Source organism: Varanus komodoensis, unplaced genomic scaffold, assembly GCF_004798865.1.
Source record: "Varanus komodoensis strain SLA01 unplaced genomic scaffold, ASM479886v1 scaffold29_1, whole genome shotgun sequence".
Classification (NCBI taxonomy): Eukaryota; Metazoa; Chordata; class Lepidosauria; order Squamata; family Varanidae; genus Varanus; species Varanus komodoensis.
Genome location: NW_025335759.1, coordinates 11,313,856 through 11,382,966, shown reverse-complemented (window position 1 = coordinate 11,382,966; position 69,111 = coordinate 11,313,856). Strand labels below are relative to the sequence as shown.

Sequence of the window (69,111 nt, the reverse complement as noted above, 5' to 3'; positions counted from 1 at the left end):
TCTGCCCACAACAACCCTGTGAGGTAGGTTGTGCTGAGACTCTGTGACTGGCCCAAAGTCCCCCAGTTGGCTCCATGGGACTAGACTGGCTGAATCCCAGTCCCATACTCTTACCCATGATGCCAGACTGGCTGTCTGTGCATGCTTTTAAATACCTTGGTATAAAGGGCCATCTTAATGTGGAGCTGAAAAGCCGAGAAGGGTGGCACCAAGGGGGTCTCCTTGGGGAAATCATTCCATAATTGAGGGGCCACCACTGAGAAAGCCCTCCCCCTTTCCCCCCTCTGAATCTCCCTTGGAGTTGATAGCCAGAGTAAGAAAGAATGTGGAGCATAGTGTCCAGGCAGATTTGTCTGTGTGATGGATGAATGGGATGTGTAGTTGTGTGCCTGTAAATTTATCTTCACCACCCAGATGCAGTGTATTCTGGGGAGTCATGTTTTGGGGCTATTCCATTTTTTTGGAAAAGGAAATTTAAGGACATTTTGATGACATCAGTGCTTGGCTAGAGTGGAAAACTGTCTTTGAAGGAAGCACATCCTCTATCCTTACCAGTTTGCCTTTTTGTAGGTTAGTTACCTTAAATGTGGGATACCTTAGTGACTAGGAGATTGAGCTGGAAAGTCCTCAGGTAAATGTTACTCTCAGTACCAAGCCACTGATCTTCCAGCTGCCATCAGCTCCTATGTGGATCATACCAACTTTCTTTACAAGGTTGTTATAAGGATCACTGTTATAATGGATAGCAATGCTTTGAATGTTATTTGAATGCTAATGTGGTTATTACCATGACTTTCTGGATCAAGATTCCAGTGCTTGATTACTGGAAGTATGACACGAACAGTAAGACTTGAAACAAAATATTCCCCTGTATTCCTATCTGGCACCTTAGCGCTCCAGCCGGCCCTCCCTCTTTCAGGTACTATAAAGTGTAAAGAATTCAAGCAGGGTATTCTTTCATCATATGGAAATGGATGGTGCCAGTGAGGCTCCCACACTAGAATCTCCGAATGGAAATGTTATGCAAGAGAGCATTGTGTTTTCCCATAGTTTCTGCATAAATTGAGGGTTTGCACTTATTTCCCTTTTTCTAGTGAGTTTCTAGCATTCTAAGAACCTCCCAGGATGGCCCGTACCAAGCAGACTGCCCGTAAATCCACCGGTGGGAAGGCACCCCGAAAGCAGCTGGCCACTAAAGCAGCTCGGAAAAGCGCGCCGTCCACTGGTGGAGTAAAGAAACCTCACCGTTACAGGTATGTGGAACGCTCAGATAGCGAAGGCTCGCTTTTCTGGCCAGCACCAGCTCCTTGTTGCGGTTAGCTCACAAAAGCTAATGATAAGACGCTCTCCAGAGTTGTCTGTCAGTAGTGCTGGGGATTTGGGCAACGCTGGCTGTCGCTCAGCTTAACCGCAGTTTCCTTTCGTCTTTGCTGGCCATGCCAGCAAGGGAAATGCAGGGTGGGGGGTCCCTTTTCGGGAGGCTATTTTCTGATCTCTGCTGGAGGGTGGGGAATGCAGACTGTGCTGATGTAATCCCATCCAGGCCTGGCACCGTGGCACTGCGAGAGATCCGGCGGTACCAGAAATCCACGGAGTTGCTGATCCGCAAATTGCCATTCCAGCGCCTGGTCCGCGAAATCGCTCAGGACTTCAAAACAGACCTGCGGTTCCAGAGTGCTGCCATTGGAGCGCTGCAGGTTTGTATCCATGTCCTTTTGCTCTTCCCTACACCTAACCTGCTTTTCCACCCATGGGGTAGACGTGGTTTCAAGGTATTCTGGTAGCAGCAGCTTCCCTCCGGCAGCAGAGCTTCACTTCCTGCTGTTTCTTCCATTCCCTGCTGCGCTGTGGCTTGGGAGATGTAGACGCCGTTTGTCTTCTGTAGCTTTAGGTGCAATTCTATGCACGTTTAGACAGAATAAAGGCCAGCAAGTCCCAGCTTGACCCCGCCTGTCTAAACCTGTCTAGCTAGCCTTTAGCTGTCAAAGTATGATATAATCAGGGCAGACGTGGAGAAATGACAGGAACGCCCTGTGTCTCCCCCCCCCCCCCCAGCTTTGTCTTATTTGGCAGCTGCCATTATTGTTGTTATTAATTTATGCCTGAAAGCATGGGAGTAGCAGTTGTTACCCTGCCATTTCCAAAGCGAAGCTTGCTGCTGCCGCCCAAGAGAACGGGTTGGTGTGTGGCGGCAGAAGCGCCCCCTCCTGGAGGCACTGAGCATGGCAGAGGTGGTCCTACAGTTCTCCCTGGTCCCTTTCATCTCTCCCAGTTGCTGATGAAAGGCAGCCCGTGCCCTTGTCCAGAACTCCGAAACAGGTGGAAGGGGGATTGAACTGCATGTAGATCAGAACAGGCGGGTTACGTACATGAATCAGCCCTCTGTGCAAGACCTGAGCTGTATTAACTTGTCCGGCCGGTCCCCCAAACACACACACAGTGGATGGGGAATACGGTCTGCCTCTTCCTTCTCCTTCCCTCTGTATTTCTGTCTTATAAAACTTCCCTGTAAGCCAGGCCTGCTTTTGACATTTTCTTTCTTTCTTTTGCATTGATCAGGAAGCCAGCGAGGCGTATCTCGTGGGTCTGTTTGAAGACACCAATCTGTGTGCCATTCATGCCAAGCGGGTCACCATCATGCCAAAAGACATACAGCTGGCCCGCCGCATCCGTGGTGAACGGGCTTGAGTTCCTTTCCCCCCTCTTCCACTTACACCCATCCCCAAGCAGCCCCACCCTGCTTGTGCAGTGTACTTAGAATACACTCCAGGTTTTATTTTTATTTTTTCTCCTACTCCTGTTTGTAGTGGCTAGGACATGTGAGGAAATGTTAGATAATCTATCGTAGTACCTCTCCAGGATCAGGAGACTTGATTCCTATTCATCATGTACAAGCAAAAGTGAAAGAAAAACCCTTTGAAATCTGCAAGACTTCTGGATGTTGTTTTTTGTAAAACTTTTTTTTCAGAATCGCAAAAAAAATGAACAAAAAAAACAAGCCCGTCAGGGACACTTTTGAAATATCTGGTTTTATACACAAAACTTAAGTAGATGTAGGCATTTCAATGATAGAGCTTTTGGTCTTCAGTTTGTAAAATATCTGCAAAGAACACTACACACTTTCCTTTTGTTAGTCGAGTCTTTTTTTCTTCGTATTTAGACAAGGAGTGCTTTCTAAATCCTTTTTTTCCTGTTTTCCATTTGTCTTGTGTCTGTGACTGACCTTTGTACCAATAGGGATTCACCCTGAGGCATTAAGGAAAAAAATAAATGTTGAATGACAACATCTTTGCTTCTTTAATGGTGGCTCATGGGAGACTTGACCAGATCTTGATTTTTTTTTTTCACATAGAGCAAGATGTGAATCCTTGTGTCTGAATTGTCAGAACTGAAAGGACAAAATGTACCTGGTTGATGTTAGCATTTGTTTTGCACCTGCTCCATGCTTGCTTGGAGTGGTCATTTACGACAGCCCTGTAAGATAGGTTTGTATTATCTTGCGTGGCGGAGCTGAAGTCAAGAGAAGAGTGGCTTGTGAGAGCAACCTGGTGGATGCATAGAGAAGTTTCTTAGCCTGGCACTTTCTGATGTGGCACCTGTTTTATGTAACCGGCCATTTAGGAGTAACAGGTATAAACCAAATTGCCACTTCTACTGGTGCATTTAGCAGCCAGTCACAGAAAGCTTTTCCTGTCACGCAGATCAGTGGTGAGAAAAGCTTTGCCTGCTAGATTTATGCGTCTTGGCCTTGTGCTGGTGAGGGTCATAACCTTGACCTGAATGTGTGTTCTGCTGATTAGGAGATGAATAAGAGCCTAAAATGAATTGAGGGTATGGTTGCAATGTGTAAGCGACAGATACTATGAAACTCTGGCTAATCAACCTACAGATTTTCTCACCCCATGACTTGAAAATTGTGGATGGTAGATGTTTTCTTAAAAGAGACACTTCTCATGCTGGTGACATGTTCATCTAAAGAGACACAACATTATTGTCGTTTGAGTTTGTTTATTCATATGCGTATGGCTACATATCAGTTTCAGCAGCAAAATCCAAGTGATCCCTGACAGCCTCTGGTACAAACTCTGTTCTCTCTCATATTAGGCTAAGCATTCCTACTTACCGACCTTGAAGCATTATGGATTTAATTAAGATTTAGTTAATAATCATTAACATCATTCACTTTATCAGGAACCTCATCGATTCCTTAAAATAGTAATAGGCCCTAAATTGCTTTCTCATGCCCAATCACACCAGAGATATCTGAAGCATAAGCAGGAGCATTATTCTTGCTTAGGAGCATACACCAGTTTGATTTGTAGGCTGGACTTGGTGGATGGAGTTTGCCACCCTGTGGTTGCTCTCTGCTGACAGAAGAGAACAAGCAAAACCAAAAAGCTATCTGGAAAAAATACACAGCCAAACCGTCTCAAGTTTTTAGGGTGTAAACACCACACTTCAGATTTTTCCTAGAATGATAAAGTAGTTATCTCTGTTGACTCACCCTCATACACTGATGGTATTTCCATAAGTTTTCCTGGGAATTCCATTTTAAAAAGCAAATTCCTAACCCTCTGGGTTGCAAAGTTAACCTTCAGAATGTGCTGTTAAATCAACCTTTTTGGTCAGAAGATAGTTATTGACTACAGTCCACTGAATCAGGTGCAAAATGACTGAGGTAGACACGAAACCACAAAAGCTTATACCATAATATGTTCAGATGTCACAGACTTCCTCCTTGTTTCTTTCCTCCAAGGCAACTCTGTTGTTCACCCAGTGCACAAATCCATCTCTGCTTTCCAACAGTGTACAGCATCTCCGCTCCTTAGTCTCTGAAGCTTTCCCACAACCTCTCTTTGAATTAGTCAAGCTTTAACCACTAGTTGACACTGCTTTCTGCCTGGCCCCAAAAAGCCCAGAGGCACTATTTTCAGAAGAGAAAGCTGCTGCGTCCTCAGGTGCCCATCTGCCTATCAAAATTAACCACCTGTGAGATGCCAGCTCTCTAATCCCTAATTAAGGGAGCTAAAAGAGTGCAGCACTGAACCAGTGTCACAGCGCCACTAAATATGATGTCGGCCTGTCAAGAACTATTGGTCAAAGTAATCTGTGCTTGCAGCCTGGGTCCTGGCGACTGGATTCGGGAGCATCAACATTAATGGCCAAGGCAAACTTGCACTTGCTGGGCAGCCCATATTTTAGCTGTCTTAGCTAACAAAAGGGCAAAGAGGGAGTAAACAGGGAAAATATTTGTTAACACTGTTTGAAAACTCAATGGTAAAAGTCTCTGAGGCAGGTCCTAATGCTATCGAGAGGTAAAAATGTGTTTTTATGCTTTTAAAATATGAGAGCAAATTTGACTGGATTCTAAATGCTGTTTCTGTCTTTTATAAAGAGAATTCTCAGAGAGGCAGTTGTTTAGGTCTTGTTGCAGCACCTTAAAAGATTAGCAAATTTATTCGGTCATAAGCTTCCTTTTCACGCGTCTGATGACGCAGGCATTGTTCATGAGCGCTTGCATCCGCATAACTAGTACTTATTTAATTTGTAGACCACCCAGGAATCTTACGCATAGCTTGTGTGTTTGCTGCTGCTTTTTTAAAGGGCTTGCGGACTGGTTGAGATTGATGCTTTAATGGGCACATCTGCTTTTTAAGGTGCCACAGAGGTCCATTGTTTTAAAGCACATTAAGACTGTGTGTGAAATCGCTTCTGGTCAGCAGAGGGCAGCAGTGCTTTGCTGGGGGGGAAAAGCACCAGCTTGATGGACTTGCTTTCGGGTCGCCAGTCTGGTTTGGTTTAAACTCAAACAGAAACACTCTCTGGTGTAGCTTGTCCCAGCTGGACTGAATAAGCACAGGAACTTCAGAAAGCTGATTTCCTGGGTTCAGTTTGCCTTGCACACTAAACATTGGTGGGTAAAAGAGGATGATAGAGCTGTGTGAGAGACATGAGCTTGTGATGAGAATTCAGGATTTGACCCTAGTAAAGGAGTGGAGTGAAGAGGAGCCCTTCTGGCTGGGTTTCCATGAGCAGCTCTCATAGGAGGGTTGGGATTCAGACAGTCAGCTTCAGCACTGGGACTGCAGTGGATGGTGTTAATAGAATTTTCGTTCCCATTTTGTCTGGTAACTGAAGCTCTCTGGACAGTTTACAACCATTTCCCCTCCATTTGGGGAAAATGCCCGTGCCTAAGGTCTGGAGGGCACAAAATTCTACTTCCAGTTTCAGGCTCCTCGTGTCTTACTTCTGGGCTCAGTTCTCCATCCTGTGAAATGGAAGAGGGATCCCAAGGAGAGAGAACGCATCAGCCTTCTCCAGCCTCGCACCCTCCAGCTGTGCTGGACAGCAGCTACCAGCATGCCCTTGAGTTTGTTCCATACCAGGGGGCTGCCACTAATAAGACCCCGCTGTTGCCTCCAGCCAAGCCTTCTTCAGAACTGGCTCAGGGAAGCAGACCCAGACCGTGGTCCTAATGTTGTGGTTGGGAGCAGTGTTCCATCAGATACTTTGGCCAAGATGTCTAGCACATTCTTTCCTCAGCTGTCAAGCTCCAGGCACCTGATTCTGGGACTGTGTCTCTTCCCTTCCCGGGTGGGAATTACCTCAGTCTTTTTCTTCCACTCCTGATGGGTTTTCCTTTCCTTCCTTTAGTTTCTCATCCTTTCCTTCCATGAGCTGCTTTGCATAATTTAATGCCAAAAAGAGGTGTTGCTATAAGTGTCAGAAAGGCCCTGGCTATATTATGCATTTATATCTGCTTCATTGGTTTTTTTCTTCCAAGAAATGCTGGGAACTAGAAATTTGTGATAAGGAAAGGAGTCTGTCACAGGGAATTGTCAGCCCGCAGCCAGAACTACAGCTCCCAGGAAGATCTGACTGGAACGCATATTTTAAAATGGTTAAAATAGATGCTGGATTTGTAGCACATGATTTGAGCCTATGAATTCATATGAAAGTAATCTGCAGGAGAGGACGCAACTGGCAAGCAGAGGTGGCACACATGAAAACCGTGCCTGGCACTGGGTGACAGTAGATGCCACTTTTGCAAGTGTTCACCTTCTTTCCAAAGAGAATTCTCCCCTTGCATCCAACCGATGTTTCCAGGGAGGGCCAAGCCTGTTTTCTGAAAGAAAACCTTTATGCTTTTATTTTTGGAGGGTGCCATGCAGGGCATCCCCTGCCTGGTTCGTGGGAGAAAGATGTCCTTGACCCCAGAAAACATTCAGGCACAGTCTTCCACCTCTCGGCATCTACCTCCTTCCTCAGCTTGTTTTAATTTCTATAATGGATGGAAGAGGAGCCATGCCAAGTTCTGCCACTAGGAACAGCGCAAGCCATTCAGAAAAATTATCTGAAAGCGAGCGCACTCACATAACCCTACTGAAGATGGCTACCTTTCCCCCCTCTGTTGCTGCTTCAGCGGAACCCCTACGCCCTTTTTACTGGTCCCGCTGCATCTTTACCTGCATCCTGACATGCAGAAATGGAGCCATTGAAACTTTGCCTGCTGTTGAGCGTCAGTGTATGGGGCAAACCTCACAACCAGAATTTATGTGAAGCTTCTTCTGGCATATTTTCCCCATTTCCCTTTTTGGCACACAGCTCGTTGGCCCCAGGTGGAGGTCTGGCAAGTGGGAGTCCGGATGGTTCAACCCCCTCGGGCTGCTTCTTCACCCTCCCAGGCTTTTAGGCAAGGAGCAGAGTTCCAGAATGAGGCACTGCTAGTGTAAGAAGCAGGATAAAATGTGAAGAGCCCAGAATCGGGCTGGCACTGCTACCTGGCATACATGGGCAGGCGTCAGGGCACCTTGGCCCCGGGAAGGCCCACCCCTGATCCCTGCCCTCCCAGCTTTAATTTTTTACCCTGCTTTTGATCGCATCATTCTAGGACACTGGAAACTGAAAGGGTTTCTAGAGCCACTCCATCATTTTGGTAAATCAGTATAAAAGCAGGTAAGTCACAAACCCTCAGAGGTTTTGAGCCTCTGTACAGCAACTTCCTGTTCGAAAGAACAACATGCCTCTCTCCCGGCTTACTTCCAAGCGGTATGAGCTTTAAGGAGGAGGCTTGTCTGGGGGGAGACTTCAATTTGGACAGCAGCCCCTCTTGCATTTGGCCCAGCCCACCGCTGGAGCGGGGCCCCCCAAGAGCTGCTTCGAGGAGGAATTTGGCTCTCGGACTGAAAGAGGTTCCTATCCTGCCAGGGTGGATCCCCCCCCCCCCGTGTGCCCCTCTGCACCTCCCAGGAAAGGAGCACATGACGGCTGGCGAGGGGATGCACGCCCAGCGGCTGGGTCCTGGCTGCACATGTGTTCTCTCCCCGTTTGTGTCCTTGTGCGCGCTTTCTCCCCCTCTGTGGTCCCCCCTCACTGGCGTCCAGTCACATATGGGGGTTCCATCACACCGAAGGGATTAAGGTTAATCAGCCACAAATCCCTGCGTCTAAAAAACAAACTAATCATTGCGATTTCCACACTCTGCACCCAGCTGCTCCCTGGCGGCCTGGCCTCAGAAGCCCGTGGCGTCAGGACGGAGGGCGGCTTGGGGTGCTCCGGGGTTGGGGTGCCTCTGCTTTGGCACCACCCTCCCCTGACTTGCAGGGTCAGTGACCGATGGACATGAAATTGTTCGGAGGTTTTCTCTCCCAGGAAAGGTACCCAAACAAGATCTTACAGAGTCAACCCTTTGAAAAGTTCTATGGGAGATGGCACTCTCCTGGGTCCCAAGGTGGGACGAAAGTGCATTTCCAGACGTTTGGGACTTCGGTTCCCAGCATTCCTGAACATTGGTCGTGCTGGCAGAGGTTTCTGGGAGCCGAGGTGCAAAACGCGGGGAAATTCCCCTGCTCCCTACTATTCCATGGGAATGGATTTGCAGGGAAGCCCCATCCTCTGATTCCCAATCACTAAAGTGGATTAAAATCCCCATTTCACTGGTCGGGATGTTTTGCGAGACCAGGGACCATGAGGGATAAACCTTTCACTGCAGCAATCATAAGTTCAGCAAGGTGATAAAAGATGTTGAGGAGTAACTAATTTGTGTTAAGTGATCCAAAAAGCCAGCTGTGAGGGTGAACTCTCTTGGTCTAATTAGAAAACAAATGCAGGGTGCTGGTTTATGGAAAGAAAGGTGGGGAGGCATGGGGGACCCCTGGCTCCTGCCACCTCCCCAGCTAGCGAGGTTATCCAGAAGGGGAGTACACGTGTCAGAGATGCCTTGGCCTGTTTCGCATGGCCTGGCAGTCCACTCTGGTTTCATTTATCTGCTGGGGGCCCATCCGTTGTACGGCTAATTTCAAGGGTTATTTGAGGTCTCAAATGCCTGATGAGCAACCGACACCGGACATGGACTTGTGCTGGGCTTCCCTGATGGGCAAGCAGCCTCCTTGCATCTCCCGGCCTGGCAGGCCTTGGCAAATGCTTTCCCCGTGGTGCTTGCCTAGAGGCCCAATCCTTGCAACTCGTTTCTGTTTATTTAAATTAACAGCTGTCTTTCAGTGCTGAAAATGTGTGGGTTCCAGGAGGCTGTTGAGCACCCCACCTCTGCCTTGCACTTAGTTTTGGAGGGCTACTCTTCCTCTTCTGGCAACTGTTTTGTGTGCATTTGTAACTCAGGTTGCCAAGGTTGCCTGCCACTGCCTTTGCTCATTCTGCATCTGGGGTGCAAGGGGATGGGGGACGCAGCCCCTTTCCTCCCCATCTGTGCCAGGCCCAGAGCGGCTCTTTGGGGGCAGTAGGAAGAAGCACTGTGGGCAATTTCTGGAGCTCTGCCAGGCAGGGGGACATGAATTTGGGGGAGGAAGGATGGAGGAAATCCAAGGTGTCATTTTGGTGCTGATTTTGAGGGCTATACGAGGCTTGTTTTCCACCACTGAGAAGGTCTGCTTTGACAATAAAAAAGACCCTCTAAGGAGGCGTGTCTTGCGAATTCTTCTGTCCCTGCGTCCCACCAGCCTGCTCTCCTGGGACCGGCAGCAGCCTCCGCGTCCGCCCATGGCACATTTCCGAAGGCATTAGCGGGAGTTTGGAATTCCTGGATGGATTTGTGCACAAGGCGGCTTTGTCCGCGCGGCGCTGCTTGGAGTCCCGCCTGCGGCCACCTTTGGGCCAGCTGTGTGCAGCTCCCTTCCCAACGGTGGTGTCTGTTTGCGAGAGGCCCAGCCTGTGACCGGAGCGCCTCAGGGGCTCTTTTGGGGCCCAAGGACGAATAGCAACTTAACAATCAAGCCAATGTCTGGCATCTTGTTACCATGTGGGAGGGAGGGCTATCTGGCTCCGCTGGGGTTTGTTTATTTAATTATATTTATATCCCACCTTCTTCTTTCCCCCAAGGAGCTCAAAGTGGCTTATATAATTTCCCTCCTGCTCTCAGTCTTCTCACAACAACAGCCCTGTAAGGTAGGTTGGGCAAAATGTCTGTGACAGGCCCAAAGTCACCCAGGGAGCTTGAACTACTGAAGGGAGAGCCAATGTGAAATCGTGGTTCAGAGCGTGGGATGGGGACTCAGGCAATCCGGGTTGGAGTCCCCGCTCAGCCCTGGAGCCAACCGGGTGACCTTGGGCCCCTCGCTGACTCTCAACCCAACCTACCTCACAGGGTTGTTGTGAGGAGAAGAGTGAGAACAGCAGGAAGAGAATGATGTCGGCCACTTTGAGTTCTTTGTAAGGAAAAGGTGGGATATAAATCCAATAAATAAGTGTACAAAACACTTTTAATAAAATTAAAAAGCCTAGGAACAAGTGTCTTTTCAGGGGGATGGCAGGCACCTGAGAGATTGCAAAAGTGAGCGGTTGAGGTTTAATTTGGTTGGCACAGCAAGTCGCCATGACTGGTTACCCCTGGTTGTGTGAACCAGGTTGTATGAACCAGGTTTTTGTCTTGATTAAATGGACAAATACTTGCCACCCGCAGCAAGTAACCCATACATTAAACCTGCCCATTCAAAGATTTCAAGCTGCCATTTGGTTTAAAACACTAAAACAGAGTTACTAAGGCAGAAGCATCAAATAAAGCACTTATTTGCTTTTTGAGTTTTTTAAAGCTGCGTTTGAGTGACTGATTTCGGCACAGTGTGCGGGGTGTCTTCCACAGCAATTGCTCGGATGGGGCAGCCTGCCCGAGCTCACAAGCCCCCTGTACATTAAGGAATGAAAATTGTTTTAATTTAGAAGACAGTCAGTGGATTTGGCAGGCAATGGATTTGTCTGAAGGCAATTGCTCTGTAACACCTCCCTCGTGAAACATTATGGCTGAACGGTGATCTGCCATATTTTTAGGGTGAATGTTGTATTTCTTGCCTTCGGTACCAAAGAGACTCAGAGATGGGTCTTGCCAGCTAGCATTAGTCCTAGCATCCTAATTTTTTTAAGAAGGAAAAAAAAAGCACGCTAAGGAGCTATTAGAAACAAGAGTAATCTAGGTGGGAAGCGATGTGTCCGGGCTAGGTCCCAGAAAAGTGAGGGGGCAGGTCTTGATCCACCCACCTGGGCTGGCCATTCATTTAGGGTTGTCTGGGGACCATCCCTTGGGTGAATGGACAGGTTTTTGGATTCTCTGCCCTCAGGTAGACTCACCTGGATGCCAGACTTACTTTTTAAGGAAATGTCAAGGCCTCCTCTACTCCCTGCTTTACACTCTCTCCTCACTTCGTTTTTCAAAAGTGTGTCCCCAGAAAGCCCCTTTAGAAAGTGGGAGGGAAAGAAGGAAGAAAGGAAGTGCAGGTGAAAATGGAAGGAAGAGGGAGGGAGAGATGCCGAGGATGCATGTGAGTAAAGGCACTTCTGGAGAACTCGACCTCTGTGCCCTTCTCACCAGGAACAGGTAAGCCCTGTTCACATCCTGTTTGGCATGTTCTGGTGCTCACCTGTTGTATTATGGGCTGTTCTGAGGATTCAGGCTCGAATGAATTGCACCTGATGCAACAGATCCGGGGCGACTGAGTTCCTGCAGGTAAAATGCCTCTTTGGGTGGACGGCACCGTCGACCCTCTGCCCTCGGCAGCCCTGCTGCCCAGCCAGCCACCGTCAGCCGTCCTGTTAGAGGTGACCTTTCGAGCATATTAAAACCAAAACGCCCAGCCCTGTGGGGTGCCCTGATCCGGCGAGCTGAAGCGCCCGGCAGCTTTGCCACACTCCGGGCCGGGACGTCAGACACAGCCAGCTGTCTGGTGGATTAGTGTCACTCACTTGCTTGGCCCCCACGGAGTGGGTAGTTTCCTTTCTTCTTTTTGGCTGTCTCCTGGGTGTGCCAGCCATTCCGACTCTCCCCGTTCCCAAGGCTGTCTGGGATACAGCCCAAAGGCGAGGAGCCCCTGGCATGTGTGAATGGCCCTAGCCCAGCCCCACAAGAGCCCCACAGGGCACGAGTCTCTATAGGGGAAGCAGCAGGGCCCCCTGCATGTCTGCCCCACGCCCTGCAAACCCTCCAGCGGGTCCCCTGCTTTCCTTCCCCGGCTGAGTCTCAGCACGAGGCTGTATTGTCGTGAACACCCCCTTAGCTTGCCAGCCTGCGAAATGCGGAAATCTCACCATGGCTTGGTTCAGCAGGTCGTCCTGTCTCCAAGAGACCAGAGTTCAAATCCCGGCTCTGACGAGGGTTGCATGAATGGCCTTGGACGAACGGCTGTCGCTCCTCTGGACGGGCCAACCAGCTCTTGGGTCTCTCAAAGGCCCTGTCTTGGAAGATCAAACACTGTTATGCGTGCCCTGGCAGACATCCCGGGGCAGGAAAGGAACACCTGAATTAGACCTCTCCATTCTATATGCTTCAAATAACATGCAGGCAACGTTTCTCCCTTTTGAATCTCTTCAGTCTTTGAGCTGCAACAGGACCCAAACTAGCTGGAACCTTTCCCTGCCCACCCCATATTCTCTCTCTCTCTCTCTCCCTCTCTCTCTCCCTCCCTCTCTCTCTCAGTGCAGGTAACCTGGTTGCTCTCTTCACTGCCACTTCCCACACAAGTACAAACAGATCCAGGCAATGCTGGCAGAAAGCAATTCTTGTAAAAGCACAGGGGATATTCGAGCCAAGACAAAGGGCCAGGCGGTGTTGGCAAGATGAGGAGCTGTGTTGTCCCCCCGTGTTTGGAGTGGCCATGATGGGGGCAGCCTGCGCGAGGGGTGATGGGGCCAGAGTGTGGTAGGTGGTATCCTGCGCAAAATCAAAGGGTTTTTTCGAGGCCTGAGCATTTCTGGGTATGCTTGTGTGTGCGTTTGCTTTTGGTTACATGTCCTGTCATGTTGATTCTAAATTAAGGGAGAATTTTCCCTTACTTTGGTTAAAGTCCCCGCAAGCAGTGCAATCTAGAGGCAAACCAGGACATATAATTTCTGAAAGGCAGAGGAGTGGCAGAGCGAAAAGGCTTGCGGGGAGCCATCAGCAGGACAAGTAGAGATCTCACTTTCCAGAAAGAGTCTGGTTGCAGGACAAAGCCTTTGGTCCTAAGGGTGCCCAGACAATTGTCTAAAGGGCCATAGGAGTTTTTGATTACAAGGTCTGAGGTCAGAGGCTGTGCTCTGACTTGCAGCATGGGAATTGGAGTGCTGGATCCTCATGGCCAGTGCAGAAGAAGCTACACCAACTACTCTCCGAGGTTGGGGAAGCAACCTTGGAGAGGGGCTGGAAGGGGCAGGGAGAAGACTGGGCAAAACGGCAGAAGGGCTAGTCTAAAGCTGCCCCTGCCTTCCTCTCTCCCTGAGATGCTCCAGTGAGATGGCTGGAAAGGACTGTTTAGCAAAAGTGCAGAGAAGATCTGCAGGAGATCTTTGCCGCTCTTCCCACTCTGCAGGGAAGGAATGTGAGCCTCCATGTTTGCTTATCGATTTATTTTTATTTTATTTCTATACTGCCCAGCACCTGAAGCTCTCTGGGTGGCTTATGACAATACAAAGACTGTAAAAAAAAGATCATAAACATTTTACTATAGAAATTTAGGGTTAGGGTATAGAAATTTAAACACAGCTTTTAATTAGCAACTAAAATGAGTTAATACACATAGTTCTCTTGAGAGAAGCTAACACTGGTCTCCTCCAGGTACCATGTAGAGCCACTAAATACACCTGCAGAAAGCTGGCACCGGGTGGGACTCTGTGGGGAGGCATTTTCACAATCGCGGGGCCGCCACTGAGAAGGCCCTGCTCCTTCATGCTACCAGCTGAACCTCCCTTGGAGGTATATTGGGAGGAAGGGCTCAGCTGTTGAGCATAGTGTCTGGCTAGAATTATGTCCAGGTAGAATTTGGGACTTACTTTCAACTCTGACTTTGAAAGTACCCTGACTTTGGCATATGCTTTTGGGTAGACCGTCCATTTTATCAAATACTTAAAGTGTTTGCCTCAATCAGCCTTAGGTTGGGATGTGATTCAACTTCTGGATTTCTCTGATCTGTCTTAAATAACGGCCCACTGCATGGGATGAAAGATCCCAATCAAGTTTCATTGTAAAGGTAGCAGTTAAGGCTAGTATGGCAAATTGATCCAAGTGTTAAAAAGCCATTGATTTAAAAAATGCTGCAGTTAACATCCGTGTGTTTGTCACTTTTAATATAAGAAGCTGCACATACAAAGCTCCATTGTAGAAGAAACATCTCCACCCATCTTGCCTCATAAGGAAGTCTGCTTCTCCTGCCTTGTATTTCATGCAAATGTACACAAATAGCACCCATTAATTATCTGACATTCGTATGATTAATCCCTTTAGATTTCTTGAAATGGAAAGCCACTCTAATATTTCGTTAATTTGATCAACAGATTTCCTACAGTTGGGAGGAAAATAGGATAAGAATGACTCAAGGAGGAAGTCGCAGGACTGTTGGCTTTCAGCTGTGGTTGGAGGCTGGAAGCAAAGCTGTATCCAATTTGGGAAAAGAAAGGCGTATTTTGAGAATTGGCAGAATTGGTGAGTTGCCCAAATGCTGATTTCATTGTGAACCTCTCTTAGGAGACAATGGGCTTTGTTTGCTTATCATGCAGCCCTGGCCACCCTGGAGGGGGTGGTCCCTAAGTAGCTGGTGAAGCAAACAGTGACTCAACTCAGCTTTGCAGCGATCGAGCTGGATGCTGCTCCCTTTCTGGTAGGAAAGGCAAAACGCGACATCTGGCAGCGCAAGGCGCGGCGGCCTTTGTGCTGCTGTCGCAAGTGAGGGCGGCTTGGACGGGTCTGTGACTTGGTAGAGCCGGTTCTGAGCGGAGCTCATGGGGAGCAGGCGCCACAGCTAGGTTTATGAGTCTAGGGAAATGGTGGCTTTGCTCACCTGTAGCAAGTGGTACGAACAGGGGCTCTTATTTGTCCCCCTCTGCACCAGCCTGCTGCCATTCCCCCCGAGCAGAAACCTGCATGGGCTCATCGGGGCTCTGCTCCTGCCATCGGACACACTGGCGTCCCGGCGCAGGAGACCCCAACTCAAGGAGACCCTTTCAGTGCGGCGGATCCTGTGGCAGGAACTTCGCAGTCGCAGAGGTCCCGTAGCTGGCAAGTTCCTTATCGAGGCAGGACGTGGAATGCCATGGCTTAATGTGGGGAAAGCGTGATATTAAGTGGCAGTGGCCGAAGGAGCGGGAAGGAGCGATGTTGTATTTTGCAATTCTGCCATGCTGCACCACCACCTTGTGACTGTGCGGTGGAACATGCCGGCAAAGAAAGAATCAATCAGTCAATCAATCAATCAATCCTTGAGCAGGGAAGGGGTAAAGAAGATGATCTGAATCCTGCAGACGATTGATCGAGGACTGAAGCCTTGATAAAGCGTTGGCTTGAAAGTCTCCTTGAGACACTGAATTGGGTGTTGTATAATTGCCAAGGATGTCACTTCCAGTCCCAGAGCACTTCAGCCGCACACCCATCCAGGGTGCAGTCCCGTGTGCCTTTAAACAGAATAAAGGCCACATGGCGTGCTGGAAGCTGGGACTTGTAGGACATCATAGGATTGAGCACACTGATGCCTGAATTGCAGCTGTTGTATTCCTAAAGCAGGTTAAAAGCTGTGGAAAGGCTGCCGGTACCCCGGGGGTTCTGGTCCAAGTGGCAGGGTTGGCCCAGATCCCACCGGGGACATGCGTGTCAGGGCAAGCACATCTCCGGAATCCCCTTCTATGTGCAAGAGCTCCGATCCCTCCCCTGTCTAAGGAGCAGCTAAGAGTTGCTCAGAGCCAGGGTCCTAGGCCGGGGGGGGGGGGGCAGGGGAGTGTTAACTCTCTGGCAAAGCTGGCTGAGGTCATTGCTGGGGGATGTGGGTAGGCCGGCCCTGTTTCGAGGACCCTTCCCCTTGTTATAAGAGCCGCTGGGCAGGGGAGAGGCCCTGGAGGAGGATAAACATATGTAGAAAGGCGCTTGGTGTTTTCTTGGTAGTTCAAGGCTGCTGCTTTGGGAAAAATCCCCAAGTTCAGTGTGCACCAGCTTCCAGGAGGTCTTGGGGAAATACCATCTGTAACCCTGAAAGCTGCAGCCAGTGATGGGGACCATGGCAGGACTCAATGGGCCAAAAGTCCAGCACCAGCAACATTGGTAGCTTCCCAATGTCTATCAGCTCAATTTAAAACCACATGCCAGAGTTAACGCAGGAGGAACTCTTTCAAAACATTTCTTCCCCAGACCGTGGGCAACCTTCAGTAGGTCGACACCTGTCTTCGCTTGCCCTCAACCCCAGTCATTCCCTGGAGGAGTTGGCAAGCTCAGGGAGCGAGGAGGGGAATAAAAAATACAATAAAATTAATCATGGCTTTCGGAGTCTGGTCCGGGTAATTTAGGAGTCCAGCCCAGCAGTAAAAGATGTGGCTGGCATGGCTTTCTGGTGGGGAGCAAAGAGCCTGGAGCTAGGAAGATTCTCACCTTGCTCCTTTTTTCGGAGCGCTCAAAAATGAGATGCTGTTGGCAGTGAAGGCCACTTAAGCCAGGAGGAAACTGGAGACGTTATGTCTATTGAGTGAGCGGAGACAACTGGACTAGAAGTGCTATAGGATTGCAAATTGACCAGGACAAAAAGACTCTTCCCCAGAAGTCATGGCATGGCCTTTATTTATTTATATTTCCATTTTTATGCCACCAAATACTTAAAAGTCCCCAGGCAGCTTTTGTGCCTTTCTCAGTAGCAGGAGAAACATTTGCAGACATAGAAAATCACGTTCTCATGTCCACTTCTTCAGCTGCTGCAGGTTTGTTTACTTATAAGATTGATATCCTACGTTCTTAGTTTTGAAAGAATGCAAAGCAGCTGACATCATTCTCCTCTGGCTGCTCTCAATCTTCTCTCCACAACCACAACCCTGTGAGGTAGGCTGGTCTGAGAGTCTGTGACTGGCCCAAAGGCACCCCGTTGGCTCCATGGCTGAGCAGGGTCTAGAACCCGGATCGTCTGAGTCCCAGTCCTGGGCTCTTAACCACTACACCACACTGCCTCTCTTATATCCTGCCTTTCCTTCAAGGAGCCCAAGGTAACAACGATCCTGTGAGGTCGGTCAGCCTCATGTCACAACAGCCTGCAGGTTAAGCAACCAGTGGACTGTCACATGCGAACAGGAGGCTGTGTGTACCCTCGCAATGTTAGCCACTCCAGCCGAGCTGCTTGGGGAACTATGTGTTTTGGATTTAAGTGTGAACAGGTCTGGATGCCACTGGCAGACAGCTGAATATCAGGAAGGGGAGCTGTGGGGCCAGGCCAGGAGTGCTGACTGTTTGGTTTTGGACTCTTCAACAAACAAACAAACAAGGTAAAGACATCAACATTAAAGCTTAATCTGGCATAAGCTTATCAGATGTTATCAGAAACATAAAAAACTAGCTCAAATTGGCAGATTTGGACAGATATACTTTGCTAGGGGATGTAAACTGGTTGTGGAAGAGCATTTACATGCAATATCGATGATCTGTGTTGATGATCCTATCAGGTGAAATTCACAAGAAGTTGTTAGGTGGTTAACACCTGGAGTATTGCAGGATGCCTTGTGGCCAAACCTCTTCGGGTTTGCTGAGTCTTGCCAACCCAGCCATCCAGGGCATGCAGGGGGTGCGCCCCCCCTCAGCACCCACAGCTGCTTCACCTGATGAAAAGCTGTCGCTCGCATGGTTGTGTTCAGAATGTGCATTGGAAATGTAATAGATTAATGATATAAAAGACCAAGTCTGGTATTCAGGATTACTGGTGGCCGTCATCAACAGTCAGGGGGGTCATTTAAGATTTGGGGCAGCAGCCCCCACAAAAAAAGGCTTTAAGGTCTTCTATTAAATGCAGTCAGTCCAGATTAAAATAGCATTCGTTGTGGCTACTTTTATACATCAGGATAATTATTGTGTTATCAAAAGAGGTCAAGCAGCCGGGGACTTCTGCCCGCCCCTCCCCCTCCTCCCTGTATGAGATCAGAAAACAGAATTGGAGAAGGCATGGATTTGAGCCCAAATTAACTGTTTAGAACAAGAGCTTTGCTGGTTGCTTTAGGGCTACCAACCTTGGCCAGCCTCACCCACCAGGAGAAGCCAAAGCGGGCCTCTCTCACTCCCTGACCATCCAAGAGCTGGTGGCCACCCAGGTGAGGAGCCCACGAGAAAATTCACCAAGGGCGGCTTCGTGTGAACCATGTCAGAGGGCGGGCGCAACCCGGCAGTGACTGTGTTTGCACGATCGCACAGTGGAAGGCACACTATGCTGGCTTGGTTCGCTCACCTCTTGGAGGTGCCGACGGTCTCATTGCCTTTCCTACTGCCTGGCTTGCAAGTGTTGTTGAACTTGGGCAGCAGGGCTGAAATAGCCCCAGCCTCGCTGCCCCAATTCACATGACTCGACATGCATGCGACCGAGCGCCTGTGGGTGCCACATGGGTTGTCGTGTTGCGTGGACCATCCTGCAGCATTGGCTGAAAATTTGGGTGTGTCTGAGAAATCACACATGGCCTGAATAATCTAGGGTGCAGTGTCCCCTTGGCCCGAGTCCTCCTGCTAACCCATTCCTGATCCTTATTCTGCTCGGCTGGCCGGCCCCTGCCACGTGCTACAAGCGACCCACTGACAAGCAGTGGAAAGCAGCTTCGAAACCCAAGGCACGGTGCTTCACATTCCTTCATATTTTCCAGTCTGGCGGTGCAAGTTCTCCAGGTCGCTCAGTCCCTGCCCGGTTGCTCCCAGGCTAGAGCAGCAGCCACGGGGCTTGGATTGTCAGGAAAGGGCCCCAGAGACCAGGGAGGCGAACTCAGAGAGAGGAAGGCAAAGCGCTTCGCCGGTAATCCACGTAAATCTCCGGCGCTCCATGGCCCATGTGACTCATCATGAGGGGCCAGACAGAGAACAAAGGAAAGGATTTGAGTCCCTGGCAGAAGGAGGGAATGTTCCTTACATAAATCGGGGTGGAGGCGGCCATTTGCACCCAAGAAACACCCAGGGGGTTGAGATGTGGAGCGAGATTCTGCCCAGGCTCTGGGGCCACCCACAGTCCTAGGACTGTTCGGAGATCAGAACCAGAAAAGGCTGGCTGCAGAGCGGGGCACCGAGCGGCTTAGCCTGGCAGGGAATGGAAGGAAGGAAGGAGGAGGAGAGCGAGACGGCGGAGGGATCCCGTGCCGCGCTGAGACGGACCTGACGGGCTAAGCCCCGGACAGGTTCATGTCCCTGCCTCTTGAAAAGGCTCAATGGCTCTCCTTGGACCAGGCTGTCCCTTTCAGTACGTTTGACATTCCTGGCCTTCCTTGCAGGGTTGTTGTGAAGACAAAGTGGGATCTCATGCGTATGCTCACTCCTGCTACATGACAGCTGGGACAGGCATGTAACCAACAGAAAGAGGAGGCTGAAACCCAATACACTGGAACAGTAGCAAAGATATATGGCCAATGCTGTCCTTTCTAGGAATGACGATCGTACTGAAATATCTGGGTCTCATTCTTGGATGTGGGGCTGGAGGTGTCCTTCTGCGGGCACAGCACCCTAGGAAAAACGCTGCTGGATCAGAGCATCTGGTTTTTTCCATCCAGTCTCGCAGCTTGTTTCCCACCGTCATCCAGCAACTTCCCTTTCCTCAAAGTGCAACCCAGTCCAACCCTGTTTGCCCTGCTGCAGTGGGCAATTCTGTAACAGCTGTGCCAGCTGGGCCCCCCATGGATTTTGGACTCCAGTTCCCAGATTTCCTGACTGGCTGCAACTGATGGGAGGTGAAGACCAAACATCATTGAATTATAGAGTTGGAAGGGGCCATGAAGGCCATCAGGTCCAACCCCTGCTGTTGCAGGTCACCAGTTTACACCATCCCAGTCAGAGGGCTGTCCAGTTTCTTTTTGAACGTCTCTCGTGTGGGAGAGCCCACCGGCTCTGTAGGCAAATGGTTCCACCATCGTATTGCTCTGATGGTGAGGAAACTTTTCCTGGTATCTAGCCTGAATCTGGGTTGTTACAACTTGAACTGATTATTTCGTGCCTTACACTCTGGTATGAGCGAGAAGAGATCTTGACCTTCCTCTTTGTGACAGCCTTTGAGGTCCTTACAGAGGAATCTCGTGTCCCCCCTCAGCCTTCTCTTCTCAAGGCTGAACATGCCCAGTGCCTTCATTGAATCTTGTTGCAAAGTCCCCAAACCTCAGTGGGAATTGGCACAGGATGTGCTCTCCTTATTTGTATCTGGTTTTCTCAAGGGTGGGTGAAAGGAACAGAGGTGTTAATGGAGGACCTGGGAGGGCCTGTTTGTGTATAGAATTAGCCTATCTCAATTTCCCTGCTGATCTGTGTTGATTTTAATTAATGGTGAAGGAGGCCAACACTGGGAAGAGTGTTTGTGGGCAGGCGAGAAGGAAGTGGTCTTAGAGGGAGTCAATTGTTTTTGAGCAGTCCTTCCCAACCTGTTAGACGTCACAGCAAACACAGCCTCAAAGAGCCTTAAAAGCTAACAGATTTGTTCTGGAAAATTTATTCTTGGTCGCTCTTCCAAAAAGTAGTAAACGCATCCTCTTTCTTATCTGGCCTTGCCAGATTTGGCTTCAGAGGAGTGTTTTTGACTGGGTGAAGGTTCAGTATCTTGTCTGGCTTTATTATTGATATTAATTTTAAATTGTTGACTGGCGTTCTCTTTCATGTATTGTCTTCCATGTAGTGGCCCCCTGCTTTGAGCGCCTTTGGCACAAATTGGCCCATAAACATTTGCAATCAAGTCATTCTTCTCATGAGAGGAAATTCCACTGTGAGCAATCAGTGAATGAAGCAAACACAGAGAAGTTGGTTTGCAGCTCTCAGGCCCCAGAGGCCGGACTGCGAATCCCATCCTCCCAACCAGCCAGGCAATGGTGATGGGACCTGTAGTCTGACTGCACCTTACTTATCATACCTACTTCTTGTGTCATTTCGTTTGTGTTCCACCCTGCAGCCAGACTTCTCTGGCAAGATTTTATTGAAGTAGACCTTTGGCATGTAAACAGGTTGGTTTGAATATGGCTTTGCTCCTTTGCTCCGGTGCAAATTGCATCCCTTTGTCTGACTAATGAAAGGGGTTGGCCAGGTCGCACTTTGGTGAATGGAAAAATTAATTAGCACTAGACAGAAGGCCTTCCCCTGTCTGCTCCATAAGCCACTCTGGATAGGACCAAAACATAGAATAGAATGATTTTCTACCCACCCACCCCATTTCCAATTTTAAAAAAATATGCAACCCCAGTCCTCTTGGATAAATAAAGCTTGCTAATCTTTAGAAAGATCAGACTTCATGATGACTTTTAAAGTGTGATGCTAACAGGCAGCTTTCAAACAAATCTAATAATACATAAATAAATAATGCTGCCTTCGGTGCTCTATTTGGGCTAAATACATTCCAGTGCTAGCATTTTTTAAAAAAACAGCGCCACGCATTTTAGTCATCAAACTTCTGATTCCCACATGCTGCATTTGAGAGGCAGCGTGGTGTAGTGGTTAGTGTGCTGTACTTGGGATCTGGGATGCAGGCTTCAGTTCCTGTTCAGCCACAAAGTGGAATTCCACAACAAGGAACCCAAAGAAGCTTATGTAATCCTCCTTCCTCTTTCAAGGCTATCCTCGCAAGAACAACCCTGTGAGGTAGCTTGTTGTTGTTAGTCGATGTCCGACCCATCGCGACCCCACGGACAACATTCCTCCAGGCCTTCCTGTCCTCCGCCGTCCCCCGGGGTCCACTGAAGCTCAGGCTGGCCCAAAGCTGCCCAGTGAGTTCCATGGCTGAGTGGGGACTAGAACCCTGATCTCTTGAGTGCTTGCAGGAATACCGGCCCTTGCATAAGATCAGTCACTCCCGCAAGGAGGCCTGCGCTGACTTCCGCCACACCAGCAATGGTTCCGCAGGGCCCCAGAGGCGTCCGAAACGCTGAGCTTCCTGGCTGGACACCTGTCGGCAAGCAAAAGCGTGCTCCCCCTCTTCCTCCTCCCCGCCACGGCATGGTAGTTGCCATCCAGCAAACCCCGGCAACTTATTTGTAATACTTAATTTTGTCGATTTCCACCTGCCTTCCTCAAACACCACTGATTGCTTTCTTTCTGGAAACCACCCACCCTCTCCTCTCTCTCTTCTCCCTGCAATTTCCCGCTAAGCCTGTTGGACAAATTAAATTGTAAGTGTATAATTGTGGGCCGCTATCCCTGTGTTGTGTGGTTGCTGTGAAGATTGGGAAGCGGATTATGCTGTTCTGGAAATCCATTTTCATCTGAGTTTTTAATACCTCTGGACCTGCTGGTGTAGGGTCTGAGTCAGGCTGCCAGTTCCTCACTGCTGCTTTATGCGGTAATTGAAATGTGTGTTTGGGATAAGGGTACCGTAATTCCAGGATTAGGAGCTCCCCTCTGGGTTCACCAAGGCATGCATGTGTGTGTCTGATGCGAGAGATGCGATTGCTACAGCGGAAGAGTGTGCAAGCATTGCGGGCTGACACACGTAACGGTATCACTTTCCATGGATGTGGGGTGTTCTCAAGCATGCAAAATGCTTTCTTTCACATATGGTACCTCGGTGAACTTTACACGAACCCTTCTTGATGTGCTATTATTATTATTGTTGTTAATCATCATTACATTTATACTGCACCTTTCTTCCTCTTGCAAGGAAAGGTTGCTTACAAAGTTGCATTTTATCCTCACAACAACAGCCCTGTGAGGTAGAGCATCTCTGATTGGCCCAAACTCATCCATGAACTCCATGGCTGTGTAGGGACTAGAACCCAAGCCCCTTGAGTCCCAGTCTGAGAGCACACTGACTCTGGCTGAAACACTTGAGAGCTAGTGGCTTGCTCAGGCTCCTAGTCTTATCCAACCCAGTGCCCTATGGGTATGTTAGATTACAACTCCCATCACTCCCAGCCAGCTGGGACATGGCCGTTTTTGCTTTCTAAATATGCATAGGAATGCACCTAAAGAGTCTCTCCTCTCTCTGCTTTCCCTTGCCCATCTCTAGCTTCAGACAGTAAACTAAAGAGGCACTTTAAACGAAAACGCAAAAGTTATAGCTTCCAGGGAATGCAGACACAAAAAGCTGCCCAGCGCCTGGTTTTGCTACAGCTCATTTTTTTCAAGCGCCACTGCTGGACGTGTGAATTTGCTTCCCTTGTGTTGGAGGCAATAAAGACGTTTCAGCTCTGGTGTGAGATACGGCTTATTTTACTGACGCCTTTGGTTCCTGGAACCAGGCTCAAGTCAACAATGCGGGCACCGAAATTGGGAAAAAGATCTTGGCTGGGCCGACCACATAGCTGAGGGATTCCCAGGGCGCTGCTAAAGGTCAGCAAGCATTGAGGAAGTCCATGAAATCTAGATAAGAAGTGAGAACTCAGCTGTAGACATTTGAGTAAGTTGGAAAAGCCAATTATCTGTATGTTAATAATTGACTAATGTATATTAGATTGCATAACCTGGAATATCTCTTGCAAGGAGCTCTGCTCTGATTGAGCCCTTTTATTCCTGGAAGGAGCTCCGCTCTTTTCACCAAGTTGCAATCAACATTAGGTGTGGTTTGGCTGACTTTGGTCTTGCAGGTTTATTGTCCTTTATCAGAGACCCCTTGTGGTCCTCTGATGCCTTTTGAATTTACGCAGTCGAAGTGCTTTTCCAGTTGCCCCCAGATTAGCTCTGCTAAGCAACCCTGAGGGGGCATCCTTTCTCCAGGGAACACCTGACTGGATCAGACCAAGGTCTGCCTACCTTTGCACTCAGGGCACGTTTCTTAGCTCCCTGCAGAAGCCAGGAGGCTTGTGGCAGTGGCCCACCTGCGGGAGGCCTTCCGAGCCGGACAGAAAGGGACGGGAGTGCCAAGCCCTGCTTGTCCTGCACCTCTTCCCAGCACGGTGGCCGGCCAGGCATCTGTCCTCCGTGCGCCTGCTTTCCCTCCACCATACGGTCCCTCCTTAATCCGTACCCTGTTCTATTCCAGGCCTGGGATTTTCAATTAAGGATACTTACCGTGTCCCCCTTCTCCCCCCTCCTCCGGCTGCCATTTCCCTAATGAGGGGTGGCTGGTGGTAAATTAATTGTCCTGACTGTGTGACCCTAATCCGCCTGTGTATTTTCATTATAAGGGGTGTGTGTGTGTAGGCCAAGGAAAGACCTTGGTTATTTCCAGGCTGCTGCTTTGTAATTAACTAGCACGTGGCATCGTTAGGCTGAGGATTACAAGAGCCTTTTCTTTATTTCCTTTTGACTCATTAATTTTTACCCCCCCCCCACCCTGCAACCTTGGGTGATTAAATAGCTGCTGGCATGGCTGCCACTTGGAAGGGCCCCTGGCCTATCCTTGCCCTAGCAGCCTCTCGCCTCTTTCCCGGCCACGGGATCTTGCCCACTTTGTTTTGCCCGGGCAGGGAATTAACGTTAATTAAAAGTGCATTGTTTTCGACGCTTCCTGGATTACTGTCCCTGGAATATTCCTTTCTCTGGCTTCATTTTAAGTGCCTTAGCTTAAGGGGAGGAGAAGAGCAAGTGTCCAATTGCGAGATGGACACTGGTGCAGCTCGAGGCAGTTGTCTGTCCACGTGTGCGTGTTTGTGTGTTCACACAGGTGGGTGCAAAGGAGGTGGCGGCAAGTGCATTCCCCCCCCCCCCGGAAGAAGGTGCTTTTCAAAGGGGCCTGCTCACGCATTCAGTTGTGTCGTGGGCCATCAAGGTCAGAGGAATCCGAGAGGCAGGTGCGCAGATGTGTACCAAACATGGGCTTGTCCTGAGAGGGCCGGGGTGAAACTGTTACATCCCCATGCATATTTGTGGGCTGGCTCCCTGGTAGATGAAGGTGGAGTCCCCCATGGGGAGCTCCCAGGGTGCCTGCAGGTTGCTCAGGTAGTCCTCTATTCCCTGCCCCTCCAAAAATTAAAAATAAAACAGCTTGGAGAATGCCAGGCAGCCTTGGTTCGCCCCCTGGCTCCTTCTCCGCCCTCTCTCCCTTTATCTGCTAGTTTGCCCTCCCTCCCAGCCCCCAGACTCATGTTTTACCTTCCTGCCACCCCCTCAGCTCTCTGCTGGCAAGGAAAGCCCTGTGGAGGCCAGACAGCCCCAGGCCCGTCCTCTGTGTGGCTGTACCTGCTGCAGGTTCTCAAATCGCCAATGTGCTAAGGGTCCAGAAAGGGTGAGGCGTCCAGGCCTAGGACCTCCTTCTGCAACCTGCAGCCCCCAGGCTGTGGATCAGGGAGAGGCAGGTGTGTGGATTTGCAAGGGGGGGGGGGGCAGGCAGGGGATGGGTGAGTGACTTGCTTCCGGTGAACCTCCTGGCCCGTCTGAGGAGCCGGGGGCTGCTGGATGTTGCCAAATGCCAACTGCCATCGATGCGCTTGCTGCTTCCTGATGCTACCCAGGAACCTGCCTCAAGCTGACCTAGCAGGCACTTCTGGAGCAAGGATGTTGGGAGTGGAAATGGCATGATGTGTTTTTTTAAAACCCCCACACACTGAAATACCGGAGAGATGCTTGGGTTGATATACCAGATTTTCCTTGAGGTACTAGATTTCTATGTGCAGGGAGTTTTGCTTTTTGTTGTTGGGCAGTTTGAAGAAATCCATCATAGGCTACAAGTGACCATACTGACTTGTCTTCCAGGGTCATTGTAAGGATAACTTATCAAATTGGCTAGAAAGACTACAAAAGTTACTAGTCCACATTGTTGTTGTTGTGTGTGTTTTTAAATAGCTACTAGAAGCACAGCATGTGCTCTTGCATATATGAGACTCAAGGGTACAACCTGCAATATCTCCAGTTAAAGATTTCTAGTTTCGCATCTCATATCTGCTTCAGACCTTAGGGAGCCGCTGCTAGCCAGAGAAGGCAGGCCAGTTTGCTGTAACATTCATCTGTATCCCAGTTAGCTAATACGTGTTCATGTTCTTATTTAAGGTATTTATACCCTGCCGTTCAGTTGTCACTCTGGACAGCTTACATGATAGTGAGAGTGCATTCTGCATATGCTAAGAAACTCTGATTTTTCTCCGCAGTCTTGTATGTCCGGGGAAAAGCAATAACAAATAGATTTATCCATGCGATGATGTATGAAGTGTAGCTGTTGATTGTCAGTAAATTCTGGAGGTCTCTTCGGGCGCTGGAAAGCGCGGTGCGTCAAGGGAACGGCGCTCAAAGCAGAGGCGGTGACAGGCGCTGTCCGTGGTCCTGCACCGGGTGCCGGGAGGAATTCAGCAGCACGGACCGTCCTCGGGGGCGGAGGGGGCTCGGACGAGGGCGCCTCCAGCCCCAGCCCCAGCCGAGGAGAGGGGCCTTGCGAGAAGCCAGGGGCACCGCTGGCTTCCCTGGGAGGGTCCCGGAGAAGTCTACTCAGAGGCAGAGCGCCGTGGTGGCATTGGCCCCCGAGGCCCCCGGCAGCCACCACGAGGCCTTCTCCTTCTGTGGGGCGCCCCCCGCCACCTCATTCTCCCTGGGTACCTGGACCCCCCCTGTGGCCGGCCAGGGACCCTAAGTGCCGAAGCCTCCCTCCCTCCGCGAGCTGCTCATAATTAATTGCAGCCGACGCTGGAGAGGTGGATTACTGACGCGTTGCCAGCAGGGTGGACATCTTGCCCAAAGTCACCTCGGCCATGTTGCCCCCTCCCCTCCTCTCCCCCCGCCTCCCTGCCACACTCCCGGATTAGTCACTGAAATATAGACCCTGACAGCTGACATCACTGCCGTCCTTGCTTAAATCTTCGCCATTTGGGTGGTGCCCACCTCTTCTTCCCGGTCCCCCCTTTCCGCCACTCCTTTGCCCCTCTGCTGCTCGCCTCGCCCTCTCCTGCGCACCCCTGCGAGGTCCAGGCCTTGCAACGCTGCACCAAGGTGAGCCGCCCGGGTCTCTGTGTGGGCTTTTCCTACCTTCCTTTTTTCCCCCTTAACAGGGAGATATATGATTATTTGCGACTGATCCAGCTTTGCAAGGGTTTAGCTCCCCTGATAAAATTATATCTAATGATTTAAAGTCCTTATGCTTGTAATACAGCTTGCAGCAGCTTTATCGCGCTTAATTAAAAGTACTGCCAGAGGTTTGGAAGGGCCATTTTTTAAGATTTCCTCTTCCCCTAGCGGATAGGTAGGTAGGTAGGCAGGCAGGCAAACTCCTTTTTTCTCTTGGAATGGGACAATGAGGTGAGCTGATTCAGTGAAGTGGCTGGAACTGCCTGGGAACCAAAGGTGTATGGTACATAATTCTGGCTACCAATCATACAAGAAAAAAAGAAGACTGGCTGGTCCTTTGGGAGCTCGTATTTTAAAAACCAAGGAGCAAGGGGGTGGCAGGCTGTGGTGAACAAGCAATGCTTTGCCCTTGCGGCCACTGGAAAAAGGACTTGTAAAACTTAGATGCAAGACCCTGTTGATGGGCAGCGTGGAGTGTATGTGGGCAAAACCGCAATGGAATTCACATTCAGGGGCCTTGAAGGAATGCCGACGTCCCACTTCCCCTTCTGCCTTTAATGGCAGCTGAATACTTAAGGTTTTGGCACTGCAAATACTTATATGAAGACTGCCTGGTGCCTCGCCCTTTGGACGGGAATTTTTTTAAACAAAATACTGCATGATGATCATCAGGCACCTTTGCACTATACCTGTCTAAGGTATCTTGGGGTGTAATGATATTCAGTCAGGGTTTGGCATCCCATAAGACCTTTAACTATACTTTGCAAAGCAACATTTCGTCCTCATTTTGATAGCAGTTTGCCCTGAGGGTCCTTGTGATGCACATCCACAAGCTGCAAGGAGCCTCGCACCCGTTTTGTGATGTCTCGGCTCATGGCTTCCAGCACCTGTCTGGTTATGGCTCTTTGTACACGTTCAGTTGAATGGCGTTTGTGCCGGCAGACTTCCTGCCAGGTTGCTCATGCACCTTGTGGTCATCGCAGTGACCTTTGCCCCTTCCTGGAAAATTCTTGATGTGCAGTGTACAAATGTGGATATGAGTCTTCCTCATTCTGGAAACTTTGAGCCCGAACATCTGTGGCTGCATTCTGTTGTGTGTGAGGCGTTCTGTGTAACTCCAGAGGCCGTATCACCTACAGACCAGCTTTCTTCTCTCTCTTGTGTTCCATTATAGGAACAACTTGAATTTAGCTTAAATTTATTTCCCATTTTTAGGAGCGGTTGTTGGATTGTTTAGGTAGATTCAAATAGGGTAGCCACAGTTTGGGAAATGGGATGAGTGGCATTTGCCCATTCTCAAGGGTGGTCCCTGACACTACAATCCCGAAGCTTACATGTAATGCTATTCTTTTGTTAAAGGAGAGGAAAAGGGCATTGTTCAGGTTTTGCTTCTTCTAGCTTGACTAGGCATTAAGATTTAGAAGAGGGAAGTCCACTGCACCAGGATGAACTGAAATCAAGTAGATTGATTTAATCGACTTAAGTTTGCAAGGAAAAAAATACTGTTTTGCCTGAAATCACATTTCCCATTGCCACATCTGTTTTAAACTCTGGTCAAATCTGACCTCTGAGCCATGTTAAATTTACGAATGGCATTCCATTCTCACAAACGGATGTTGCATCTCTTTATCACATGTATATGTGGTGCATGTTTCCCCTTTTTTATTCATATATAGAATGTATTTGAAACCTTCTTGGATAAAAATTTTCCTTTCATGCCGCCTGCACTTGTGGAAGTCTGTGAGTTAAGTGTAAGAATGCAGGGCCCTGTTCACTGGAAGTGTTCGCTTCGGCTCTTCGCTCTGGTGTTGCTCTTTTCTGCTGTATTTTGCTTTGGTCTACCCCCACAATAATAAAATTTCAAACAAAAATTAAATGTTTGTGCTAAAAAGGTAGTATTGTGTAGTAGTTAGAGCACTGGACTGGGACTCGGGAGATCCACAGTCTAGTCCCCACTCACCCTTGAAGGTTGCTGTACAATGTTGGACCAGCCTGTCACTCTCAGCCTAACCTACTTTGCAGGGTTGTTGTAGCAAAATGGGGATATGTCAGCTGCTTTGGCTTTTCCTCAAGAGGAAAAAAGGCAAGTTAGAAATGCAATATGGTGATAACAGCAGTTCAGAGATCAGAGCTGTTTATTTTCAGCAGGTGAAAATGACATGGTAGAGTTGGGTAGATAGAAGATACATGAGCTGGAGCAACAATCCAGCTGGTTCTTATTTACAAAGACGAGTAGTTAATTTGGTTAAGGATTAGCTCTCGGGCTAGCATATATCCAGGTTTTTATGAATTAACCTAGATATCATGCAAGAGAGATTTAGATATTTGCATTTGTTAAAAATCTGATTTAAATAAAACAAATCAGTATAGATTCTGCTGTGTGTGTTAAATAAATGAACCAGACCACAGGACATGGAATAACAGGCTCAAGTTTCAGCAAGCCAGATCCTGGCTGGACATCAGGAAAAACTTCCAGGCAGCCTGGCAATGGGACCAGTTCACTAGGGAGGTTGTGGGCTTTCCTGCCCTGGAGGCATCCAGGAGGAAGTTGGACTGCCTGGGATGCTTTCGCTGGAATTCTGCATGAGCAGCGGCCTTCCAACTTTTCTGTTCTATGATTCTGTGACTCCCAAGCCTAGAAGTACACTTGGTATTTCAGCCCCTGTGCAAAGCAACCCTGGTCTGTATGGTGGGGTGGACTTATATTTGGACTTGGTTCTACTCCCTCACCCATGAAACTCACTTTGGGCCCGTTACGCTCAGCCTAAACTCCCTCGCAGGGCTGTTGTTGTGAGGATGAAATGGGCTGGAGGAGGGACTGTACAAGCTGCTGTAAAGGCAGGATATAATTGCAATGTAATAATAACAATATTGCTTGATTGCTTGATAATTCCCAGGCTGCTTTTAAATACATGTGAATGGCGGATGGGGAGAGAAACCTCACTATTAGCATAGGAATAGGCTAGACCATGTCAGAACACTGGAATCGGGAAAGAGTCAATCATTTTTATTACTGTCTTTCTAACAGGAACTATCCTCTGGCCAGGACACCCCAGAATTGGTCTGTTTTGCACAGGTCCTGAAATTAGGAGCATCAGCTGAGCCATGCAGGCCCTGGGCCCATCCAGCCTAGCGTTGTCAACACGGGCCGGCAGTGCAGCGGCTCTCCAGTTTCAGGAGGACTTCTTCCAGCCCTCCCTGCGACCTTCGCGTGCCAAGCAGAGGCCCTGGCACTCTGGTGGCAGCTCGCAGCTCCTCCCCTCCCGCTAGAGGCTGCCGCTTCCTTGCTTGGATTCCCAGTTGGCCACTGCAAAGTACCCAGTACTGAGGGCCAAGCGAGCAGCGGGCAGGAAGCGTCTGGCTGCTAGAAACAGCTTGCAGTCCCTTGCCCAGTTGGGGTATTGGCTCAGAACAGGAGCGACAGTCCTCTGCCTCAGTAGGCCTTCTCGTGATTCTGACTGGCAGAACTCCCCAGAAGCTCACCCTCTGCAACCGTGTGAATGGCACGGGTGGGGGCTGCTTACCACCTTCCCCCGGTGCAACCCCCAGCCACAGAGCCTGACTTTGCAAGAAGCTCCTGGGGCCCAAACCGGTCGGCCTAGCTTTGCTGCGCCACCTTTCTAAAGCAAACGGGGCCCAAAATCCAATTCTGCTTGCTTGCAATTATGTGAAGAAAAACAAAACTGGAGGAAATGAATGTGGGCAGCTGCTCAGCTGTGAATCAGCTGACCCTCTTCTCCCCCCTCCCCACACACCCCCTCATGCCCATCTGCTAATGCTGCGCGTGGCTTCCAGTTGTAGATTCCGTGGGGCCAGGGACTCTTTCTTGTTTCCTTGAGGTGGGGGGGGGGGCTTAATTGCATCAGGAATATTGGAAACATTGGCGACAGATTGGCAAAGGGGAGTTTCCCCATACAACAATTTGCAGGGGTTCCCAGGGCTGTAACCTTGTGCAGAGAAAAGGGAAGAAAATCAAAGGACCTGTAGGGTCCTTGTTTTCCATAGTTTCAGGTGAAGGATGGGGATGATCAAAGGTGGAGATGGACACCCTCCCCCATGGCTCAAGTCTTCCCTTTTATCAATTTGCCCCCCCAACCAGCTGGACACTCTGAGAACCTTATGATCTTTCCTTTCTTAACTGCAGCAACCCTCGCTTGCAAAATTACAAGCATCAGATCAAATCCTTCTGCAAAGTGAATGTTAAAGGGGGAAAAATCCTATTTCTGCCACAGAGTGTTGCAAAATGAATCCAATGCTTTCTTGAATGTCTTTCCATTTCTAAGCTTCTTAAGAGAGTAATTTCAGGAGAGCCATCCAGAGATCTTCAGCAAAATTTCGGTCCCTTTACGTACTCATTAATGTCCTTAATCTCTTCTCATTGTGCTGCTACAGATGCTCCTAAGGTTTATTTTCCTCCCAGAGAACAGTGAGTGACAGGCCTGTTTATAAGGAAAGCAAAAACACTTTTAGTGCAGAAAAATGTGGGGACACGGATATTCCTTTGTGGTTATGCTACATGTCAATATAAACATGTTTTTTTGCTCCTGGAGTATTTGGAGTTTCAAAGGTTGAGAAAGACCCATAGCCAATGCTTCCCTCTATTTCTGAAAAATCAGAAACAACAAGGACCTGGGGACCAAAGCAGAACTTCCTTGGACCAGGTGGACCTTCTGTGGACCATCCATGGATGTTGTTGTTGTTGTGATGTGCCAACAAGTTGTCTCCAGCCTGGAATGTCCTGCCCATGACATTCCTGCTCAGCCCCTGCAAGTTCCAGGCTGTGGCCTCCTTGATGGAGTCAAACCTTCTGCCTTTGGTTTTCCTTAGCATGATGGGCTTCTCCGGGGAATCTTGCCTTCACATGGCATGCCGAGAGTATGACAGCCTGAGCTTCATTTTTACGTCTAGGGAAAGCCCCTTACCATGTTGAGGTGTGCAATGGACCTTACTTCTGAGGAAACGGGATACAAGCACCATTGCCTTTCCAGAGAAGTAAGGCCCGGGATTTCCACAGAAGTTCAAGGAAATGCTTCTGTTCTCTGCAAATAAGGGAACCTGTTTGTCAGGCATAAAAAAAAGAGTATATTGTACTGCCAGGACTACGGTTTTTAAGAAGAATTTATTTATTTAGAATTTTTGTATGCCGTCCCATCGCTTAACGCCTCGGGATGGCTTACATAAAATAAACAAACATAATGCATAATACATATAATACAAATTAAAAACCCCGATTCATTCTGGCTGCAAATTAAAACCTCTAGATAATATTAAATGTTGTTAAAATATTGTTTAAATAAAAAGGTCTTGGCCTGGCGCAGAAAAGCAAATAACGACGGCGCCAGGCGGACCTCTCTGGGGAGTGCATTCCACAGATGGGGCGCCACCGCAGAGAAGGCCCTGCTCCGGGTACTTTGCCTCCTAATGTCTCTCCTGGAGGGCTCCCGGAGGAGGGCCTCTGCTGCCGATCTCAGGGGGCGGGAGGGCAAAGGACTGCTCTCTAAGTCCAACTTCGAGTAGACTCATTAAAATTATTGGGTTTACGTTAGCCATGGCCAAGCCATTTTGTATCCTAGGAAAGAAGCCATATAAATGTCGAACACTTTTTTAAAAGGTATGACTTATTTTAAATGCTAAGATTGCAGGTAGTGATATTGGTTTTTGTTGGTAAATATTACATATTGTTTATAACAATTGGTTTTCTGTTAAAATCTTAAGACCCCCACTTTGTACAAAGTGTGCTTGCATCTTGGTTCTAAGTCCATTTGGTAAGAAAAAATGCTGGGTGCTTTTGCTTCTTTTTAGATGCCGGTGTGAATCGTGTTCCCACAGACTTTAAATGTTGGGACCTTAGTTGAGCATATGCTTCAGTTCTTCTCCACTGGGCTGCAAATGATACTTTATTTTGACTGGATTTTGCCATTGCGCTTCTGGTATGTTTTTTCTACAAATGAATATGCATCTGGAAAAGAATACTCCAATGGTCATCATTTAAAAACAACAACAAGCAATTATAGCCAGATTTTATCTTCTGTCTGTTATCACTATATTATCACTGGGCTGCCTTTAAACTGGAATTTCTGGTTAATGAAAATCCTCTTGCTCAAAGATCCATCCAAGTGGACCCTTAAACTAAAATACTCATCTGCATATTGAAGTCAGGTGCATAAAAATAGTCATTATTGCCACTAGCTTGCTATGTTGAGCCCAACTTAATCTCTCCCTAGATTTTGTGGCATACCATAAACTCTGATGCACACCTACTTTTCTATATTTTCTCTGAGCACAACCTGATCTATTTCAGGAAGTCAACTTTTGTTTTTGAGGCAGAAAGAAAGTGATACGTTACTGCTGAGCATTTACATGCTAGCTTGATCAGTAGTGTGGACTGGTAAGCTGGTAGATATCATATCCTTCTATTGTTCTTGTTCTTGTTATTACATTACATAACCTGCTTTCTTTCCTCTTCCAAGAGACTCAAGGTGACTTGCAAGGTTTTCCTCCTCTCCATTTTAACCTCACGACAACAACCCTGTGAGGTAGGTTAGGCAGGGAATCAGATTGCCCCGTGAGCATTCATGGCTGAGTGGGGGACTAGAACCCGGATCTCTCGAGTCCCAGTCCAACGCTCCAGCCACTGTGCTACACTGGCTCTCGAGAGGTATGCGGGATAAAAAGCCCACTCAAAATGGCAGTGCATAAATGCCCCAGAGAGTTCTGTCTGCAGTGCGGTAGGTATTGAATACAGACAGGTGGGTCAACATGGCATCACTGGAGCCCAACTGAGGAGGTGCTTCTCTTTCATGTAAGAGCTGCCCTCCTTCGATCAAAGTTTTTGTTAACACAACACCCCAAAAAGCTGGGGAAGGAAAATAGAACAGTGAGTCCAGCCGTATCTTTAATCGGGCAGACAATAAGCGAGAATAAATATCCTGCTTATGCAGACTTCTTTTCCAGGTATGCCAAGCAAAAATGAGAAACAAAAGAGCTGGTTAGATACCCACACTGAACAACCTTTAAGCTTTAAGAGAGCACAGTGCTAACGGGTGGCTTTCAGACAAATCTAATAAATAAACAAATAGATTTAAAATGAGGTGTGGGAGAAACACAGCCACCTGCTCTGCTTGTGTTCTGCCTTGGCCGGCTGGCCGCCTTCTGTGCAAGGTATGAGTCTCGTGGCTGAACGCACAGTAGAAAAAGCCGGTGGCTTGGGGAAGCCACATTTTTTGGCGGTCTTCTCTTCCACAAGGACTGTGAACAGCCCAAATCTCTGTTGTTCTTTGCACCTGACCTTTCCCCTTCAGAATAAACGATTCAGGGGATGGCAAGGACTGCTCGGTAGCCAGATTGTCGACTCTGGTAGCAATTCACGATGGCCATATTTCCCGGAGCGTCAAAGCATGAACGCTGGTCTGAGGAAAGAAGCAGAACCATGGCCAACGTCTGTTCCTCTCGCACATGTCCACAGAGTCCTTCGGTGCACACGCAGGCACAATCAATGTACAGAAAGCCATGGAAGAGCATTGTCTGTTGAGCATTCTGCCCGAGAGATCCACCAGCGCAAACCATTTCTATCCAGCACATGAGCATAGAGGGGCAGGCAGTTCTGAAAGCAAACCAGGGATATGCAACCGCGGCTAGAGAAAAGCCAACCAAACCATCTCTCCTGTTTATTAATCTGCAAGAGTATTGCTATAATACCAATCATGTGAGAACCTTGGAGAAGATCTAAGAATGGACCCAGCGCACTGAGGACCCATTTATTTCCGAGGACGCCCTCCCCCACTGCCACTGCCGCAGCCGCCACAACCGCTTTGCTCTACCCCCCGCTTCCAGGGCTTAAGAGGAGCAAATCCCAAACCTTCGGATCTAAATGCCCAGAGAAGTCCTGGGCTGCAGAATCTCTACCCAGCTCTAAATCTCTTTTCAATTCAGGTTAAGCTTCTCTTTTTATTACTGATGATAGGGATCTACCACGGTATCACTTCTGGGTTATCCTTTTAACACATTTTGCTCTTTCTAGCTGGGGTTATTTTTTGTGGTTTCATGGGGTTGGGAAGGAGCTGCCCTTGGTTTTTCTCCCTGATCCACCCCCAAACCAAATCTCTGTTATGCTTCCTTGCACAGGCGCTTCGTGGCTCTCAGCCTGGATACGTGGGCACTGGGACGGCTCTAGAGAGAAGGTAAGAAAGCTTGCAATAGAAAAGGAAAAGTTGATAGTGTGAATGCGAGAGACAGGGAGCGACTCTGGAGAAGCTTGCTTGATGTAGGCTGCCCAGGTGGGTCCCCACAGGGACCAGATAGAAGGTGGTGGAGGTTATGTTTTAATTGACGTTGATGCAAGGAATATTCCAACAAGCCAAAGCATCTTCCGTCATTCACCATTTTGCTCCAATGGAAATTTTTCCCTCTTCCCATTTCCTCCCATGCAACCTGGAAGCTCATGCAGTTAGATGGTGTCAAAGTATAATTTTACTTGCTTTCGATGTCCTCCACAGAAATTTTTGATCACTTTACACACAAACTCTTTTGTCGCCTTCATTAAGGGCATAGAAAAACAGTGTATGCTGCCAAAGAATGGCCATGAAACACTTGGGAAATTGCCGGAATGGCAAAACATACTTTGATATGTTAAGTGAAAGGAACTAAAGGAAGTTAAATTAAAAGAACAACATGAAATCACTGTGGTTACCTTATATAGCTTTAAAAGCTTAATTTAGACAAAAAGATGCTTGTCATTTTCTCTGATATTGTAATTTCTAGTGTGCAAAGAAGTGATGCATTTTTTCTTTTTTGTATTTTGAGTGTAAGTTTTAAAACTGCAAAATGTTTTACTCCCTGCTGAATTTTTTCTGGGAAGGGATGATCTTTGAGAAAGTCGCTTTGTTACTGTGCATATTTATGCAGCTGGGCAATTTGTATCACCTTTTCTTCTAGAGATATTCTTCTTAAAGTCTTCTGGCGAGGAATCATAAGAGAGAAAAATATGTTAAATGTATAGGTTTTCTACCAGTCTTGGGCTATTGGGGTTATTTATTTTCTGCATAAACATTTGGATATCTGTCATACATTATTTTAAACCAATGAAAAGGGAAGATATTGACAATTAAAATAAATTTCCAGCTAGGTGTGTAATAGTAGTGAAGACTCCTCAGAAAAAACAAAATCAACCCTTTTTAAAAAGTGGGACAGCTCACATCATGTTTGCCAAATGCTTTTTGGCTTAAAAAGAGAAATAACTAGTTTCACTTAAAATTGTGTTTCCAGCTTCTTCAGTTATTATAGCAAATATCAAATATTTCACATTTAATCCTGTGTTTTCTACTGGTCATAAGCATTACGGAAGAGCTTTGGTACATTTTTTTTAAAAGGAAAACATTTTTACATTTTCTATTAAGTGTACACAGAAACATGATTTTAAAGGATTGTCTTGAGCTGATCTGTATAAAAGCAACAAGCCCAAAGCTTTTTGTTTTGTTCGAGCTAAAGCATTCTCATTGCATTCTTCCTGCCAGTGTATAAACCTATAATCCGAGACACTGCAAAGAGATGACAACATTTGAAATGGTGAAATATCTGGGACAAGGTAACATCTGCCCACAAAACCCGCTGGCTTGCTTATGTCGCTAAGCTCACCACAGCTTTATCGGTTTCCTTGCCTTAAGCAGGTCATAGACTGTGTCCACCATTTCAAGCTTTTATACACAGATATTAGACTTGTTTTCCTTCAGTTTATGTCCTGCTAAAAATGGAATGGGTTTAAATTTGCATTTGGGGAAAAAAAAGACAACACTTTTATCTCCCATTTGCGTTTTAAAAATTCAGCTTATTTTAAACCATTCTAGTTAAGGCATAAAAGTAACAAGCAAGGCCATTGCCTTAGGGGGAAAAAAATAAATGCTTCAACTCCTTATTGAAATTAGCAAGTCCTTTGCATAGCTTTCAGTGGTCTTTGTGAAGGACAGAATGAACCCTTCACAAACATCTTCCATGGGAGGTTTTCCACCCAGAAATCATCAGTAACATTTTCAGAGAGAAAACATCAGATCACAAGTCCATCTCTCCCTGTACTGGAAACACTGGCTGCAAGAGCTCTCCAGAGTTTCAGTCTTTGCTAGCCCTACTTGAAGCCTGCATTGAACTTGAGACTTTCTCCATGCAATGCAAGGAGCCCTTCCTGCCCAAAGCGCATTTTAAATTCCCCTCAGTTTCAAAAGCTGCTTGCCCTGAAACTTGGAGGAATTGGTGGTGAATTAAAACAGAAGTCCAAAGCTGCCCTTAGGTCTGGTTGCTGGCCAGATCTTTGGAGCGGGGTTTCCTCTTGTTAATTTTTTGCACACTTTAATCTTTGACTAACAGCTTGGTTCACACAAACAGCGAGAACTAAGGGAAAGCCCTTGAAGATGCTCCTTGTGGCTAAAGATTTGGGGCAGCAGCCCTCCCTGCTCAGAACAATGCTAGAAAAACAATGCCTGGAAGACAAAGGAAGCACTTGGATGTGTGGAGTAGGTCCCACAAAATTTCCAGCTGTTCCCAGTGTCCTTTAGCATCAGCCATCTTGAAGGTCCATAAACTCCAGGTAATATGAAACAAAAATTAGGTGTAACTAAATTGGCCAAAGCATTCTGAGCTGTGCTTGCTTGCAAAGACGCAAGTCACACTGAACCTATTCCCAATTCTGCAGCCTTTGTATAGTTTATGGACTGCTTTGCTATTCTAAAAGAAAACGGGCCACATTTGGAAAAGTTCCTTTAAAATTACCCTTTAAAAGTCCCCTAAGAATGAACCCTTTAAAATGACCCCTTACCCAAACTAGAAAGTTTCAAGAGCCTTTTCATAAACAACCCTAAATGTACTTTTTTAGCCTGGACGATACTTATTCCTGACTTTTGTCACTGTGGCATAAATGCAATTTTAATGCACTTCTTAGCCAGTGGGGTGTGTTTATTCAGACAATGAAAATACAGCTACTGATTTGAGATTAGTGTCTGATCTTGGAGAACAGCCATTGGCGCATTGATCAGATTATGATTATGCATTGATTATGTCTGTTATTGATTAGACATAATCAAAATTCCATATCTGCCACTGCTAATCGAGCAAGTTTCCCAATTTTTAAAAACCCTTGCCATCTGGGTTCTTTGCTTTGCAGGGGGGGGGGAGTTGCCAGTTAAAGTTTGACCCCCTTTGTTTGTAGTAGGACATAATTGATCAAACCCGATAATTTATGCCAAAGTTCACAACATTTAAGGCAAGTACACGTGCAGACTTCTGCTCAGGTATGAATCTAGATATAAGACTTTTTTGCCCAAGTCCTGTTCTTAAATGTTCTTCCACGGAGGTAAGGTAGCCAGGTGCCCTAGTTTGTAGAGGACTGCTTCCATTTCAAGGATGGTTGTGCTCTCAAAGAGATGCTCAAGCTGTCTAGTGTAAAGATAAAGAACTAATCAAGGGTAAATGGAAGGGCCTAAACCTGCATCAAACCCTCACCTGGTCGGGTCTTCTTCATTATGCGTGGATGAATCCTGTTTCCAGGCAAGCCATTCTATTAGCTACAAATCTGTATTTATATCTTTAAATTAGCATATGCAAATGTCTGGTAGATTAATTTCCTCTTTGTAGGGATGGTGAGTTGAGGCCTCAAGAAAAGATTCCAAGGTGTTAAAGAGCAGCTAAATCGCGGTCTCTCACTTGCATGTGTGTGAGCCCAATTCCTTCCTTCCCATGTTTGCAAGGGCAACCCGCAGGTTTAATCAGTGGAAACTGGCACCCCACTTGGGAGCTGTGTCTGTAGATTCTTTGCATTGTTTTCAAAACCAAGATGAGGTATGGATAAAGCAAAGAGAAAGGCGGAAAAACAAGAAATATTAAATGTAGCTAGCAGGGGATTCTTGGCTGATTTAGGAACGAAGAAGCGTTCTCTTATTTTTCATCCATTTGCTCTGAGACTTCCCCTTCCACCTGCCCCGATTCTGGTTCCGAGTCTTGGTGGCAGCACTAAGCTGTGGCGACGCTGGAAGTGCCAGCCGTCCGGCATTCCTCTGCTTGAATCTGCAAGGCTGCAAAATTCATGTGGTCCTTTGCGGCTGGAGCACCAGTACTTCTGTGGGATGCCGGGATTCTGTCTATTCTATAAGGCTCTCTCTAGTGGCAGAAGGTCCTTTTCCTCCTGTTAGCCAGGGCCAGTCTTTTATGCAAGGACAACCTGGCTTTCGGACCACAATGCATCTTCACATTGGCTCTGTTGCAGATCTAAAAATTCCATAACTTAACTTCATCTACTCTTGCCACATCCTTTTGGAAAATAGAAAAACAGAAACCAAATAGACTTGGCAAGCAAAGTCTTTTTATATGTACAAATGGTTTTCTTTATTTCAAAAAAGCTAGCTTGTTGCAAGTATTTCTGCATGGCCGCAGATGCGTTCTTGTAACTGTCATTAACCTATTAATATTGGTGAGCTGCGTTTCTCATAAAATTTGGGCTATTAAGCAAAATGAGTAATGCCAGGGTGCAGCTGTTAGCAAATTATTTATATTTTAGTTGGTTTGCTGCATTTCTGTATTGCCTAAGTGCCCAAGTTCTCTGGGAAGTTGCCAAGAATCCCGTCCATATAAAGCATAACCCTAAAACACAACCTGCTAAAAACACAGTATAAAAGTTGAAAAATTAAAATGACAGTATAAGATAAAAACCAAAATGTTGTCATGGTTGCACCACCCCCATTTCATGGCACTACAAGGCTGGAGGGAAGCACGTGTACTTCTGTGCATGCTCACACGCACTCTTGCCTCTCTCTTACGATTTTGCAAAGATAAAGGCTTGCAAGGGATTCTTTCTTTGCCCTGCTTTATTATTTATTTGTTAGATTTATAGCCCACTTTTTCCTTTTTAAAGAACTCAAAGTGCCTTACATCATTCTCCTCCTGCACTCAGTCTTATCCCTATGACAACAGCCCTGTGAGGTAGGCTGGGCTGAGAGTCTGACTGGCTCAAAGTCACCCAGCTGGTTCCATGACTAAGTGAGGACTAGAACCCAGATCGCCTGGGTCCCAGTCCTGCACCTTTAACCACTATACCACTCTGTCTCTCTCTTATTCAATAAGGCTTCCATAAATGTTTGTTGGGCCAATTTAAGGAGGGCCACAGTTTATGGGAGATTTTCAGCCAGATTCACACAATGGGTAGGTCTGTATCGTGAGCGTTCTCCAATGACGCTGATCGTTTACAACAGCCCTGCAAAGTAGGCCAGTATTAGTGTCTCTGTACTGCAGAGCAGCCGCGTGGTTGAACTCAGAGCAACTGTGGGCTCCTGTTACCCCCCAGAAAGGTCTCGCATGTTTGCAGCCGTCTCCCCCACCCCGCCCCACCGCCGCCCCACACGGAGCGCTTCGACGATTCGCGTTGGGGCGGCCTGCTTCAACGGAGGGAAGGAATGAAACACATCTGATCCTAATTGTTGCCGCTGCTGCTGCTAACCCCGCGCTGCTCGACCCCTCCCCTCGGGTTGCCAGACCCCTGAAGCCGCGGAGCCCCCTGGCAGAGCCGGGGTCCCGCCCCGCCCAGCGCGAGGGCCCCAGAAGGCTTAATGTGTTGACTTAGCCCGCTCGTTTAGGTAATAATAGGCCCCAGAGCGCGGGCCGAGTGGCCTGATGGCGCCCATTAGCTTCCCCCTTTGACTTGCTAAAATCCCCCCCCCCCGCGGCCCCCTCTGCCCGGGAGAGGCGCTGCCAGGCGGGCGCGGGCGAAGGGGCCCTTCCAGGCCGCCACCTGGAGGTGGGACGCGCCCCGCGCCCCATTGGCCAGCCCCCTCCCCACCTCGCCCTCCTGCCCGCGGGGGGGGGGGCGGCCCGAGCCCCCCGGTGAGCTACTTCTCGCCCCTTGCAGCTCCAGCCCTCCTCGGATGCTGAGCGGACCCGGATAGCCCCGGAGGCGAGAGACTGCGCGGAGGGCGAGCCGAGGGACTCCAGCGCCGGCCGAGCCGAACCGGGGGGGCCGCCGACCTTCTGACATGATGTCCTACATCAAGCAACCCCATTACGCGGTCAACGGGCTCACCTTGGCCGGCCCGGGCATGGACTTGCTCCATTCGGCCGTCGGATACCCCAGTAAGTGCACCCCCACCCCACCCACCCCCTCCGGGTGCTGCCCGGCTTGGAGGCGCGGCGCGCGGGGCCACCGAGCCCTCGATTCGGTTTGGGCCACGGATGGGGGCGCTCGCGACAGGCCCGGCAGCGATGCCGCATCAGGAGTGCCGGCAGGGCGAACTTCGCCGCCGGGGGGGCGGTCCTGTGGCGGGGCCCCGGCGCAGCGGCCCCGGCGCAGCTCTTGCTCTTGCTTCTGCTCCCGCTCCCGCTCGGGACCCTGCCGGAGCGCGCAGCTCAGCGCGGGCCGCTCCGGATGGCCCGGTGTGAACACGAGCCAGCCCGGCGGGAGAGCTCGGCCGCGCTTGGCGCGCGTGTGCGCAGGCTCGCCACGAAGTGCGCCCTCCGTGCCAGCGCGGGAGCTCGTGCGGATTCCCGCTGCATCGTCCTTCTCCCGGTCAAAAAGTGACGCGGCTTGGAAACAAATCGCGCCCGTCTCGGGTGTTGCTTTTGTGGCAAGCGAAGAACCTCGTGGCGTGGCGGATTTTGCAGAAAGCCTGTTAAAAGGGTTGCCTCCACCCCAGTCTTGGGAGGGATTCCCTGCGCTCGGGGCGGGGTGAGCGGGGGCGGGGGGAGGCAAAATGCATCTTTTGGTTTTGTGTTTTCCTCAGTGCCACTTGTAGGCAAGTTCAGGGTCCGCCTTGGCAGAAGATGGTTTGCATGCAGAGTGCGCGCGCGCCACGGTCCTCCGCTGAATTTTATTTTTAAAGCCGTTGTGTGTCATTTTTAAGAGCCCATCATGCCCTCCCCGCTACCCGCACTTCCATCGCCCCTGCGTCCCCCTCCAAATTCCTGTCTCAGGTGGAGAAGGGAGGTCAAGGTAGGACGGGAAGCCAAAGGGAGAAGTTTACATGCTTATGGAAGCACTCGGGGAGGTATTCTAGCCAAAGTAAACTCCAGGAGATTTTAGTGGGAAAACAACACCTGCTTTGTAAAAACCCGTTCACTCAAAACGATACAGACGATTTCTGCAAACACCTCCCTTGATTTGGGATTGCAGCCCATGGGTTGTTGCAAGAAATCAAACGGGCTCGACTTCCTAAATTAAACGATGCGATGGTGAGAAACCGAACTGGAGTCAAAAATGTGCAGCCCAGGTCTTTACAACGGGGGCACCGAATTTCAGTTTTGTAACTGCACGTTCCCCTCCCCAAGAGGAAGAGGATTCTTTTCCAAAGCAGCTTGTGGCTCTGCACGGGGAAGGGGGGAGAAGTTCTGAGGTTCTCGGGAAAAGGGTCCCGGAGGTCCCTTGGGTTCAACGCAATCTGAGACGCACATAGTCCAGCCTGGCAGCATCCTTCACCCCATTCCTTTCTCCTAAATCGAGGTATTTTCAGGGGAAATGGGCTAAGAAATGAAAGTAAATGGGTGCTCTTCCTAGACCAGCTCTGGTCTGAGAGCAAACTCTGCTTTAGACACCTCTGAAAGACACATCCATTGGATTGGCATCCATTTATTTTATGTTGATGCTGCCCAGTGAAGTTAGCAAAGGCAAAACTATATTCTTTAACGTTTCCTGACTTGTAATCATACTCCTCTGCTTTACTCTCGGTGTTACCAATTGAACACATTATATGATTTTTATATTATATTGTATTTAAAAAATTAAGCTGCATAGCAATCTCAGCATATCAACCAGTATGCAGATAGTTTAAATACTAGTTATGAGAAATAATTATCTGCAATTTGGCCACCTAGAGTAATAAAAATATTATTTTATTTTGAGGATGGGAAACGAATTCATAAATTAGCCCGGGGGTCCCAAGCCTTTTTGGGTGGGTGGGCACATCTGAAAAGTTGAGCATGGTGTATGTACGCACACAAAATGGCTGCGGTGGGGTGGGGTGGGGTGGGGGGCTTGCCCAAGCACAAAATGGCTACTGCGGTGGGCATAGAAATTCTCAGAAGGCCAGCTGTTGGGACAGAAAGAAAAGTAACTTGCCCAACTTGAGCTCCAAAGCACCAAAAACACTTTTTTGAACCCGGGTAAAGCTGTCAGTTTTGAAGGAGGGGAGCACATTTTTCTAGTTTTTTTTTTTTTTAAATGAACATTTTAATTTTAACCAAGAGACGCCAGCAAGAAACACATCTGGACCTGCTAGGTACCTCAGAGTTAACCCAGGCTGAGTACTAGCTACGTAATACCTAGTTTATCTATCATATTGCCAAAAATTAGAATACTTCCTTCTTGGAATTGTAGCGCATGTTTCTTGGTTCCATTTTCCAGGTAGAAAATGATTTGGTTGCCCTTCCCAAGAAAATAAGTCCTCCTCCTTTATTTCACCCATCCTCTCAGTAGCCAGGAGTGGCATACCAGGAATTCCCAGTGGGGTTCGGAGCTTTGCTTTGGAGATGCACCACTTAAGAATGGCTTCAGGCCATTGGGGTGGAGGGATATTTTCCACCGATCTTTCCCAGTTGCAGGCCAGCATTCCCTCTTTTTCATTACATCAAGGAAGGGAAATCAACAGGGAGACCTGACTTGGTTTTTTTTTTCCAGCTCGGCAAGACAAATAAGCCCACTTAAATTTATCTATTTATTTATTTAGCTTTTTATCTGGGGAGAATTCAGAGGGTGAAATTTGGATCTGAGTCAGATGACTCAGAAGCCTGCTGGTGAATGCAGCTTGTTCCCGCCTCCTTTTTCCTAAACTGGAATCCCACAGATTTCTATCACAGTCAAGGTTTCTTCCTGCTCGCCCCCTAAGGCAACACATGCCTACCTTTCCCGCCTTCCTCCTCCCCCCCCCATTTCCCCCCCCTCCACTACCATTTCCCTCCTTCCATTTCTGCCTGCCTCTGTGAACATGTGCACAGGTGACTCACCTGTGTGCCAGAGAGAGAGAGAGAGAGAGGGGTGGCTCACTGGAGCCCCGACGCTTCCCCCTGGAATCCCGCGTCTGTGCGAGTCCATCATCCCCGTCACCCAGCTGCCCAGGGCAGCTGAAATGAAAATACAAGGCACCAATACTCTCTGCTATGCCAGAGCCCCACACGAGCAGAGCAGGCCTTTGCCCCGCATGGGCTGCCCCTCTGCCTTCCCTTCACTGAATTTATTTTATTTATTTATTTTTCAATGTATATCTTGCCTTTTTCCTACAAAGGGCTCAAGGCAGCTTACATCTTCTCCTCCATCTTATTCCCGCAACAACAACCCTGTGAGGTAGGTTGGGCTGAGATCTCTCTGCCTGAAGTTTGTTTCCCCAGAAAAGAAATTGAAATGCCCCCTTTTCCCTGCCCAACTTCTTCTTCTTTTTTTTTTACCAACAAGGTTTTTCTTAGGAGACAAGGCCCTTTGAGACCTCCACGCTGCGCGTCTGCAGTTTGGGGCAGTTTTTGTTCCCTGCTACACAACACTACTTTGCGAGATGTTTGCAAAAGGGCATCATATCTCCAGAAGTGTGCAAGTGCGAAGCCACGGAAGTTTTAAAAAGGGGCAAAGCAGATGTGTCTGTACTACGCCAGCTGGGAAGGAAATGACACAGAGAGAGGTGCAGTTGTGCTGTGCCAGCCTTCTCGTTCAGCAATGTCACAGCAAGCGTCACAACTCCAGGAATGCCACGAGGGCCGGAAAGCAGGGGCCGCACCCGTGGCTCTGCGTGGCATTTGAGCACGGCAGAAAATAAACCCACCCATTTTCCTTCATATCCGTGAAAAGATACGAGCCCAACGGGGAAAATCGGGGTGAAAGACCAGGAAGATGCTCTGTGGGCAGATCCCAGAATGCCACTGGGGGGGGAGCCACATCCCCCCATGCATGATGCTAAGAAAAATAACAATGGCCCGATCAGCCTTACTGGGCCTGTTGTGCCCCAGATGCATTGGACTAACACCCCCCCCCCCCCCCGCTGCATCCCTTCGCCACTGGGGAAAGGACGGGGGGGCGGGTTTGCAGCAGCTACTTCTTGCTTTTGCAAGGGAGCAAACACATTCTCTGGTTGTGTGCTGGAAAGTGCTACCCAGTGGTTAGTGACAAGACTAGGTTTTGTAGCTAGAAAACCAGCAGGTGGTCTGTGCGTGTGGGTATCTATTTGGGTGCCTGCACAGGAGCTTGTGTGACAGGGTAGAATGGCCTTTGTAAGAAATCAGTTATAACAAATAGATGATCTCCATTTTGGTTGTTGTGATGTGCCATCAAGTTGTCCCCATCTGATGGCGACCTTAGGAATGGATGTTCAGATACCCTCTCCATGACAGCCCGGCTCTCACACCTAGGCAGAGATCAAGAATGCAGTAGTGTTTACAGTGCTAAAATCCCAGTTTTGTTCTGAAGACCTATAAAAGAAAGCCATTCTTGGAATTGGCATGATCATTGCATCATCCAGAAGACAGAAAGTTATGGAAAATAAATTTATTTGATTTTAAAACCTATATAAGAAGCTAGAAAATATTTTAGCCTAGAATAGGCCAGTAAAAGTGGGAAAGAGTTGTTTAAATAAGGGGTTCTTTTTTCCTGCCTTGATGAAGGGAGCAGAGAAGCTCCTCCGCATCCCAATTTTTACACGTGATTTGCCCAAGGTCACGCAGTGGATTTACTGAGCAGCCACGCTTTAAAGCCGGCGTTCTGCGGTCCGAGGCCAAATCTGTTCAGCTGAAACGGGACTGCCACATGTTCCTTTTTGAAGAGACAACCTTTCCAAGCTGGAGTCCTCCAGATGTTTGGACTAAAACTCTCAGAATTCCTCACCCTTAGCTTTGCTGCCTGGCTCTGTTCTTCTACCCGCACCAACTCAAACCGTTGTAACCCTTTCTGCCCCTCAGGGGCATTCTGGTCCGTAATGGGAACTTGTTCCTGCTTGCGCCTGAAGTCCCACACTGTTCCTGGGTTCTGGGTTCCTGGGTTCTTCAGGCCCAAAGCCAGCTGGGGATGAGCCAGGCTGCCCCATGTGGTCCTGATACAGGACGGCTTCTGTGCCTTTCCATGTGGCTGGAGAAACCCTTCCTTGGGTTGAGCCAGGGTTGTCTGTGGCTTGTTAGCATGGCTTGCCTAATAATGGCCGCATTTTTGGGGGGGCATCAAGCTAAGCATCTGATTTCCTGGGTTTGTGGAGCTTGAGCCAGCCTAAGGTAGGCCGACCTCTGTCCTTAACACAGCAGGTTTTTTGGTCATGGAATATTATGCATGTGTACTTCTGTATTTATTTCATTTTTATACTGCCCCAATAGCTGATGCTTCCTGGACGGTTAACAATAGTTAGCCTATACATGGACTTGTGCTTATGTATAAGCAAAAATGTGAAACCAGGAGACAGATTAGGCATGTCATGAGAGGAGCCGGCTGGAGCCGGGGGTCAGACTAGATGGCCCAGGGGATGCCTTCTGACTCTGTTTCTAGTCAAGTGGTAGGTAGATTAGTTAACTAACTACACTGGCAGCTACTAGCCTACCTTGCAGGATTAAAGATTGCTGAGATAATGCATGAGGCACACTTTAAACTTGCAGATAGTTAATTCTGAAAAAGGAGATTCCATTGGACACGCAAGTATTTCCAATGACTGCTTTCCCCACCCCAATTCCTTCCAGATGTTTTGGGGTATGATTCCTATCACCCCTGACTATTAGTCATGCATTTTGGGGTCGATGGGGATTGTAGTCCAACACATCTGAGAGAGAGCACTTTGGCGAATGTGGCTTTAGAGTTGTCCCTCCTCCCCAACTGAAAAAGGAAAGACAAAAGTACCTGTACGTTCATTCCTTCTGGAATCTTCCCTTCCCTTTTTTGATTCGTAGGCTGTTTGGGTAATGTGCTGGGGGGGTTTTTTGACTGAAATGGCTCTGCAAACCACACTGGGGTTGGCACCGCTGTTTTTCACTCTAAATAAAACATCCCAGTAAGATCTGGTACTGGTGTGTAGAGAGGGAAGGGGTCTGCTAACATTGCGCCTTCACTGCTTCCTTGCCTTCTCCCTGACCGCTTTCCCATCCTCCACCTGCAGCCACCCCACGGAAACAAAGGCGCGAGCGCACGACATTCACTCGAGCCCAGCTGGATATTTTGGAGGCACTGTTCGCCAAGACTCGCTACCCGGACATCTTCATGCGCGAGGAAGTGGCCCTGAAGATCAACCTGCCTGAATCCCGAGTGCAGGTGGGGCTGTTTGCTGCTTTGCTGTGGGGCATCGAGGGCTGAAGATGCTGCGGATCCCCCGGGGGGGGGTCTCCAGCAGTGGGGCCAAAGCATTTTGTAAACGCCCAAACCGCCCACGCATTAAAGTGCTCCGCAGTTCCCAAACAGGTTCTGAACTGCTCTCGGCTGCACTTCTGCGCCCCTCACAGATAGCCAGGGGGCTGCTTGCAGATGTCACCCCGCAGGTGTCCGATAGCCACAAGGAGCACCAGGGTTCTCCGTGGCCTGGGACCTTTCGCCCTGTTTCCCTGAACTGAGCAGTCAGTCACGCAGGCCCAAGAGAGTCGCTCGGGTTCCAGCTGCACGGACAACTCTCATCCCTGTGCAAACAGAATCACACGCCTTTGGGAAAATAAGCTTCTGATTCCAGGTCTCTGTCTGATTCTACCTGAACCTGTTGTTCATGTTTAATGCATTTTGCATACCTTGGGCGCACTTTCCTGGTCCTGAAGAGGACAGGTAGAGCCGTCCTGGGCAACTGCCTGAGACCAGGGGGCAGGGGGAGTTCCCAGGAGAGCCAAGCACATGGGAAACAGGGCTCTCGGGGTGACAATCTGCACTGGAATCTCTCCGTGTTCTCAGTGTTATTAATAACCACATTTCTGCATGCTCGGTAGCCAGAGTTCTCTGGGCATGGTACAAAAGATTAAAACCTCAAAGCTGCAAGATTGGATATAAGGGGAAATTCATCCGGAGCACAATCCTATTTATTCATTGAAAAAATTTCTATACTGCCCACGAGCCCAAATCCAAAGCCCGCCGTTCCCAGCATGCCCCTCTTTTCTGCCTCACCACGCTTGGGACTTTGCCCCTGTATTTGAAAACAATCTCGTTCATTCAACAGCAGAAATTCCATCACTGGTTAGACGTTTATCCTATGTAATTTATATATGACATTTATTAGCAAGAGATTGTCAGATGCCTGAGAGTAAAGGAGAATCTTGACCTGCCGAGGGGATAACAACCTCTCTCACTGGGGGAGCGTTTTCCATAAACTGACCCATCTCAGGAAGACTTCCACTATCCTTGGAGGGTTTTCTGAGGGTTAGAGAGCCTGGGATAGAATGAAGAGGAACCTCGCATTCTTGGTTGGGCTAAAAGGATGTCTTTGCGTGTGCAAACAGAAACCTGAAACCATGTCCAGCGTGGCCCCGATGGCTGACGTGATTCTTTACAAAGAGAAGGAGGCCCTGCAATCTATTTCTTGAAAGATTCTCTGGTTTTATCATTCCATTCCCTGCTTGGACGTGAATGTGGAAGCAGTCCCTGCTCCTGTCTCTTAGGCAGCTTGTGGTCCTCGAAAGGTCCGCTCAGGGTCTGATTCTCCCCTTCCCATTGGGCATCAGCACTGGTTCAGCATCCACCTCCTGTCAGGATCTGCCAGGGCTCCCAGGTTGGCAGCCATCTTTGGAATGCTGCAGAATAACTCCATGAACAAAATGGTGGCCACAAACAAAGATGGCGGCCCTCACGATCAGTGCTTGGACACTCAGGAGAACCCCACTGCTGCTTGGGTGCATTATCCTAAGTCAGGGGGTTGGGATGGGTGATTTGTACAGCCCTCCTATTGATCATGCACTGGCAGGCAGCCTTTAATTATTGGATAAATGAATGCATCGGGTAAATGACACACTATGGAAATATCCAGGGGAAGCAGCTTTGCAGGCCTGCTCCCGAGGCCTGAACGTCTTGGCCCCTGCCGGTGGCTCCCTGAAATCCCCTGCGTCCTGCTAGCAGTGCTGCGATGACATGGGTCCCCGGGCTACCATCGCCCTGATCGTTGGTTCCACCCAAAGGCTTCACCCGCCATGCTTTCTTCCTTGCAGGTGTGGTTCAAGAACAGGCGGGCCAAGTGCCGCCAGCAGCAGCAGCAGAGCAGCGGCCAGGCCAAGGCCCGTCCGGCGAAGAAGAAGACCTCCCCCGCCCGCGAGACCAGCTCGGAGACCAGCACGAACGAGCAGTACAGCCCCCCGCCGGCCGGCACGTCGGTGACGCCCAGCTCCAGCGCCAGCGCCACCGTCTCCATCTGGAGCCCGGCCTCCATCTCGCCGATCCCCGACCCCCTGTCCGCCTCGACCACCCCCTGCATGCAGCGCTCCACCGCCTACCCCATGACATACACCCAGGCCCCTGGCTACACCCAGACCTATGCCGGCTCGACCTCCTACTTCAGCGGCCTTGACTGCAGCTCCTACCTGTCCCCCATGCACCCGCAGCTCTCTGCGCCCGGCGCCGCCCTGAGCCCCATCGCCACCCCCACCATGGGCAGCCACCTGAGCCAGTCGCCGGCCTCGCTCTCCAGCCAGGGCTATGGGGCGGCGGGGCTGGGCTTCAGCTCGGTGGATTGCCTAGACTACAAGGACCAGGCAGCATCCTGGAAGCTCAACTTCAATGCTACCGACTGCTTGGATTACAAAGACCAAAGCTCTTGGAAATTCCAGGTCTTGTGAAACGCCGTCCACACTGCGCCCCTCCGAAAAGCCGCCTCCCCCTTCGCGTAGCATCTTGGGACAGCCTCTCCTGTCCACGCTTGGCACAAGACTCGCTGTTTCCCCTCTTGATTTCCCAGGCTTCCCCCCACCCTCCTCCAGAAGAGGAGAGTTCTTCTTCTTTCTTTCCTCGACCAGGTTACACAGACTTTGGCATCGCTCTGTTTTTGGCGCTGTTTCCGGAAGCTCTCATCCGGCAACAGGTCAAGGAGAAGACGTCTATGCAAAGGTAGGAACTCGTGTGCAGCCATCGCTTCGTACACTCAGCCCTCAGACCTGCAGATGCTTGGCCTGGATTCAGCCACTGAAATCTCCAGACAACCTCCCACTAGCTGGGATAGCCTGCTGTATCTTGATCCCAGGGTTCCAAGCCTCGGGGGATGAATGGACCTGTCTGGCCACAAGCAGTAACAGAACAGTCGGGTTGGAGGTTGGAATTTTCTCCTGGCACATGCTTCGGCATGTTCGAAATGACAATTTCTACAGCCAGAGCAAAGAGTGGACAATGTTTTCAAGAGCATTTCCTCTCAGAAGCCACGTCGGGTGCTCTCAGTCACTCGCGCTCTCCCTCAATTCATATTGAACAACAGCAAGAAGAGTAGCTGAGTCGATGGCCGAAATCAGCGTGAGGAAGTTTCTCTAGCACCCAGCTCATTTCAGTTGCCTGCCATGTTACAGCAATAAGAAGCAGAGGACAGTTTGCCAACCCTGTTAAGTAAAGAAAAATACATGGAACGTGGGCAGTGTCCTATTCGCCATCCAAATCACAGTATCTTAACTGCAGGAATGAGGTGGAGCTGGCTTCTGCGCTGGTCTTGGCCTCTCTGTGCCGCAGTCTAAGTGATCTTTTAGGGCCCCCTGGGCTGCAAGGCCCTGGATTTTGGTTCCAGGGTCCAGCACTAGCCACGCCTCTGCAGAGAGGAGACCAGCAGAATGGGAGATGAAGCCAAGCTTCTTGTCGCTGCATCTTCATCGGAAGCGAGATGCTCTCTGAAGGAAGCATTAAAACAGACTGACAAGAACATAATTGCTTCTGTGCCCCCATGCATTAAGGAACCGGGCTTTTAAATTTTTTAAAAGGTCTATTTTGTAAACAGTATTAGAGATTTCTTAGTCTAGTTTACTTAGTTGGGTTTTTTGGGGAGGGTGGTTTGGGGTAAAGAAACAATTACACTATTTTGCTGTAGATGGGAAGCATTCCATGCAGGTTATTTTTTGATGGCCCTATTTATTGTGTTAGTCTGTGATGAGCAATTTCTGTACAGTTACAAAAATTGTCAGTGGTTTAAAAAATTAAAATGTAAAAAAACCAAACTAGGTGAAAAAGGAACTGTGGCTTTGGCGTTTTTTGTTTCGTTTTGTTTTGTTCGGTGTTGATTTCTGCTGCAAATTTAAACCCTTGATTTTGCGAACTCGGAGCAACTATGCAGGTGTGTCGTGGAACGGGGCTTGTTCTGCAGTCTGGCGCAACAGAGTTCTGCCGAAGGTCACCATCAGCGTGGGAGCGAGCAGAGCTGAACCGCTTGGAAAGTCACAGGGCTGCTTCTGTGCTTTTAACAGTCCTTGATCTGCAAAAAACCTGAAACGTTCTGCAGCGTGAAGCTGGGCATACCCTTCCGACGTCTCCAGATGAAGTTGCAGTCAAAAGGGACACACGAGCCAGTGTGGAGTACTGGTTAGAATGGGGACCTAGGGAAGTTGGCTCATGTATTTATTTAATGCATGCATCTTCCACGTCTAAAGGTTTTCCTGAAACCAGGACTGCTGAAGGCACAGGAGCAAATGACACCTGCTACCCAGTCCAAGTGCCTCGTACCCAAAGCGAGCTGCATTTTTTGGATGCACCAGAGAGCTTGGAGAGCTCTCCCCTTTCTGGCAATAAAAATATGGTAACAAAGAAAGCATTTGCTGCCCTTTCAGGACACCCATGTTGGCTGCTCGCAGCTCCTTCTCAGAGTCTCGGCTCTTTGCCAGTTGATGTTGTCCATCCAGATGTGTGAAAAAACTTAACCTGAAATATTAACTTCTTAAATATATTCGAGAGTAATTTGCCAGTCGAAATGAACAAACAGGTTTAGGGGTTGCAGTTTTGGAAACTATCTTGGGATTTGGGGCGGGTCTCCTCCCCACATGAATGCCCCAAAGCCCAGGAGTCTGGCTGTGGCTGAAAATGCTTCAAACTGAGACGAGGCGCTGCTAATTTCTTCATTCTCTGCAGGACAGGAGAACAGAACAGCGGGAGGAGCAGCCACCACACGGAGACATTCCTGCCGTCCTGTCAGCCGCACAATTTCTGAGCAGCGTTTTGGTGCATCATTTGAAACCGCAGCCAGGTTTCCAAGAGCACTGAAAGCACTTGGAAACGACACCCGGCTCACTTTGGCTTGTGGTTTAGCAGGGTCTGGTACCTCTTCAGCAACCTGCAACCCGTGTTTGCCCACAGTGGAGATGGCGGGACCAAAACAGTAGAACGGGAGGCAGACCATGGCTTGTCGAGAGAGTTTAAAGTGGCTGCAGAGATGCTTCTTCCCTTAGCATACGGCCTGCTCTTCTTGTCTGCAGCCTGAAAGATTTTTGAAGCCCATTTCCAGAGGAAGAAATTCAGTGAGTGGGTGTGAAGGAAACTGCCGCCCTGTTGTCAGTTCCCCTTTGGATTTCCACCCAACGCTGCCTCCTCCTCCTCCTCCCAGGCTGCATTGGAACAGCACCAATTTGTCGGCCTGCTCGTGTAGCTGCCTGTTGAGCTGGCACATTGAGGTACCTTTGCTATGTGGGAAAGGCATGAGTCTGTGGCTGGATGGGTGACCACCTGTGGAAGTGGAGCAGGGGGCTGATTTGGTAGACCCTCATTCTATTCTATTCTATTCTATTCTATTCTATTCTATTCTATTCTATTCTATTCTGCCTTCCATTCGCGACTGGAAAGGAAACCTGTCCCGAGCCACTTTTTGCTCAAGCGCGAGCCCCTCCCCGTGCATGCGCCTCCACGTCCGTGGGCGCGTCCCTGCCTTTCCCACGGTGCCTTCGCCTCGCTGTCCTTGGGACTCCGCCCCGTCCCCTCGTGCACACGCATCGCCCGCCATTTGTTATTTTTACTTATCTAATTTAGCAAATGCCGCAATCCTCTTAGGGCTCTCGCCCCTCCCACCCCACTGTGCAGATTGGTAACTGAATTAGAGGGGATTAGGGGACCCGCTAAGGATGACAAATTGGTTCTTGAATGCCCAGTGACAGCTGCCATGGCTGCGCTGCCAGCCGAGTCCCCCCGGGTAACCTCCTTTAATTAAAGAGAACTGGGCCCGTGCGCGCAGGGAGGAGCGGGCGCAAGGATTACCCGACTTGGGCTGGCGCGGTGGGACTGGTGGGACCTGGTCCGAAAGCTCCTTCAGCCAAGGGGCAATTGTCTAGCCCCAAGAAACACTGCCTCTCCAGGCAGGGGTGTCTGCCCAAGCCGGAAGCTCGGAAGAGGCCACGTGGCTCTTGCCCTGAATAGGAGCCCATGTTGCAGGTCTGCAAACATCGCAGCTTACAGCATTTCATGACTCCCTGTTTCAAATATGAACTGAAACAGAGCAAATGAGAGAGAGAGGAGGAGACCTTCCAAAAGATTGAGCTCCCAAGTCCTGTCCGTGGCAATTAATCTGCAATGTCACGGGATCACTTGACACCATCCTTTTTTTCTTTCTTAGATATGAACCTGAAACGTTCCCCAACTTTTTAAAAAGGGAAAACTGAGCATGCGACGGATGCGGTTTGCAAGCATGCCTTGCGCTTCCCAGAGATGTGTGAGAGGCACCCACTCCTGGTTGCGTTTGCGTAAGGTGTGACTCTGCCTTCATCCACGTGTGTGTCCAGCAAGGTAGGCTGAAGTCAACAAGGTAATGTGAGGAGCTGGTGCCCCAAATCTTTCACTCAAAGCTCCAAATTTCTGGAAGGGCTGAGAGCACTTCCTGAAATACAGATCCAGGAGCCTCCAGGATCTCCCTTGCCTTGAATTCCTGCTGGATTACCTGGTTTCGGCCCACAGGTGCTTCGTGGCCTGCCGTTCCCTCTTTAATCTTTCTACCTATGTTGCCTCCCCCCCCCCAAAAAAAATCAAACGTCCTCCTCTTTGCAGCCTTTTTGCAAAGAAGGATAACCTTAGGAGACACATCAGAAACTTTGAAATGTATGCACATCAGCAAGTGCAAATGTTTGATCTTTCGGGTACCCAGCACTGCCCCTAGTGGGCATCCATATATGGACTAGTTTCAGGACTAGACGTCTCAGGACTCCTTAAGGAGCAGTTTCCCCTGCGGTGTTTACCCTGCTATGCAACCAGAACGGGACGATGGTGCGGATGCTTCTGCACCACATAAACAGGCACCTGTGTGACGCATGAGGTGGCTTCCAGGCTCCTTCCTGGCCTTGCGCTTGCACCTGAGGGCTCAGGCACACCCTGCAGACGTTTAGCAGGCTCTCCTGCAGCCTCCTCGCGTTGCATCCTCGTCTCTGCTTGCCCTGCTCTTCAGAGGGCCAGATGAAAGGAGAGCAAGGGTAAAGGGAAAGGTTTCCCCTTGAGTTACGTCCAGTCAAGCCTGACTCTAGGGGGCGCTGCTCACCTCCGTTTCCCGGCCGAGGGAGCCGGCGTTTGTCCGCAGACCGTCTCCGTGCTCATGTGGCTGCATGGCTAAACACCGAGGCGCACGGAACGCTGCTACCTGCCCGCTGAGTGGGACCTTTTTCTCTACCTGCATTTGCAGGCTTTCGAACTGCAAGGTTGGCAGGAAGCCTTTTAAACGGAGGGCTGGCCGAAGCTCTCGTGGTCGGTATTCTGTGCAGCTAAAGACAAAAAAGGATGGGGTATAAAAAATGGAGCGTACCACTTCGCTTAAATCCATTTCAACTTACAGAATTGAGGGGAAAACTGCAGAAGCCGGGAAACTGCCAAATAAATTATCTGAGGAAACAGGAGGGGCCCAAGGGAGGGGCGTGTGGCCTGGGGAGACCCAGAGACAGAATTCTCTACGGAAAGTTCACACAGCACCCCATTTCTGCATGCATTTTCCATGAGGGGGGCAGAAACGATGCACCGTCATGTCATCTGACAGGGGAGCATTGACCTGTTGCAATGAAATATAAGGTAAGTTTTGTTTACACCGAATATGTAAGAATAGGCACAGGGCTTGATAATGCTTGATAATGCAGCAATCTTTGCTAGACCTTATCATTTAATTCTACAGAACAGGGAAGCTTTTCTCCTCTCTGCACAAAGTATTTATTTAAATTCTCCATTCTAAAAGCTCGGGAGCCTCTTTTTTCCTGCCACGGAGGTATAACGATGTGGTAGTGAAGCTTTCCCTGCTGAATTTCTCTGTTGTCAAATTGCTTTAAAGGCAGAGCAGCAGAGTTGGGGGTGGGGAGCTCTCAAAAGCAAAACATCGGCACCCAGAAGAGCAAAAACCGTATTGTTGCTGGATCCTCACAAAAGCAGCAACACCCACAGAAGTGAAGGATTCCCACATGCCTTGGAAATGTGCCCTGGTCCTCTCATCTCTCGCATTAGTAATTCTCGTGAAATGCCTTAAAGCTGAGCTTATTTGGGAGGAAACCGTTGTGGCTTTCACAAGATGCAACAGCCAGTCACCAGCCAAGGGAGCCTTGCCTGAAAATGCCCCGGCCAGCACGCATATTTCCAGGAATGAGCGACTGGGAACTCGTCACGTGGGCGAGGACATCGCGGCAGGGATTATGACCCTGGTGGATTTGCGGTGATGTTCCAGGGCAGATTGAATGGTCAAAGGAAATGGATTTTCCCCTTGACCAATTAATATTAATTAAACTGGCTGAACTGAGGTGCCAGGGAGAGGGGGAAGGGGAGAGAGAGAATGAGAATGGCAGGTTGGTGGTTCCAGTTTTTTGGTGGTACTTCTTTCAACACCGCACGAGCTGCCTGTTGTGTTGTGATGTGCTATCAAGCTGTCTCTGACTTATGGTAACCCTGTGAATGAAAGCCTTCCCGAGTCTCATCCACGCCATTCCTTGTTCCGAATCAAGGCTGTGGCTTTCTCGACAGAGTCCGTCCATCCTCGCCTCCCCATCAGCTGCCCAGGGCTCCTGCTCTGCTTGCTGAATGGTTAGAGCTGGCCCAGGTTGCTGCAGGAAGCTCATGAGAGCATTTTAGCTCTAGGCAGGCCAACGCGCTTTCCGCCAGCCTGCCTGGGTGCCTTTGACAGCAGCCTTGCCTGCCACCAGTCATTAAGGGAAGAAGCAGAGAAATTACGCTTGCCGACCTACTGCATGTTTATCCTCTTGGCCGGTTGATAAAAGGAGCCAGGAGGATAAAAGAAAAAAGAAAAAAGCATGGATTGCTGTTAAAGAGGAAGGGGAAGAATGGCAGGATGCAAATTTAATGTCAGTAGTAGTAGTAGTAATAATAATAATATAACCATGAATGTGCACTCAGTCCTCCAGTAAGAGCTGGATGGTACACTACACATGCCCTGAGGCACTCTGTCCTTAGGTTGCGCTTTCTGGTTCTTTTTTAAATACTTGGGCCAGTTCCCTTCAAAGTGACAGCACCTGTCACGTGCTTGCGGACATGTCGCCTGTACGACGGGGAAACGTTCCCTTCCAGGAGGAGGAGGAGGGTGCGGGGAAAGGCAGGGGTTCAAGAAGGAGGCCTCTGCCTGTTGCTGGCAGGAGGGCTTGGAAGGAAGATGGAAAAGGGGGCTGGAGGGGGGGTCAGAAAATTTAATCTTCAAACCTGTCAGCAGGTTTTAAAGCAGAAAAGTAGACGGGCAGATTGGATGTTAATCTGCCCTGATCCCCGGAGACAGATGGGCGGAGGAGACGCCCGTGGAGGGGACCTTGCGAAGGTGAAGCCAGGAGCAGCGCACCAAGCGTCTGTCCCCCTTGGCAGAGCGGGGCGGAGGCGGAAGGCGGAAGATGGAGGCCGGGCAGCGGATGAGGGGAAACCAGGCTAAGCTTGGTTTAAATATTCCGAGCAACCTGGATAAGCGGAGTCAGGGAGGCACGGGCCTCAGCTGGGCCTAGCAGGAGAAGCCATTGCCCTCCCTGGCTCTCGGGCCCACGGGCCGGACTGCACCGGAAGCAGGGCTGCGGCGTCGCCCCCAGCGCGTTCCTTCCGGCGATGAGGTGAGGAAGAGCCCTGCTGGACGGGACTCACACAGCGCCCAAGCAGCTGCCCGCAGAGCCCCCCAGCAGGACATGGGGCGAGGGCACGATCCCGTCCAACTCCCAGTGCAGCCGGAGCTTGCGGTCCTTCTGGCGCGAATCCCGGATGCAGCTTAGAGCTGTCAAGACTGGGAGACGTGGACAGCCTTGCTCTCTAGGCAGCTGCCCACTTCCCACTTCGAGACGTCCGAACGGGTGGCTGCCGGGACTCCTCTTGGAAGCGGATTCCATAGCTGAAAGCTGTGCTGGGTGAAGGAGGACTCATTTGTCCTGGTTGTCCCACCCATCCGTCTCTTGGGTTCTAGCGTAGGAGCAGAGAAAATGTCTCCCCACCCACCTGCTGCACACCTTGCACCATCCTGTGCACCTCAGTTGTGTCTCCAGGCAACGTCTCCGAAGATGGTCCCTCATCCCTCGTGCGCTCCGGAAGCTCCTGCTCCCGCTGGCCTGGAGGTTCACATTGTCCCCACACTTCATGCAAAAATGGCAAAGCCGTGGGGAACCTTGGCCAGTAAGAAACCATCTTACTGGGGGGACCCTTTCAAATCTGCGTGTGTATTTTGCAGTGCAAGAGGCTCTTACTCAAATCCCGAAGCGCGTGTGTGACAGCCAAAGCAAGGGGCAGTTTTCTCAAGCCTGCACCGGGCTTGGAAAAGAACACAAGCTTGTGATATTTTTGTGGTATTTTCACATCAGTAAATACCCATCTTTGACAAGAGGCTCTGCAGGCGTTCAGTGTCCATGTTGCCTAGAAAGCCACAACAAAACTGGTACCTTCTTTATAACAGTAATAACAGTCCACCAGCCCGGGCTTTTTGCAAAGATGGGATGGTCCCTGCCCCATGGAGCTTGCAATTTAAATGCCTCTTAAAATCTTCAGCTGGACAGTACCTGCATAAAGACGAAGCAAAAAGCCACGACAGGCGGCGCAAGTTTTTCAGGGCTTCCACAAATCCCCACCGCCGGGAGCGAAGCGCCAAACCCGCTGCGCGGCGCCCCCCGCGGCCGAGCGCCGGCCTGGGGCGCCCCCTCGTGGCGGGCACCGTGGCTGTCGGAGCTCCGCTCGCGCTCCTGCGGCGCTTTCTGCCGCCCGCCGCTCGCTTGCGAAGGGCTGCGCTCCGCGAAATCCGCCCCGCTGGGCCCCCGAGCCGCCTCCGCCGCTCCCTGCCTTGCCAGCCCCTCTGTCCTTGGCTCCTGTGCCTTCATTCACGTCTCCTCCTCCTCCTCCTCCTCCTCCCCAGGAAAATTTATTTTCTTGCAAGCAAGCAAAGGACTTGTTGGAGTTCTAAGGAGCCAGGCAGCTATTAAAGGCACTGGATCAGTTTTGCTCTTTTGAAAAGCCTGTAGTGCAGGTGGGGAAGGCAGAAATAATGCGGAGCGCTTTGTCCCTTCCCCTGGCCCGTCTTGCTGGGTGGGTGGTGTCCCTTCTTGACGGAGGGAGGGAGGGAGGGAGGGAGGGCAGCTCATGCGTGGCTGGTGATGGGAGGGCTGAAAGGGAGTGGTCCCCCCGGTGGGGGTCATTCTGGGGGCTTTTCCTTTAAATTGGGAAGATCCTCCTGCCATCGCCACCTTTGGTCTGGAGATGGGCGCCCTCCAGCTCCCCGGGGTGGTCCTGGTCCTCGCGCTGCTCTTTCCGGTCGATGCAGGTGAGTCCCTCCAGGCCGTGAGCCCCTGGCCCCTGGCCCTTGCCAATGGCCTGCAAGAGCCTTGCAGTGCAGGCCAGTGGCTGGGAAGCCCCCCAGGGGGAGGAGTGGGGCTCCCCCTCGACTCAGCACTGCTGGCTTTTGTCTGGGGCAAGTACCCAGCAGAAGAGGAGCTGGGGTGAATCGCACGAGAGGTTTGTCTCACTCACGGTTCTTTCCCTTCATGAATGTTTTGGGGGAAGCCCAAGAGCACCAGATGTTTGGGACGGGCAGCAGGATTCCAGCAGATTTTAGCATCATAGTGAATTTCCTGCGAGTGCATCTCTTTCTTCCCCTTGCTGATTGATCTCATGCCAGGCAAGGTGTAAGCCCCGACTCTGTTTTTAAAATTGGGACTGGTTCCCAGAATGCATGGAGTTCCAGTAGAGAAAAGGACTCCTGACCATGTGCAGAGTGCCTTTTTTTCTCCTCCTAGCCTCTAGGCACTGGGTATTTAAGGAGCTGCATAGATGACAGAAGGTGATTTTAGGTGCAATCAAATCCTGAAACTTCATGTCTAAAAAAAAAAAGTTAAACACCAAGCCCTGTAGAGTGCAGAGATGAATTCCATTCTTCCTGTTAGCCAGTCATATACTGCAACTGCAACTGATGAAAAAAATAATTTCTCTTCTTACATTTTTGATAAAGGGCATCCAACTTATGAACTGCAGGGATTTTAAAGACCGTGGGGGTCTGAGAGCAAGGCTGGGGGCAAGAACCTCTTCCGGACATTTCAGATGTATTCCAGCTTGAGAGAGAGCATGGCCCCACTCCAAAGGGTGACATGCCTAACAGAAAACGCACTCCATGCATGTTTTGCTACTAGCAGAACAGACGCGCGGTCTCAGCAGCTTCGGTGTCTCCTTTTTCGCCAGACGGCGCTTTCTGACCCCAGTTGCCAGGGTTGCTGCGGTTGCGCTGGATGCACAGTCAGCAACATGTGATCCTCACTTGGACAAGCTGCAAGGCCTCCTCACACGCACCCCTGAGGGCGGAACAAGGCATGCCTCTGCGAAAGGCAATTGTGCTCTGGCAGGGGCATCCCTTCCACAGAGCTTTTTGCTCCATCTGGTTTTGAGTTAGTGCAAAAACCTGCCAAAGCTGTTACTCACTGCAGGCCACAGAACAAACGCAAGACCCGGGGTTCGACTGCACTCCTTTTGAGCCACTTTCACCCACGTCTGCTGTCTTGAGTAATGTCCGGCGACCCTTGCCTTCATTATTGCTCACACGTGCCATCTCTGCCTGCCGATTCGTGCTCCAGCAAGCTCACAAGGACAGGAAGGCCAAGCACACACAGTGGAAAGCGACGATAGGCTCATCTTGCAAGCACAGCAACTCCACTGAAAGCTCGTCCCAGGAGGGGAGAGGAGGAGAGAAGGGTCAGGTGGTGCCCACCACAGGGTGGTCAAGGGGAACAGCATCCAAAGGCACTCAGTCTGTTCCTCCCTCGCAGAGAAAGAAAAGCCACCTCAGGAGGATCCCCCGCCCCCACCGAAAAAGCCAAGAGCTTGCTGCTCTTTTGCAATACCCAAAATGGGCTTGTTCCACCTCACGGCAGGGCCAGCCTTGCAAGATGCTCTAATCTTTGCTTTTACTGTTCTCTGGTTTGGATACTCTCTTAGCACACGGAGTCCAGCATTGCTCAAGAAATTCCAGCTTTTCCACCTTTCTGTTCCCCACCTCCAGGCAAAAATTTCTGGCTCTTCCGGCAGCACATCCTGCAGCAGCGAGAGAAACAGGCCGCTGAAGATGCTTCCGGTCGCCTGCAGCTCCTGGGACAGGGGCTGGATGCAGGGGTGTGGAGCCATCTCGACAACGGCATCCTCCAGCAACCGCTGGACCACTTCAGCTGGCAGGACCGCCGCACCTTCAACCAGGTAAGTGTGGGGGTCACTCGGGACCAGGATGGGTGGAGAGACAAGAGGGTCAGCGCTGGTCACACACACCTTGGTCTCCTGTCTCTCCAGAGCGTCTTTGCATCTGTGTTCAGCCAGAAGGGCTCTCAGACTGGGTTAGGAGCAAGTGGTCCCAGCTGGCAGGCTTATAGTCCCGGAGACAAGACATGAAAGGAAGGGTGACTGGGGGGGAGGAGGGGGAACAGAGGCACCCACGGCCTCGAGATTCTTCCTTGCACAGTGCAACTGCCCGCGGAAGGGCTCACCTTCCACTGCCTTTGAAGGGCTCAGGAGGGAAGGAACACGGCGGCAATTCAGCTGCGGCCTGAATTAAGCCAACCCGAGGCTTCATCGAGGCCAACCCCCAACGGTGGCTGTTTTGAGGCATCCGGGGATCATGGGCTTGTGAGTGGGGGGAATACAGTTCAGGCCCAGCGGCTGAGTCTTCTGTGTTGCTTCCGATCATCCGCAGCGGTTCCGGGCAAACAGGCTTTTCTGGCACCCTCATGGGCCCATCTTCCTCTACATTGAAGGCGAAGGCACCTTGTCGGACTATTCCGTGCTCTCAGGTGAGTGCGCTGGGGCTGCGCTTCGTAACCGCTGGCGGGGAGAGTGAGCTGGGGTCCCTTTTCGAGGGCTGCCCAAAGCCGGTGCCGCATCCAGTCTTGCTTCCAGCACCCAGGAGTGGAAACCAGGCTTGGCCACTGTGCTTTCGTGTGCGTCGGCCTGCCCCACCTTGGAGGCCTCCAGATGAATTGGAGTACAGGCCCCATCATCCCCATCCCCACCCATCCCTGGGAGGGGGCCGGTTTGGCTCTGTCCAACGACCCTGATGCGCTGGCCTCGTTCTTGTCTGGATTACAGGGCACCACGTGGAGATGGCCAGGAAGTATGGCGCCCTGGTGGTGGCCCTGGAGCACCGTTTCTATGGCGCCAGCCTCAACCCCGACGGGCTGGAGGACCACAACCTCCGGTTCCTGACCAGCCAGCAAGCGTGAGTCGGCACCTGGCTGCAGCTCGGGGGGGGGGGGGCGTGGGGGGGCAGGAGCTTGGGAGCTCTGGCCTTCCTAGTCCTACTCGGGAGTTTCCTGCGTGTGGCTGCTGGGCCATTCTGTGAGCGGCGGACTGGAGCAGGTGGCCCTGGCCCTGATCCAGCCAGGCCTTCTTGCGTTCTCATTGCACCCAGCTCTCCGGGCAGTGCAGGAGCTTCTGGGGATCCACCTGGGCAGCTTTTCAGCTGCGCCCCCTTGCCTTCACAGCCTGGCCGACCTCCTGTCCTTCCACCGCTTCATCACCCAGAAGTACGGCCTGATGCCCAGCCACACCTGGATCTGCTTCGGGGGCTCATACGCCGGCAGCCTGGCCGCCTGGCTCAGGCTCAAGGTAGGGGCTTCTGCGGAGGTGCGTGTGGCTTTGGGGGGCCACGCTGGTGGCCTTGAGTCAGAGCCCTGGAGGGAGAGGAGCTGGCAGCCCCTGAAGGGTGCTGGATCCCGGGACTAGGCGATGCTGGGGATCTGTCGGGCCCCCAGTTGCCACCAGGGGATGCATCAGCCCCCCAGAGGTGTCGGGCCACATCCCTCACCGTCCCCTTCGCACGCAGGGTGCTGGGAGTGGTGGTACGGCATCCCCTAGAGGGAGCCAGGTTGGTTGGGGGCAGTGGCGTTCGATCCGCACCGAGAATAATGCCTCCTCTGCCTTCCCTTCCGCTCAGTATCCCCACCTGATTTTCGCTGCTGTGGCTTCTTCCGCCCCCGTCCGAGCCCAGCTGGATTTCACGGGCTACGTCAAGGTGAGGACGCCTTGCCAGGGGCCCTTGGAGTTCAGGGACGGCCTCCTTGGCGGGCCAGAGCCAGTTCTCAGGGGCCCTCCCAGGTCTGGACTGAAGGCAGGTGAAAGATGCAGCTTCAGGCTCTCTTGGAAGAAGAAGGAAAAGGTTGGGGCTTTTTCCAGCTGGCGACAGAAGATGGAAAGGGAGATGCTGCTGGGCCGTGTGTGCATCTCTCTTCCTTTCGAATGCAACACTCTAGCTGTGCATGAACACCTGTGCTTTGTCCGTGAAGTCTTTCGACTTGGACAGGTAATCACGGAGCCCAGCCAGTTAAGAAGGGAGCAGCGTGTGGGGCAGAACACGAGCCTCTCTGCCCCCCAGCCCATCCTCTTTCCCATCCCAGGCCTCTGCCTGGAGAGGATCAGGGCCCAGAGAATGCAGGGTCTGGACGCCGGAGCTAGTTTATACGTCTGCCCTAAATGGGCACAGCAGTGGCCCAGCCCGGATCTCCCCCGTCAGCCCCCCCCCCCCCCCAAAGCCTTCTGCCTTTCAAAAGCGGGATACTGGCTGTAAAGCGTCTCCACCTGCAGCCATCCTGGGAAAGGACGCGCAGAGGAACGGCTATTTCCAGTCCGCTGGTTAAGGGTGTTGTCCTGCCAGCGGTTTGGAGGGGAGCTGGTCTCTCATGACCTCAGTGCTGGGTTTCCGTCTTGGGTGGTACAGTCACTCTCTGGGTCCATTCACGGGATCCTAAACCTCCTCTCCTTGGCTCCTGTTCTCTTTAGGTTGTTGCTGCAGGTCTCTCCAATCCCATGATCGGGGGCTCCCAAGAGGTTGGTTTTTTAATATTTCTAGCGACTTGAGGTGCAGCTTGCTTGGATGCTTGTGGCAGATTTCGGGGGGCTGCAGCTGCTGCCTGCCAGGAATCCTGCAAGGCCAGCAGACGTGGGCAACCTCCAGCCCCGGAGGCCACTGTGGCCCCCGAGGCCAGCCCATCAGGCTCCCTCCCTCCCTCCCTCCTCAAATGCCCCAGGGGTGGGCTGGGAAATAATCCAGCCCCAGGGGCGGGCTGATCCCTGACCTACGTGCTCCTACCCAGCTTCTGTTTGGCCGAGAGTTTCTGCCTGACAAAGTCTCTGGGCAACAGCAACCTCCTGTTCTTGGCTCACCTGCAACTCAGAACAACTAGGCTGGGCTTCTTTCAGGGAAGGTTAAAAGAAAAAGCTTGCCATGCTCTGCACTGGCTTTTCCCAAGCAGGCACCTCCCTGGGTGTCCTGGAAGACAACTTCCATGGCCCCCAGCCATGCTTGCTGGGGAGGATGGGAGTTGTAGTCCAACACACCCAGAGAGGATGCAGCTGGGGAAGGCTGCTCGATGGAAGTGTCCCGCATTCAGCCTGCCTTCAGGGTTGGTTTGCTTTGGATCTATACATTCCACCATTTCACGAGGGGGCGAAGAGCCCAGGAGTCCGAGCCTTCTGCACCTGGCCCCTCCAACAGTCTGGGCCAGTCTGCTCCCCCACTGCTGGCCACTCGTGACTCGTGTGGAGCGTGGGGCAGCCGAGGGCTCTGCCAACTGGGGAAATGGGCCCTGTTGCCCAATCCAAGCCGGGACGGTGGCCTGGAGCTCGCTCTCTCCTGCCCCGGCCCTTGTGTCCCCCGCACTTTTACAGAAGACCCTTCTGCTCCAGGGGCGATCCGCTTCTCTCCCCGCAGTGCCTGGGTGCCGTGGCCGAGGCCTTCTCCGCCGTGGACAGCCTGGTGCGTGCCGGGCAGCTGGCCCGGCTCGCACGGGACTTCCGCTCCTGCCGGGCCTTGCAGGGGCCGGACGACTCCATGGAGCTGCTGGGCAACCTGGCCGACATCTTCATGGGCCCCGTGCAGTACAACGCCGAAAGCCCACTGTGGACCGTGGCGCACGCGTGTGGCCCGATGACCGACCGCAGCAAAGGCCCCGCCTACCAGAGGCTTGTGGCGGCCAATGACGTAAGACAGCCCAGCATTCAGGCACTCGCCTTTGCCGCGGGCCACCAGGAACGCCGTGCAGGCGAGCGAGCGGGCTGGCCCGGGACGGGGGGACCGGCCCTTCCCCAGCGCCTCGCTCTGACAGTCTTTGAGGGGCTCACCATGCAGTCAGACTCACAGGATGAGTTCTAGGGTTCCCCAGCACGGAGCTGAGCAAGTGCTCTCGATTTCCTTTCAAACCTTGGAACGGGTAGAGAAAAACACTCTCAGGCCACTGCTGAATTTTCCCCAACCCCGCACCATCCAGATGGGTTGGGCTACCATGCCCATCGTTCCCACCCAGCATGTTGGCTGGAGAAGGTAGGAGTTTTATGCTGGACGGTGCAGAGAGGACTGTAAGTGTGTTTACACAATGCCTTTTGCACGGGCCTCTTATTTCTGTCAGATGTACTTAGCCTTGCTGGATGCGCAGTGCACACAGAATTCGTACGCAGCAGAGGTGGAGGAGCTGCGCAGGACCCGGGTCGCTGGATCGCGCATGGAGAGGCAGTGGCTCTTCCAGACGTGCACGGAGTTTGGCTACTGTAAGTGAGCACCCAGCTCTGCCCCCCCATCTTGGCTGCACATTCCTGCCCCGTCGCCTTTCTCTGCCGCACCGTCCATGTGCCACACGGCTCACATGCTTTCGTCCCCCATCCGAGCACAGCCCAGCCCCCGATGACGGATGCAGAGGTTTCTGAAGGAGCCCGATTAGTTGAACTCGTGTTATTTGCTTTTAGCCTAACAAACGCCATTTGCTTTCTGTATACCTGCTTGCTTTGGAGAGGAAAAAGGGAAGGCAAAAGAATCATGAAAAAGACAAAGAGGTCGTGTGAAGCGGACGACCCCCTCCGCAGTGATCATGCTCCCCCTGTGAGGGTATTGGACGTAGATAAGGGGGCCTGCACCAGGCCAGGCATGCAGACCCCGCGAGGGGACTGGGGAAAGGGTCAGGCAGACCCCGAGAGGGGATTGGGGAAAGGGCCAGGCAGACCTCGAGAGGGGATTGGGTGGGGGAACAACGGGGGTGAGATTAAGTGGGAAAAGGGGGGAAAAGCAGGAGCGTGTGGGTGTGCAGACACCCAGTGGCTTTGCTCAGCTGAATGAAGAAACTGAAGGAATCCCCGAACCTCACTGGCACTTGGTTTAGTGGGTCTGTAAGTCACCTGGCTAGCAGGGACACCCAGGATTCCCTTTTGGCATCGCTCTGCGTGACTCTGGGCGCTTTCGGCCCTGTGTCTCTTCCCGCTCCAGACCTGACCTGCGAAGATCCCGCCTGCCCCTTCTCCCGCCTTCCCAACCTGACTGCTTCCCTGTGGACATGCCTGCGGGTCTTCAACGTTTCCCCTCGCAGCGTCCAGGAAGCGGTGGCCTTCACCAACGACTACTATGGGGCCGAGCACCCAAGAGCGTCCCGTGTCCTGTTTGTTAATGGTACGGAGGATGGGGAGGCGCCGCTGTGGGGCTGCCACACACGTCGCGTCATTCCAGAAAAAAAATTATAGAATCGTGGGCTTAGATTTTAGGATAGTGTATTATTTACCAACTGTCACAGCCCACAAGTTCTGAGATAGCTGCATTTCCGCAGTCCGTTGTCAGATGCCCAGGCCAACGAGCATAAGAGAGAGTTGCCATTTCAGGTTGACAGTGTGCCATTGTGACTTCTTCCCATCTGGATGTGGCCTTCCTGTGTCAACATCTGCCTATTTAGGGGCACAAAGAAGGAAAAACTAGAGCTATCCAGGACAACAGAAACAGAAAAAGAGGGCAGTGTGGAGTTCTGGAAGTTTCCCTTCCACAGATACCTGCTTGCTAGGAGTTGCTCAGGCAGTAGCACCAAGAAACATCCAGTTGATGCTCACATTTTTGGTAGCATCTGGAGTTGGCTGTCCTGTGGGAATTTGCAGCAAAGAACCGCAGAAGAGTCCCTCCTCGGGCTTATGCTCATTCTTGATCTACCCGATGGGTGGGTCTGGGGACTAGAAGGCAACCTTGGAGCCTGAGTTTTGGCTCTTCCTCATTGCACGAGATCCATCTTTCCCGTACAGTGCCCTCTAGATGTGCAAGACTGCAACATCCATCATCCCCAGCCAGAACGGCCAATGCTTGGGCATAATGGGAGTTGCAGTCCCACAGCCTTGGAGTTCCCCTAGTTGCGGAAGTCCACATTAGACCTTCGCTTCCAAGATGCCTGTTAGAACAGGCTGGCCCTCTGCTCCGCGGTCTCTCTCTGACAACCTCGCTCTGCCCTTTCCGCAGGTGACGTCGACCCTTGGCACGTGCTCAGCGTCCTCCAGAATCAGACCCGCTCCGAGCGGGCCATTCTAATCAGCGGCACGGCCCACTGTGCCGACATGCTGGCATCCATGCCCTCCGACCCGCTGCCCCTCGTCCGGGCCAGAGAGGTGAGGAGGGGAGGGGAGGCTGCCCAGAAGGCTGCGGGGGGGCGGGGGCTGCAGGGCAAAGGGCTTGGCTGGGGTCCAGACCCCCCCCATTTCTGGGGTGGGGGATGTTCCATTTCTGCTTGTCGGTCCCCGGTTCCCTTCTGATCCTTTTGTGTCAACCCTGGAAAAGGTCCGTGCAAAGAAAACCAAAATGCGAGGACCGTGGGACCTTCCCTGATCCTACGGGGTCGGTCTTGTTTCAAGCAGTGACCAGCCAGAGAGGGCGCATGTGTGAAACTCTCCGTCGCTGTGGATGTTTGTTGCCAGCCTCTGGCACCCACAGGTCCCCTGCTTTTGAAGGAGCTTCTATCGACGGGGTGAAACTTCACCCATAAGCCGCATGCCCAAACTTTCCTTTGTTTGGACAGCAGTTAAAACCAGAGCTGATGCCGATAGGAAATAGCAAGACCAGACATTGCCTTATACCTTGTTCAAGCACCTTGTGACAGGCACTCATTCCAGATGTTATGGACAACAAGCTCCACCAGCCCCAGGTTGCACATTCAGGGATTATGGGAGCTGTAGTCCAAGCTTGTGGTTGCCTCCCCAATACGCTGAACACTGTCTGTTGTTACTATTTACTTTGTATGTTAAATTGGGTTGTGATTCAGTTTTCCATAGTGGTCTTGGAATCTATTAAATTAAAAATGAATACAACTATTCCAGGGGATGGCCTGTAGGCAAATGATGCAAACACTGTTCTTGAAGCGAAGCAGGGTTAGCTTTGGTCAGTGTCCGGGTGGGATGCATGTAGGAATCCCCTTGGACATGGCTTTAGTTCCAGGGAGGGAGGGAGGGGAGACTTGGCTGTTTTTCTGATCGCTGTCTTGTTCGTTCGTTTGTTTAATTTGTACGCCCTCCATTACTTGCATTCCTGGACGGCTTACAACATAGATCACTTTCTTCACTTTGCTTCGAACTTTATATTTTAACTGCTTTTTAAAATGGCATTTTACTTTTCTAAGGGCACAATCCTAAACACATTTAGAAAGAAAAAACTATTGGTAGCTGGGGAACGCTAGAAGCTGTCGGCCTTTTTTTCTGCCTAAATGTGCAACGCTGCAGTGAACAGGTTGTAATCTGCTCAAAGAACATTATTGTATAGATTAGAAATGTACTAGAATAAATGGACTGAGTATTATAAATAGACAGTGTGAAGTCTATTCAGGGAAAGGTCTATAAAGGTGAGCCTGGGCAAGAGATTGGCCAAATCACGGCCAAGGGGCACCGGCAGCACAGCCTGGCTTTCTTTCTCTTCCAACCTCCAGCAAATCGTGGCCCAGGTTGGCGAGTGGCTGGAATTAGCCAGGAAGAGGCAGCAAGAGACCTGACCCGTCAGATGAGAAGAGGCATCAGCTTCTCAAGCTACCAGAACCTTCTCTGCAGAAAACCTGCTCGCTCCGTCCCTGCATCACAAAACGTCTTCCGATCCCCTGCAGACTAATGCTTCCGTTTATAATCATGGCACTTTAATTTTCTTTACACTTTATTTGCTCAATATGATTTTTCAGAAGTGCAGTTGATTTGCCCTTGATGATACCGTGATATTCTGTTGCTGAAGCGGGTTGGGTTTGCCACAACTTTTTCTGCCAGAATATGCAGAACTTCACGTCTTCACTTTGTGTGGGGTATTATGCCAAGAGCTTCGCTAGATCAGTGTTTTAGGCATATTGGGAGTTGTACTCCCTCCTGTATAAATATAGGATTGCAACTTTATTGTATATTTTAAATAATAGTTCAGTATAGCCTGAAGGGCCTGATCCTGCCTAATCTTGGAAGTTAAGCAGTCAGGCCTGGTTGAAAATTGGATGGATGATTTAAATGTTGTGAACTGCCCAGAGGACTTTGGCTCTGGATGGTATAGAAATGATGACGACGATGATAAAAATAACAATAACAGAAGATCAAGCAGGCTCTGGGTGGTACGGCTGGTGGAGATCAAAGCCTGTATCAAGGAAAATGAGGCCAGAAAAGGGACAGCTGGTAGAAAAAAGTATCAATCTGATTTGATATGACAATAATGTGATATAAATTTCCTCAACCTGGTGTCATCTCATTATTCCTGATGGGGGTTGTAGTCCGC

The 69,111-nt window shown here is 50.4% G+C and overlaps 3 protein-coding genes across 5 annotated transcripts in view; all 3 read left to right on the top strand.

Moving 5' to 3' along the window:
* Positions 1–3,284, top strand: part of LOC123025957 (histone H3.3A) — a 5,493-nt gene extending 2,209 nt beyond the window's left edge. For both annotated transcript variants that reach the window (XM_044435141.1, XM_044435142.1), the window contains exons 2-4: positions 1,095–1,253; positions 1,544–1,697; positions 2,560–3,284. In XM_044435141.1, coding sequence (XP_044291076.1) covers positions 1,126–1,253; positions 1,544–1,697; positions 2,560–2,688 — 411 coding nt within the window. In that variant the 5' untranslated portion in view covers positions 1,095–1,125 and the 3' untranslated portion in view covers positions 2,689–3,284. The remainder of the gene's footprint in view (positions 1–1,094; positions 1,254–1,543; positions 1,698–2,559) is intronic.
* A 37,945-nt stretch (positions 3,285–41,229) lies between these two features.
* CRX (cone-rod homeobox) lies at positions 41,230–51,110 on the top strand. Of its 2 annotated transcripts, XM_044435048.1 has the most exons (4): positions 41,230–41,408; positions 42,092–42,104; positions 47,370–47,528; positions 49,394–51,110. In XM_044435048.1, exons 1-4 carry the CDS (start codon positions 41,308–41,310, stop codon positions 50,015–50,017), a joined length of 897 nt encoding a protein of 298 aa, XP_044290983.1. In that variant the 5' UTR covers positions 41,230–41,307; the 3' UTR covers positions 50,018–51,110. The 2 variants fall into 2 exon arrangements, with proteins under 2 accessions (XP_044290983.1, XP_044290982.1); XM_044435047.1 differs by lacking the exon at positions 42,092–42,104 and having other exon boundaries at positions 41,230–41,404; positions 47,377–47,528.
* A 7,704-nt stretch (positions 51,111–58,814) lies between these two features.
* Positions 58,815–68,359, top strand: LOC123026071 (thymus-specific serine protease-like). The gene is made up of 12 exons (XM_044435308.1): positions 58,815–58,878; positions 60,604–60,794; positions 61,285–61,381; positions 61,677–61,806; positions 62,072–62,195; positions 62,524–62,601; positions 63,366–63,413; positions 64,297–64,566; positions 64,991–65,129; positions 65,839–66,018; positions 66,844–66,989; positions 68,297–68,359. Exons 1-12 carry the CDS (start codon positions 58,815–58,817, stop codon positions 68,357–68,359), a joined length of 1,530 nt encoding a protein of 509 aa, XP_044291243.1.
* Positions 68,360–69,111: the final 752 nt, after the last annotated feature.

Excerpts from the sequence above, each read along its gene's own strand:
- CRX (XM_044435048.1), top strand. The coding sequence starts at position 41,308 with ATGATGTCCTACATCAAGCAACCCCATTACGCGGTCAACGGGCTCACC. Across the intron at positions 47,529-49,393 it reads TGCCTGAATCCCGAGTGCAG|GTGTGGTTCAAGAACAGGCG; the intron begins GTGGGGCTGTTT and ends TCTTCCTTGCAG.
- LOC123026071 (XM_044435308.1), top strand. The coding sequence starts at position 58,815 with ATGGGCGCCCTCCAGCTCCCCGGGGTGGTCCTGGTCCTCGCGCTGCTC. Across the intron at positions 62,602-63,365 it reads ATTTCACGGGCTACGTCAAG|GTTGTTGCTGCAGGTCTCTC; the intron begins GTGAGGACGCCT and ends TGTTCTCTTTAG. Across the intron at positions 65,130-65,838 it reads GTGCACGGAGTTTGGCTACT|ACCTGACCTGCGAAGATCCC; the intron begins GTAAGTGAGCAC and ends TTCCCGCTCCAG.